This window comes from Vicugna pacos, chromosome 19 (assembly GCF_048564905.1).
Source record: "Vicugna pacos chromosome 19, VicPac4, whole genome shotgun sequence".
NCBI lineage: Eukaryota > Metazoa > Chordata > Mammalia > Artiodactyla > Camelidae > Vicugna > Vicugna pacos.
The window spans coordinates 21981435-22042258 of NC_133005.1; the positions used below are offsets into that span (position 1 = coordinate 21981435).

Sequence of the window (60824 nt, forward strand, 5' to 3'; positions counted from 1 at the left end):
TTTAAGATTTGTCTACCCTGATGCATGTATCGCTAGTTTGTTCCTTTTTATTGTTGTAACTCTTATTATTACCAATGATTTTCTCAGTCTCAGTTTCCTCTTCTGTGAAATGAGGTTAATAATTTCCACCTCAGAGAACGTGATGAAGAAGAAACAAGACCAAGAGCAACGTGGCCGCATCACTGATTCCCACAGGGGAGACTCTGCATCTCGCACGCAAGCCGTGCTCCCCACCACCTCCCCCTGGTCCCCGGAGAGGGGTGCCTTCCATCGTCACAGGAAGCCTGGAGCCCGAAGGGTCAAGGGCTCTGGAGAGTTGAAGGAGGACCCTTTGGATATGCGCAGCCGCGAGATGATGGCCGTGTTTATAAAGCAGATTGTTAGTTTTTAATTCTTTGCCTTGTGTCCTTTCCCCTACTTCTCTCTTTTAAGGATAATTAAAATGCAGGCTGGCACTCCCTGCGAGGAGACAGCTGAAGATTTAATTGCCCCAAGAAAAATTTTCCAGTGAAAGGTCCTGTGGTAATGGCAGCTCCCAGCCTGGCTGCCCAAACGCCTTTGCATCGTGCACATAATATTAGCGCTAATGCCTTAATCTGCATGGGCACAGGGTCCATTTACTGGCACGGAAGGAGCTGGGGCAGAACGGAGCCGATAGCCTCAGTCGGGCCACAGCCTTCTCGCCATTAAACTCTCACCCGGCCTCATTCTGGAGACAGGTCTGTGGCTCAGATCCACGCGACCGGCTGCCGCAGCAGCTGACCCTGCCCAGGGTGGGCCTGCAGGGGCAGGAGTCCCGGACGCCTGGGAACGGCCCCTTCCACCACGAGGGTCTGGCCTGTTGTCCTTGAAGTGGGGCCAGGAGGACACGTCTGCCGAGCAGTCGAGCCCCGCCAGCTCTCCAAGTCGGGCCATTTGCCAGCTGTGCCAGGGTTGTGCAATTTCAGGGTAGAGAAGGAGCTTTGCAATCTCATCCTGTTTTCGAAGTGTGGTCCCAGTTTCCCCAGATGAAGCATCAAAGGCTCAGACAAGGGTCACTGGCTCCTTGTCGGTTGGGGAGACTGTATCAGTTTTTTGAAAAGTGATTTCTCTGAATCCAGGATCATGGTGAAAGGCAGAGGGTCTCAATGCGGAAAGTCAGACACACTGGGGTTTAAATCCTAGCTCCAAACCTACCTGCCAGCTGGGGTATTTTGAGTCGTCTTAAGATGCTGTGCAGTCTCCAACTGCTTGGCCTTCATGCATGCTATTCTTTCCTCACCTTCCTTCCCTTCCTCCCTTCCTTCCTTCCTTCCCATTCGTGCCTCCATCCTCCACGCACCTATCCACCGATCCAGTCATCCTCCCTCCCTCCTTCCCATCCATCCATCCTCTCATCCTCCATCCTCCCATCCCTCCATTCCTCCTCCCATCCATCAAACAAATATTTATTGGCTGAGCACAGGAGTCAGCTGGGTGAGCTATGCCAACACCCCCTCACCCTGAGGCAGCTCCCAGGGCAGTGGAGGAGCAGGTGTTAATCAAGTAATCACAAGGTCAAAGTATACTTACAAATTGTGACCAAGGCTGCAAAGGAGAAATTCGGGACAGGGTTAGGGTGGTGTTCAACAAAAGAACTTGACCCATCTTTGGATTGGAGGACAAGCAGGAAAGACCTGGCAAGTATACCTGGCAGGAGGGAACAGCATGTGCAAAGCCCCTGAGGTTCATTCCAGGAACTGTGAGGAAGCTGGTGTTGCCCATGAACGGAGTGATGGGGAGAGTAACACAGGGCCAGCCCACACAGGGAAGGCTTGTTCTGCCGGTGCTGGTGCCTCTACGCTCTCTTTAGCTCTGGCTCATTCTTTCTCATCCTTTACAGCTCAGCTCAGGAATTTCCCCTGCAGGAAGCCTTTCTGCCCTACCCAGGCCTGTGTACTTTCTTCTAATAAGAAAGTGTCCAAAACTTGGAAATAAGGCAAAAAAGTTGTCTTTTCCTTGTGTTGCCATACTGGATTGGGGCACTTTTAAAAATCCTTTATACTGGCCCCCTGAAGGATTCTTTAAATTCTATGGGAATATACCTGAGTTTGACTTTGCTTTTCTGGATTTGTACATGTCATGTTTTATCATTTCTTGAAAATCACACCTTGACACCCCATTGTTCTGGGGGCGCTCCTGCCATGTTGGGATAACCAGATGCTCTGGCCCCTCACATCTCATGAGCTCACAAGGGTGTGACCATCTTGTGTTAAACTTGCAGCCTCAGAATTTTGCACAGGGCCAGGTTCACAGCCAGGAGCTTGAGGAATAATTATTGGCTGAATGAGTGATCTTGACCTGATCTCTTCGCCTCCCTGAGTGTCAGTTTTCTTATCTGTGAAGTGGACTTCTTGGCACCCGTCTGCAAAGTAAGTAAAGGTCCAGTGAAATATACAATTCCAGTGCCCATGACCCCGTCCGGCACAAGGTGGGCTTGAGTGCCCTTTCTCCCAAGGGCTGGATCCCAAAGGTAGGAAATGAAGGTCAGGCGTTGGGAGCTCCTGATCTGGTGCGGGCACTACTAAGTCACTGGGGGAAGGGAAGGTGACTCTCTGTGGGGCCAGGGAACTCAAAGGCAGCCCCACCAGGTATTTGGTGGGATAAGAAGACCAGCCTAGCCAGAGAGCCCAGTCTGGGCTGGGGAGGAGCAGAAAGTGTCCTTAAATAGACTAGGTGGGGAAGAGGATGCTGGAAACTGGGCTGGGGTGTTGGTTTCCCCAAAATTGGTAAGAGGGAGCCATTGCAGGCTAATGAGTGAGGGAGGGACTTAATACAATTATTTTGGCCAAGATAGGAGCACCACCATTGTTGAGCTCCTCTGATAACCTGGCTTTGGTGTCTGTGTGTGTGTGTGTGTGTGTGTGTGTATGATTATGCATAGAAATGTATGAGTGTGTATCTGTGTGTTTGACACAGTGAGGGAGTGAATGTGGGGGGTGGGTGTGAATGTGCGTGCAGGTGTATGTAAATGTGTGATGTGCCTATGAGTGTGTGTATGAATATGTGTGTGTGGTGACTGCTGTCTCTTCCAAAGGGTCTGATCAAGTCTCCAGTTAACCTTCACTAGGACACCCCTGAGGGGAAGATGCTACTAGATGTACAGGTGACCAAAGGGAGGCTCAGAGAGGAAGCCATTTGCCCAAGGTCACAGGGTGAGGACTCTGCGCAGCTGTCTTGACATCTCTGGGTGGAGAGAGGAGGGCCGTGGGTGCGGGGTGAGCAGGGACGGGGGGCAGTAATTAAGGGAGTCTCAGCAGACAAAGTGATGACAGGTAAATGGCTGACTGCTGTTCCATTTGCTATTTTGGTCACCTGGATGCTATCTTTCAAAGGAATTCAGTGACACTGGGCCCGGAACTGGGCTGGACTCCTGGACCAAAGACAAGGTGTCAACACCATCTTAAGAAAGTGTCAAGTTGGGGCAGGCATCAAGCTTGGGAACAGGGTTGAATCCCCAGGGGGAAAGGGCACCAGTCTCCCTAAAACTCTGAGGTGTAACTCGTACACAGAAAGATGCAGACATTGAGTGGGTACTCGATGGATTTTCACATCTGCAAGTCCCCATGTGCTCACTGCTCAGGAGGGGACACAGAACAACACCCCAGGCGATGCCTCAGGTTCCTCTCCATCACTGTTCTCTCCAAGGATAGCCCTCTCTGACCTCTGTCACCAAGGTTTTAATCTGTTTTCGAACATCTGGGGCACATGTCTTTTTGGAAAGCATATTTAGTATCATAATCCTGTATTCAGAAAACAAACTCAGACCCTAGTCAAACACAGTGCCGTGGTTAAGAGGGGGAGAACAGAGGGGAGCCAATGGTGGCAAGGCTGAACCCCAGGGAGGCCCCAGAGTCCGTCACCTGGCTGGTGACCAAACAGGAGAGCGAGACCACCTTGACACTTTGGGGGTCGGACCACATTGTATTTCCAGCACACCCCAACACTGTGAGCCCGGCGTCTCTCCTGCACTCCCCAGCCCCCTGTCAGGCCCGTCCAGGGCCCACCCACACCCACACCCACAGTAGCACCACTTCCCAGGAGGACGGCGGCCCTTGAACATGATGCATAATCACTCTGTGCTTCAATTTCTCTATCAAATGGGGGATAATCATAAAACCTACCTTATAAGTTTGTCAAGAGGATGGAGTGAACTGATATTAAATAAGTTAATATTTGTACAGAGTTTAGGAGACTGTCTGATACATAGTCAGTGCTTATGTTAACGCTAAATAAAATAAACAAACCTCGGTGGAACCTTGGCTGGTGGGAATATGCCAGAAGACGCAGGGGTGTTTACAGTTGGGCCTTAGAAACATGAGAAGGGGCAGAAATTTCCTTGATTAGAGTGTAAAGTGGGCAGGGCGGCAGAAGGCCAGGGCAATGGGTCCTCATGGATGGGGGTGAAGTTGGGGGGGTTCCTATCGCTCTTTTTTGCACAACAGGGAACCCAGAGGAGGTGCCTGGTAAATGCCAAATGCTTAACTGATTTCCTGGCAGGAGGGAGGGAGTTACTTGGCTCCCATCAACTTGGATTTCGCCTGCCAACCTCAGCCCTGGAGAGCCAGGCTGCAGAGGAGCGAGGCCCAGGTGCTGTGTCCCCAGGTCTCCTTGCCTGGGCATGCAGCCCTCCACCCACTGCCTCCCCAGAGAACGAAGGCTCTTCCCTGGCCACTCGGCCTGGATTCCTGTCTGGAACACCTCATCCTGCAAGCAGCACACATATTTCACAGGTTGGGGCCAAGGGAGGAGAGCTGGATTCTCTGTCACAGCCAAGGTCCTGGCCTGTGAGGCAGGCGGCCCCTCAAAGCCCCGCAGGCAGCTTGGTGTCTCCTTTTTTGATCTCACAGACCAGGCCTAGGGCTTGGGGCTGATCCCGGCTGGGCTTGGGGATCCAAGTGCAAGTCCTAACTAGACTTCAGATTCATTGTATGAGATTGGCTAGGTCATGGGCACTTCCGACCCTCAACTTTCTTTCTCTGCAAGATGGGCACAACCTCCACTACTGAGCAGCTATTAAATTACAATTAATTACAATTAAATGAGGTATAATGGGGGAAGAGCCACCAGACTCCCTGGGCTCAGCCATGGGGCATTGAGAAAATGACAACTTCTCTGTACCTCTGTTTACTCTTCTGTAAAATAGGGGTAATAGGAGTTCTTACCTCACATGGTAGTTGGGGGATTAGATGAGTTAATAACTGTAAAGCACTTGGCGTATTATTTACCATAGCAGGCATTAGCTATTATAATTTATGTATCGATATTAACTTGGTGGTTAGAAGTTGGGCACTGAAGCTGGCTGCTGGAATTTGAGTCTCAGCAATATCACTCATTTAGCTGTGTGACCCCACATAAGTTACACAACCTCTCTGTGCCTTGTCTATTAAATGAGATCAGTACGATTATTTACCTGGAAGTTGTGAGGTATAAAGAAGTTAATCAGTATAAAGTGCTGACACGCAGTAAGCATTAACTTTGAATGTTATGTTGACATCATTATACAATTGTCATTAAGATTATTAATATTCTTCTGGAGGGGAAGTAAAGAAGCTAACATTTATTGAGCATTTACTATATACCAGCATGAGGCATGAATCATCTGCAGGGATATTCTAAGACTAGCATTAGTTTCTGCATTTGGTAGAGAAGGACAGTGGGGGTCCAGGAGGGTGACCCACCTGTTCAAGATGCCACAGGTGGTGAGAGGCGACCTGACCACACTGTGCAATGATTAGGGCGGAAGGAAAGACCCAATGATTAATGAATGCCATGTGCCAAGCATGGGGTTCGGCACCTAGGGATCCCTTTAACCCCCACACTAATTCTGGAGTGCATATGGTCCCCATCGTGTCGATGACCAGCCTGAGTCTCAGAGAGGTGAGTGGTTTGAATTCCGTGGCAGAGCTGGGATTCAAACTCGGTTTTTTTTTGTCAGAATTCTGCTCCAGCGGGGGTTTTAGGCTGCCTTACACTGACTCCCTCTGAACCAGGGAAGCAGTCTTTGTGCCTATAAAACCCAAGAGAGAGAGGACTAAATGCAGGGGTCGCTTTCAAGCCCTGGGGCCCTGGAGAAGCGATCTTCTCCCAGGCTCTTGGGGACGGAGACAAACTCACAGAGACAAGGACACTCAACACCCAAAGGGGCTGTTGTTACCCAGAAATCTTTATTACAAAAATATTTTGCAAGCCAAAAAGTTTAAGTTGCAACTATATACAAAATGGGGCCTGTTTCCTTCCCCGCAGTCTTAAAATAAACTCCCGAAACCACACTCCTTCCGCGCTGTTGTTTCGACCTCTTCCTTTTCCTGGGGTTCGATACACAAGGTATGGAAATCTCCAGGCTGCCAGGCTGAAGCTAAACTACGTGACTTCCCTGGCCTCCATCCTTCTTCCCCTTCCAAAATTCAAAATAAAATAAAATGAAAACGGCACCAAGAAAACATTCTTTTAAAATGCTGTGTGCGTATGTGTGCTCACACATGTGTTCTCTGTGGGCAGAAGAGAGGGAGACCAAGGTTTACAAACCAACCTTTTGGAATCTGGAAATGGCCCGAGCCAGGTGGCCAGGCCACTGCGCTCCCAGATGCCACAAAGAAACTCTGGCTCGTGGGGCCAAAGCTGCCCACATGGCCTGTTGGCTCAGCTGATTCTTGGATGCAATCATGTAAAACACCAAATCACTGCCCCTCCAGAGAGCTGGGTCTGTGCTGGGCTCCTGGAGTTCCACCTGGAGGACCTGCTGATGGGCAGGATGGCTTAGCGCCTGGCTCTTACAGCCTGAGCCAGGCAGTCCCTGGGCATCAAATGGCTGGGCTCAGGGGGCAGTGAAGATCAGCATCTCAGCTCTGAGTTGAGCAGTCACACATGAACAGGGCTTGCAACATCTGCGTGCCCTGGGCCCAGCCAGGCCCCTACACTGTACTGGAAGGGTGGGGGTCCAAGGGTAATGGGGTCACAGGCTCTGCCCAGCCTCCTGAGACAGAGGGACAGTCCTGACTTTCTGGCTGTTTTCAGTTGATTCCAGTTTGATCCCAGTAAGGTTTGAGAACAGAAATGGAAGAAGCTTCCTCCAGTGATGAGCTCAGAGAGCTGGAATGCAGGAAGGTTGCTAAAAGGCGGGGAAAAACAGCCAGGCACAACTTTCGACCCTGCATGGACCTAAAGTGCTTGTGAGAGATGGAGTTGGGGCTGGCGTCTTTCCTCTCCCCTCTTTGCAGGTGAGCAGACTGAGGCATTAGGTCTCGACCAGGCTGCACGGGGCAGGCAGCCTGGGGAAGCATGGAGCAGGTTCAGATTTACCACCCTGGGGGCTCAGAAGGCAGGAGTACCAGCCACGTGGAGGGAAGGCGAAGTGGCTCCATGCAGCAGCCAGCCTGGAACCTCCTTCCCCGCCCTCAGGGCTTGGGGACTTGGAGGAACTCTATTTCCTTAAGAGAATTCCTCCAGGACAACCAACCATTCGATCTCAGACTGCGCAAGACCCAACCACGTACTTCAACACATGACAAAGAGCCAGGATAACACTGCTGTTGTTTTAAGAAGAAAACAGAACAAAACACCACAGATCAAATTTTCTGACACCTCAGTTTCAAGATTGCACATTTCACATTTCTCAATAATTTACAGGCGTCCACAGCGAGATGTTGTGAGTTAGTGCTAGCTGGAGGAGGCAAGCTCAGGTCTGGAAAGGAGAGGTGGGGCCAAGTGGAGCATCTGGGTCTGGATGACAACGGCTCCTCCAGGAGTCTCGAGGGCTGGGAGGAGGAGGAAGGTTTTGTCCTTCGGTCCTTGGTGGTGGGGAAGTTCCTCAGAGGGTCCTCTCCTCCCCAGGGCTTGTGGCCCGTCAGTCCCGGGATGGGGAGACCAGAACTGATGGCAGCCACCTCACCAAGTCTTGGGATGCGGGTCCCAGTTTTTTCCCCCAACTTCTCCGTGGATGGACAGTTTGATCTAAAGGGAAAGCTCTCCCCAAAGCCCCAGCTGGGTGCTACTGGGAGGAGGAGGAGGTGGCTTTTCTCCCTCCTCACTCTGGAAGATCAGGCTGAGGAGCATCAAGGAGGCAGTCAGGGGTCTCCAAGACCATGACTGAGACCCATGGTTGATGAACAAAGGCATGAGAGTTCTTGCACCCCTAGAGGCTCAAGCCAGTTCCCAGGTCAGTTCCCCACCTGGTCTGGCAACACCAGCCTCCATGTGTGGCAACACAGGGTGGGAGCACGGCCACCCTGGAAATGCTGGAGAGCCAACTGGGTTGGGGAGACAAGAGCAACCCTTACCCTTAGGTCGCAGGGCCTGTGCCACCCCGGCCCTCCGGGAACTGAGCTGGCCGTCCTCATCATGGCTGCCCCACATGGGACAGGAAGGCTCGTGGGGACAGACCCTAGAGATGACTGGGGCCCTGTTCACTTCCTCTGGACCTGGACACTGGCATACTCCGAGTAGGATGGCTCTGGCTTGGGGGCTGGCTGCTTGGGGGCCCGGTTGAGGTGGACCATGTCCAGGTCGGCATAGGTGAGGGTGTCCTCGGACACAGGCGGCGGGCGGGCCTGAATGCTGGCATACTCCGTGTGGTTATTGGGTTCATCGACCTGCGGGGTGGACTTCCTCCCCTTGGGCAGATTCAGGTCAGCATAGGTGATGTCATTGTTGTCCTGGATCTAAATGAGATGGAGAGAAGGTCATTCTGGAGCCCCCAGCCTCCCACTTGCCCATCGGTCCCCCTCTGGATGCTTCTGTCTGGTTTGGGCCTCTACTGGCTCAGCCCTGACTCATGCCCCCTCTTCTCTGGCCAAGGTTACTTTGTCTCCAGCCTGGCCCTTCCAATTAGCCTCCTCCTCACACAGCCTGAAGGCTCTTCCTCAACATCAGGATGGTCCCTTGCCCTGCCTCAGTGTCACCCCCTCCTGCAGTTCCTTGACGCCCTTCCCCACGCTCTTCCCTGTGCCAAGAGTGTCCATCCCTCTTCTTCCTTGTAAGGAAACCCAATCCACCCTGTAGATTTCATCCTAAGCCCCTCCCCTCAGCTGGGTCCAGGGTCCATCTCTGTGCTCTGTCAGCCTGTGCTTCTCCATTTCAGCACCTGCTGCCTCGGACTGTGACTGCTTGGTGATTTGAGTAGATTCGGATCCCCAGTGGGTGGGGCCATTCATTTATCAACTCCTTTATTCAACAGCTATTCACTAGGCATTTGTCATGATGCAGAAATCAAAGCTGGCACAGGAGAAGCCCAACCAACATTGAATGAATGAAGGAATGAAGGAACAAGTGGCAACTCCAGCCCCATTCAGGGTGGAGCTGGGGACTGGGAGACAGAGAGCAGGGGTGTGTGGGAATGGGACCAGCAGTCAGCAGGAGGCAAAGGTTCTGTAGGCAGAAGCGGAGTGTGAATCCTGGTTCTGCTCTCTCTAGCTGAGGGACTTTGGGCAGTTCACTTAGTCTGTCTGGGTCTTGGTTTCCCCATCCGTAGAGTGGGTCTAATAGCATCATCTATCACCAGGGTCACCGTGAGGATAGGATGAGACGGTCTAGGTCAGGCTCTCGGGGCGGAGCCTGGCTCATCCGAGTGTGCACGCGTGATCAGCACGTGTTAGCTGTCCTCTACCTCCTGGCAAACCTGAACTGCTCCCACATGCTCGTCCAATCACCCACAACGGCTGCCTTGAAATTACCCATCATGAGCTACACACTCGGCTCCTTCTGTGCCTGGCACCGGTGCCGTACAGGTGGAGGGGAGCTACCAACAACCGTGACTCCCACTTCATGGGCAATAATAACCGCAGACCTCAGTCCCCGACGGCTGACGGGTGCGCTGCTCTCACGTGGATCACGTGACTTCAGCCCTGTCACAGCCCTGCTTGGTAGGAATTTTTTACTTCATTTTACAATGAAGAATCTGAGAGCCAGGGAGGTTAAATAATTGCATCAGTCAGTCACACAGCTCAAAAAGAACCGAAGTCTGCTGGCCTCGCAAGCTGTGGTCCGACCACACAGCCCGTCCTGAACTCGCTCATTCACTCACGTCTCTCTGGGAAACCCACACCGACAGCATTAAACTCCCTGCCGGGCCAGGGCTGGCCCCGGCACTGGAATCCCAGTCAAAGGCCACAAGCGCCCCAAGAGCTTTGTTTGCTGGCCAGCCCTGGCATATAGTAGGTGCTCAGTAATTCCTGGCTGACTGTAGATTTTGTACAGGTTTCAGTGACCAGCTCTTTGGTCATCATTCTTTCCCTGGAAAGTTTCAAAAACAACTTTAACTTTGAAATTTCCAGAAGGTAAAATGACTGAGGAGAAGGCTTTCCTGTCCCATGACTGGAAAGGGTCATGTTTTTCTAATGACCACCTGAGCTCGTGCCCAGGGCCGCTGGGGGCCGGGCTGGGCCAGGCCGGGCCAGGAGAGTCCTGGCCTACAGACATCGTGCATTTTAGCAGCCCTGACTCTCCTTCAACAGATTCCATCTAGGACGATGACAACTGCCAGGGAAATGTCAGGGACAGCTGGCATATCCTCATTCCAGGTTCAGGGCAGGGCTGTCTCGTTACAAGACACAGAGGAGCCCTCTGCCTCCGAGGTCTGACAGTGTCAGCCGGTGAGGACAGGGCCAGCGTTCTCGGAAACAGGCCATTCATGCTGCCTGTGACATCTCCTCAGAGATGTCGAGGCGAAATCGCCAGCTGGAGGGAGTGTGCCCTTGCACGAAGTAATTAATAACACAGGGTCCTGCCATCAGCAAAGGCAGTGCGGCGCTATGTTACTCTGTGTGAAAGCACAGGGCTGCAGGGGTGCTCCCAGAGGAGGGACCGGCTCTGGCGAATGCACAGAGGCGGGGCAGCATGATGAGCACCGAGCCTGACTCAGTCTCAGGAGCACCGTTTACACGGAACACATGGCCAACGGTGCCCGCTCTGAGCTGTGCCATGGTTGGCACTGAGTCAAGGGGGCCAGACCGGGCTCTCCTGGCTGGAGTGGAAGGAGAAGGACCTCAGGAATGCAAGGATCCTCCGCCCTCAGCACCTCCCCAACCCCACCCCGGGAAGGAGTCTTAATTTAGAACAGGATCTGCAACTCCTGTTGATGCAAGGAAATCACACCACCCAGCTTCCCGGGAAGGGCATCTCACTGAGGACTGTACCTGGGTTGTGTCTCTGGTGTTCTTCTCGGGCTCGTGCAACCTAAAAAGGAAAGAGACACACAGATAAAAATAGCCTCACTATCTCCAGCGCTCATGCAAATTGATAAGAATAACATTCAGGTCCCACTTCCTATATGGGTGGAGGACATGGATGAGCGATTCCCAACAGAAATACAACTGCTTATCAAATGTTTGGACAAACGGCTTTTCAGCAATGCACTACCTCTTTTTGTTTACCCTACGTTACTGTCAAGATCTATAAAAATGATAATACTTGGTGCTGGGGCAGGTGCAGTGAAATTGGCAGGTTCATACACTGCCGTGGGAGGGGCCCACCGGCAAAAGCCTTTCTGGAAGCAGCTCGGCAAAGTCAAAAGCTTGGAAGGTGTCCTCATCTTTTGACTCATAATCACACATTTTTGTGGGGGCTGGGGGGTGAAATTCAAAATATAGAAAAAGCTTTGTGCACAAAGGCATTTACCACAGAATGAGATGAGGGAAGTTGGTTTACATCTTACAGCTCTGTCAATTGGGACTGGTTAAGGAAATTAGGATAGATTTGTAGATAAAGATTTGAAAGGTTTACGAGGAGGGTTGTTTTTTCTTTATTACGAATGATTACATTAAAATGATAAGTGAAAAAGCAAAATTCTCTGTGGGATGATCTCAATTATGGAGAATGTGTGGATAACGCTGGAAAGAAACAGAGTAAAATGCTCACAGCAGTGGTCTTTGGGTGCTATTTTTTCTTCCTTTTAGTTTCCCATGTTTTCTAAATGTTCTATATTGTATACATCAAAGTCTTATCATTAAAAAAAAGAAAAGAGAAGGACCAAGTGTTCCGGTTAATCACAGAAGCTGTTCATGCACCTGATTCTGTAATTGGAGACTGTGGCTTGACTCACTGTAGGGTCACAGCCAAGGTGAGGAGCAAATCAGAGCTGCTGGTTCTGCAGAAGCTGTGTAAATTCTCAAGCCGGCCACTCTGGGGATGTTAGTCTGGGTCATGTCAGAAATGAGCAATGGGGCTTGGCAGAGGGGTTATTCATGGATTTGGCATGAATATTTGGCTCAGAAAGCAGTTCGGGGGCATGGCGGGTCCCACGTGGCCCCAGAAACAGAGACATTGTCTGGTGGCGAAGATCACTCAGCTCCATCCATACCCTTCCCGCTTCCAACCTCTCTGGCTCCCCACTGCCTTGGATTCAAGTTCAATGCCTTGCTCTGCTCGTAAGCCCTGTGTGGTCTGGCTTCAGATGACTTCCCCAGGCTCATCCGCTCCCCTGCCCTCATTCACCCACTCACCCACCCACCAAACATTTCTCAACAGCTACTTGGTGCAACACACTTTATGGGTCAAGGACAGCCTTGAATGACCCCCTCACCCACTTTCCTTCTTGGTTAACCTTTGTGTATCCTTCAGCTATGGACTCAACTATGGTGTCACCTCCTGAGAAGGTGTCTCTCAGTGCTGGGCCGGCTAGGCTGCCCCTCCATGGAAACTTCAAACCTCCATGCGTATCTTGCCTTCTGGTTTGTGTGTCTGTCTGTCTGCCATGCCTCCTCACCACATGGGCACAGGTGGTCCAAAGTGACTTGGAATGCATGCCCGTCGGGCTGCCCCAGGGCCTCTGCACACTCACTTCTCCTTGCCTTTTCATCTGATTCATTCCTTCTCTTCTCTCAGAGCCTGTTTCAAATAGTCCTTTCTTGGGGACACCTCCACTGAACCCCAAACTCCTTTCTCAGAACACTGGGCTCCTTTCTTTCAGATTAATTATCACAGACCAGAAGCAGTTACCCATTTTTCCACGTCTGTCTCTCCTCCTGTCTCTCCTGTCTCAGCGAATAGCACTTCCGTTACTCACCGCTGTGCTCGAGCTAAGGAAGTGAGAATCATCTCTGATTCTCCTTCCTCCTTCTTTACCACCCACTGCAAGGCTTGCTGACGCTGCCTCCAAAATACCTATCAAACCCCTCCAGTCTGTCATCTCCACCATCCCAGGTTTTAGATCCCCGAAGGGCCTTCCCTCGGGTGTCTCTGTCCCTGCCCCTTGGCACTCCATCCTCCACGTGTAAAATGCATAAGTGATGTCGCATCATTTTTCTGCTTAAAACTCTCAACTCCTTCCCACCACACAGTGAAATCCATCTCCGTGTCCTGACTGGCCCAGCCCAAGGGATCTGCCCGCCGAATGTCCTCATCCTCCGCCTCTCTCCCCCGGCTCACTGCACTCCAGCTGCCCACAGCTCCTCCACGTTCCATGAACATGTCCAGCTGCTCCTGCCTCAGGGTCTTGGCGCCGGCCCTTCCCCCTGCCTGGTCCACTCTTGCCCCTGATGTCCCCAAGGCTCTCATTCCTCAGCTACATTCTAAATGCCACCCCCTCAGACAGCCTTCCCTGACTGCGCAACACACCCCCTCCCTGCTCTGCTCCGCGCCCGCCTTTGTTTTATTTAGCCAGCACCTGCGGCACATTGCGTATCAACCTCCCAGCTTGTTTGGTAAATGCCTCCCAATGGACCACAGCCTCCACGCGGGCAGACTTGGCCCGTCTCATTCACCACCGGAGTGCCGACGTCTCATAATGGGCCAGTGCATCATCAGCCTACCGTGAATGTTTGTTGAATAAATGAGTGAATGAACATCTCTCCCATCAGATCAAAAGTGCCAGGAGACCAGGCCTAGAGTCTTTTTTGCTCCTCTTTGTAATCCCTCAGCTTAAGGCCTGGCACTGAGCTATGCTCAGTCTAGGCGAATAAGTGAAAGGGTGAGGGAAGCCTTAAACATTCCAAGAATAAACGCAGTGAACGTCTGACAAGTGAACAAATGGCCGATCGAATGAACCCCGGTGCCCAATTAAGGGAGCAGAGACACATTTTTCTCTATCTAAGCTGCAGAAGATTACAATGTTCTGCCCAAACATTCCTAACCCAGGGAGTTGGAAATAGCCAGCCCCCTCACCGGCCCTGCAGCCTGACAGGCCCTTGAGTTCAAAGTGGTGGCATCTCCACCCTGGCACCCTCCCGGGGTGCTGGGTTGTTAGCCACACTAACGTCCTCTGGAAAGCGTCTGATCCCAGGCAGCCGAGCCGACGCCGGCAGCTGCATGAGAAACCGCCGTTGCCACTCACTAGCTATGACTTTGGTTTAGAGAGATGAAAGGGAGCGAGCGATCTCACGGCTCCCTCGGTAGGCTCAGGCTGGAAAAATAAAAAACAGGCGGAAAACGGTTGGTTTCTCTGGGGAAGGAGAAACAGGCAGCAGGAGGCACCGGATCAGTGATGAAGAGCCTCAGCTTCAGTGTGAGAGAAATCGGGACTGAGTTGCAGTTCAGCGCTTAGTAAATGCGGTGGAATCTCGGGAAGGTCACCCGACTTCTCTGAGCCTCGTGTCCCTGACCACACACAGGGACAATAATCCCTGTAGGGCGGGGGTTCTCAAAGTCTGGCTCAGAAACGGCAGCATCAGCACCACCTGAGAACTTGTCAGAAACAACAAATTCTGCAGCAGAAACTTGGGGGGTGGGGCCAGTAACCTGCATTTTAACAAGCCCTCCAGGGGATTCTGCTACACGAGCAGGTTTGAGAACCGCTGTTGAATTAAATTGGGATAACAGTAAATCATAGGGGTTTTGCGATAATTAAATCACCAACAAGCTAAAATAGCATAGATCTGCGCCTGGAACACTCCGAACGCTCAATAAATGTTAGCTGCAGATGCTGTCTCATTATTACCAACACGGCCCTTTTCTTCCAGAAATGTATTGTCTAATTGAAGAGATAAGACATGCAAAAAATAATGACAACAAGAAAAACAAAACAAAACAAAACAAAACAGAGAGATTCGTCCATATTCGGGGCTGTGAAGCCACTGACGGGGCGAGGTTTGGGGATCCAGAGAAGTTAGAGACCGGGGACTGCTGCGGTCATCTGGGATGGCATTCATTCCCTCATTCGTTTGTTCATTCAACAAAACTTTACTGAGCACTTGTTCCATTCCAGGCCCAGCGCCAAGTTCAGCAGCTCTTAGTGGTGAACGTGAGGGAAGTGGATTCTGCTTTCAAGAGGGTTGGGTTATACTATGGGGATCAGGGCAGAGACAGCTTGAACACACTGGGGTGTCAATGCAGGGGCACCAGGAGAGCTCGCAGGAGGGGCCTCTGCCCCTGGAGGAGGCAACACCCTCGCTGAGCCCAGAAGGAGGAGCAGGAGGTAACCAGGTGAAAGGAGGGGTGCCCGTGCTAGCGCCCATGATGCACAACTGCAGGGGGAGCTACTGTTCAGGGCCTGTGACTGCCGCCCCCTGGAGTTGTGCAGCCCCAGGGTGGTACAGGAGCAGGGGTGGGGAGGGCACCTCAGGGAGAGAGGCCAGGGCACAAGAGCGAGGAGGAGAGCGAGGATGCAGAGGGAAGGGGTGGGGTGCAGGGGCGCAGCGTGGCTGAGTCACGGAACACAAGCAGGGGGAGTGACCGGAAGTGAAACTGTCAAGCCTGCAGGGCCGGACCACGAGGGACTGGAGGGCCCCAGGAGGCATCTGGGCTATCTCGAGAGCCACAGGGAGCTGTTGAGGGCTTTTAGGTACAGGATCAAAGTCGAGTTTTGCCTTTGGAAAAGCGTGTACTTGGTGTGGGAAGTGTGACGGGTGAAGGCACGTTTCCCTGGGGACAGTGAAAAGTCTGATTTGGCTGGATTGGTGGCTCTGCTTGTTCAGGGGATGGGGAGGCTGGCAGGTTGGCCAGGGCTCAGAAAAGGAGACCACCTGTGGAGGTCAGATCAGAAAGCGGGGCTTTCTCCCATGGGTACCACAGACTCCACTGCTGGGCAGGAGGGACGCACAGAGCTTCCCAGGGCCCCCTCAGACGGTTAGATGCTCCTGCTATGTGCAACCACCATGCCAAGCATTTCCCCATCACTACACCCATCACCTGCTGCCCCCAACACAGGACATAGCACCACCGTGCCCCTAATCTCGGGCTTGTCCTTGACCCTGCAATCCATTGGCAAATCCTCTTGGCTCTGCCTCCAAAAAATATCCAGAATCTGATCATTTCTAAGCGCTTCCCATCACCCTGGTCCAGGCCACCATCATCTGCTTGGACCATCACAGCAGCTTCCTCTTTAGCCTCTCTGCCTCCACCCTCACATCCTATAGCTTGGCTCCCACACAGTGGTCAGCGTGATACTTTTAAAACAAAGTCAGATCATCTCCCTCCTATGCCTCCTCATCCAACTGGGAATAAACTCTTGAGTCCTAATAGCCACAGGTCATACATAGACCACTGGTTTCCACTCCAGGTCATCAGTCAGAATTGCTTTGCAATTCTGAAATCCACAAAGCTCTAAAACAAAATCAAAAGATTTGCAAAAACCTATTTGGTTGCAAAATGTGACCTGAACCCACATGAAGCTATTTACAGTTTGTATTTATTGGCCTCAGTGAGGATGTGCACATTTCCACGCAGGCACGTTCACGTGGTAGATGATGGGGCACTGCCTCTACTCTGCTGGGGGGGCACACTGAGGGGGTTCCCCAAAGCAGAAAAGTCAGGGTTAGTAACTCATCCGCTGCATGGGCTTCAGCTCAGTGACCGTGGGCCTGCGCCTCCTGATCTCATCCCTTCCCTCCCCCTCATTCCTTCTGCCCCACTGCTCCCCGATCCTCCTGGCACTTCCCACCTAGAGCCTTCACCTCACCTGCTCTCCCACCCAGCACGCACCCCCTCACAGGTCCCCAGCTTCAGTTCTCTGTTCATGTCCCCTCTTCAGCGGAAGCCTCTCCCCTGCTGCCCCCCGACCCCCAGTCTCTACCCCCTTGATGTGTTTGATTTGTCACCACTTGACAGGACACGCCGTATTGTTTCACCTCCATGCTTACTGCCTGCTTCTCTCACTGGTGTCTGAGCCTCATGAGGGCCCAGACTGACTCCTGTTCACTGCTGTAGCCTCAGCACTCAGAACAGAGCTGGTGCCCAGGAGGGACTCAGCAGAAGTCACTGACAGCATGAATCAACAAACTAATGTACCGCCTGCGATGTGATGTCATTGCCTTAGCCTCTGACCAGGGCACAGGCTGCAGAAGGGCCAAGGTGCTTCTACCCACCCACCCAGCATTCCCAGGGCCACCTGTGCCAAGGCACTCAATAAATCCTTAATGAACGAAGGAAAGAGCAAAGTAGACAACATGGAATGGGGGGGGGGGCGCGGCACGTGCAGGGTCTCAGTGTCTATGGACAGCAGGCAAGAAGTCAGCGCCGTCGTGTGCTGAAACCCCCTCCCTTGAGATAGTCATTAAAGACGGACCTGACGCGAGGAGCTTACAAAGGAAAGAAATGGACAGGCTGACCGGCACAGGGTGAGGGTCAGTGGGTGTGGATTATTCTTTGCAGTTTTGGGGGGAGCTGTCCAACCACCAAGTAGTAACTGAAAAAGCACCCCTAGCACAGTGATGCCCTTACCTTGTAGAAGAAGTGGAGCCCTTGGCTGAAAGAGAAAAGAAACAAAAGCGAGTCATTTAACCTAGAAACACAGTCTTCTCATGTAACTTTGTTTTTGCAGGGTTGTGGCGGGGAGAAGTTTGCCTCCAGGGATATTGGGAGGGATGGTTGAAATCACATCCTCCCAACCACAGGAAACCCCATGCCCACCCCGGGGTGGGGGGTGTCCATTATCCTCTGTGGAGGAAGATCAGTGAGCTGGGTCTTCCTGCTTCCCTACCTCTGGGAGTTGTCAAAGGTCAGATCCCAAAGCAGCCTTCGGCCTGGGAGAGGCCAACTGCCCTACTGCTGTCTGAGCCTCACTTCCATCCACCACACACCTTACCTGAAACCCTTCAGCGAGCCTGGGTCCCCATCAGGGCCCTTCACTGCTGGAGAACAGGCTCTAACAGGACTACAAGGTGAGGGCTGGGGGGAGGGGAGCAAGAGTGAATCCCACTTCTGCCACCAACTCACTTGCTGTGTGACCCTGGGTGGGTCGTTTCACCTCTCTGAGCTTGGATTTCAGTGCTCTAACTCACAGGGTTGGGCTGGACATTCATTTGCATCCCACCACTTTCCAAAAAAGGATTTTGGGAGGAAAGAAAAGGTCCATCTGGCTCAGAGATTTTAGGCCTGTGATATGGGGCATCCCACAGAGAAGCCACTGGGGTTCAGCCACCATTTGACTCTCATTTTGCTGTAAAATTGTAATTAAAAAGCAACAAGCACTGGCAAATGTGCTCTGCACCACATTTTAACAGGCTGGAGGCTGCCACGATGCAAGAATGCTTACTGCCAGATGAATGCTTGGTGCCCGGGCAGTACTGGAGTTTTAGGTGAGTGGTACCAATTAGCAAGCCTGAAGCTCAGCATCTAACATTTGAATGGAGGCTGATGGGCTGTCAAGTGCTGGGACACAAGTCATCACACAGAACCCAATGATGGGACAGTGATCACCCCTATTTTACACCGAAGACACTGGATGACTCCCTCAGGTCACAGAGCTGGTAAGTGACAGAGTTGAAATTAGGGTATTTCACTGCAAGTACTGAGGTAGAGGATGAACAGTCACCTCCAGGGACCAATGAGGGAGAAGAGGTATCTCATTGGGGAGGAGGGGATTGCAGAGCGGCCTTAAACGTGGTCCCTGGAGAACCACTGCCCAGGTTTGAATCCTAGCCTCCGCACCCACCAGTTGGGAGGCCCTAAGCAAGTTTTACAACTTCCTCATGCTTCAGTTTTCTCATCTGTGAAGTGGGGTCAGGTCTGTGGTGAGAACGGTTTCGGGCACATCAGAAGAGCCAGGTGAGTGCTAGTTGTCACTGTCACTAGAGCCTACGTTTGAGAGCTGGCCTCTGCACACAAGCAGACCCACCACTCGGGGTGGCCTTCACCGGCATCTGAAGGTCTTCAACCCCCAATTCCTCCTCCAGAACACAAGTTGCCGATGCCTCTGCCCACACTAATGAGCTCACATGTGCCAGAGCCTGATGTGGTGCCCAGGGATGAGGCTCCAAAGGGAGCTGGGGTTTCACTGACACTATGGATGCTCCATCGAAGGGCTGGCTCGTCACCCTTGGTGAGCAAGGGATCCTGCCTCCCCACCGAAGGAGAAGTCCTTCCTGTGTCGGCGGGGGTGCTCTAGGAACATTAGGGAAACCACATAGTAGGCAGAATCTTGTCCAGATTCCAGAGATGTGGAGCCTGACAGCAGCCCTCCTGGACGGGAGCTTAAAGCTCAGTCCTTCCAGCCGGCCCAGCAGGGAGGGAAACTTGAGGGGCAGAGAAGAGGGGGTGCAGGAGGGCTGATGCACAGCATGCTTGTCGAGCTCAGCCCGCAAGTCCGGGCGCAGAAGCGCAGCTCAGGACAGCACTTTGCAGGCTGCGGCACGTGGTGCGTGACAACCAGCATTTTAAAGAGAGTATAGTATAAAATATGACAAAAAAGAAAATATCAGAGTTCCAATTTTATATATGGGATGTGTGTGTGCATTAGGGTGAGGCATGAAATGTATTTCTATCACTTGTAGCCAAATAAGTTTCAGAAACACTGGCTTAAAATTGTCTCCTCCAAGAGTGGGAAAGAGGACGTGTATTTTTTTCAAGTCTGAGAATGTGTCAGAGCTGCTGTTTCATATGGGCTTACTGGTTTCATAACCATCCTCCCAGGCCAGCACTGCTACACCCATTTTACAGGTGAAGAAACTGAGGCTCGTGGAGGCCAAAAGGATTGTTTATAGAGTATATACAAGGGTCTGGAGCCCTGGTTCAACTGACTCCAAAGTCAGAGGCCTGGCCACAGCAACAACTACACACACCCATCCCCCCTACACACACAGACACACCCACACTCACCCACATGCATGCAAACAAGGGGACAATGTCTTGGATTTGAACTTGTACGTCCCTGCTGAGGAGTCAAAAGCCACACACCTTGCCACTATGAGGGGAGATTTCTAGGGAGGAGGTTCTTATTTCTGGGCTCATGTACAATACTGATGACAGGAGTTAACATTTACTGAGCACTTGCTGTATGCCAAGCACTTTCCAAACACTGTACTCGGAATCACCCATTTAATCCTCCCAAAGGCCTTGGAGGTCGGTGTTGGTATTATCCCTGCTCCCTCTCAGCCTCCTGCCGGGGGCTGGGCATGTAGCCTGGACAGGTAAGAGGGAAGCAGAAGTTTGCCAGGGGGCCCCTGGGAAACACTGTTCCTCCCTGAGACTCTCTCACCACCATGGCAGCTCCTTGCCTTCCACCTCGGTAGCGATCCCATGGGGATGTGAGGTCTGGAGCAGTGATGGCCATCTTGCAACCACAAGGGGAAGGCCAAGTGGGGGGCCCACCCAGATCCCAGCCTGGTGGAGGGGCCGCACAGCCCTGGCACTGCTACCTCTGGACTTGTTACTGGGAGTAACTGGACGTCCTTCTGGCTTAAGCTACGTGTAGCCCAAAGCAGAGGCCTCCCCCTCTGGGAAGGACAGCCCAGGGGCAAAGTCTCGGGGAGGCAGCGGGGAATCCACTTACCTTTCTTCTGTCTGACTCGGAGGAGGTAGAGGGCCGCGATCAGCAGGGCCACCAGCAAGGCACACACCACGCCCACCGCGATAAAGATACTGTGCCAGTTGTCAGGCTTGTCTAGGACCACACAAAACAGAGGCGTCACGTAGGAGATGTGTAAAACAAAGAAAACAAAAACCCACTGTCCCTTTCCACTATGAGACAGGCATCATTAACTGAGAACCTCTGGCTCAGACATTTTGGGCCACGCGGGCACCTTCCTGGGTCTGCACACACCTCCCCTTGAGGGTCCCCCACGGGCAGCACAAACACCAGGCCAAGACGCCAGGAGGGATGTGCTGCCAAAGGCCATGGAGGAGCCCCGGCTGCAGGATGTGGGCGGGAGTCTCCCTCCCGAGGAACAGAAGCCTGTTCGCCCTCATCCGAGTGAGCCAGGCACTGCTGCCCTGGTGACACAGGTCTACCAAAACTCCAAAAAGGCATCACACACACACACAGCGGGAAGGGGTGGTGAGGAACGGTGGTCGTGCTACTGGACTATGCAGAGCTCCAAAGGTGTGCACTGGTCTGCGCCAGGGACCTGGACAAGGGAGTGCCTAACCCAGGACACTTGGATTGGAGACAGTGAGGATGGGGCTGGCGTCAGGGCACAGGGAGTAGATCTTACGTAAGAGGGCAGGGCTCTGAGCTGCAGAAATGCAGGTTCCAATAAATGGCCCTCATGTGTGACCCCAAGAAGGTTATTTAAACCCCCCTCCACACACTGGCTTCCTCACATGTTACTGAGGCCAATTATAATCTCTACCTCACTGGATAGCTCTGAGGATTACCTCACTAACTAACCAATCAAACATCTCACTCATCCTTTCTAAAAGTATTCCTTGAGTGTCTACTATTCCTTGTGCCTAGCCCTAAAGCTACGATGCTGAGACAGCCAGGGTCCTGGTAGCTTGGGTCGTCTCCTTCAACACCGCCAGGGGCAGGCAGAGCAGCCCTGACAGAGGCACAGACTCTTCCAAGCCCCCCAGGACTGTGACAGCCAGAGTGGGTCCACACAGCCTGCCTCCCAGCGCAAGGCTCGTCCTGTGAACACCAGCCATTGGTGACATCCAAGGGCACCCTGACAATGGTCCCAAGGCTTCTTCAGAGCTATTCCCTTGAAGGATGCATGAAGGAAGGACACAGCCTCTATGCTAATCCATTCAAAGAGTCCGCTACGTACAAGGGTTCGGGTGATGGAAACTTCCAGAGGAGCACCAACTAGGTGCTGCCATTTTGAAAAAGAAGAGAGATACACCAACAACAGGCTGGAAGGGGGCTGAGAAAATGACACCCTGACACCTGCCGCTCTCTCACACGGGCACGCACTTTGGCCTAGACATGCCCCTTGGGAAGTCATCCCACAGAAGTAGCTGCATGTGTAACAGAACACGTCCCAGGATGTTTAGTGCAGCCTTGATTATATTTGCGATAAGCCACCGACACCCTGCAGCCCCGGCCCCGCTCCCACGAGGGCACCCTTGTGATGGCAGCCAGCGAGGCCAGGCAGAGGTAGGAAGGAGCAAGGCGGAGGGAGGAGGGCAGACGGGGAACAGTGACCGTGATCTTTGCTAGTAGAAGAAAGCAAGAGAAAGGACAGAATGCTCTCCCTCCTTTCCTGCTTCCTTTCTTTAATGTGTAATTATTAAATTCAAAAGATCTATAAAGAATGTACCAAACTCTTACCAGTGGGACTCTTGGAGTGTGGGATTTGGGGGAAGGGAACTCATTTTAAAATTCTGTATCCATTGACTTCTAGACTGTTCTATAATAAGCATGAGTTACTACTTTTAACATTAAAAACAAAAGTTAAGAGCCAGGTGAGTTGGAGTGGAGGCCTCACCAGGGTGTTCATGTGTGTCCTGGTCCTTCTGGGGAGCAGAGGCCTCCAGGGTGAGGTTGGCACTGACCGCTGGCTGCCCGTCGTGCTCCACCCGGCAGGACAGCACCTCCCCCCTGTGGGCGGACGAGTTCACCAGGAGCCAGCTTGTCCGGTTAAAGGTCCCATCCTTGTTCTCCGTGAGGGTCGACGCCGCTTCTATCCGGGACACGTTTCCGTTCTCCACCCAGCTCAGCTGGAGGTCTCTGGGGTAGAACTGCTTCGCCTGGCAGGTGACGTTCACCTGGGTCCCTGCCGTGGGCTGTTGGGTGACCTCCAAGGTGGGCGGAACTGAAACAGCACAGGGCAGGAGCTCTGACCTTGTGGAACAGAGAGGTCACAGGGCAGGGGCTGGAGAGCAGCTCCCAGCCCAGCAAGGGGGTGCCTGAGGACAGAGCCAGGCATGCAGCAGGTGCTCAAACACTTGTGCAATTTGCATATCAATGAGATCCTAAGCACCTTGCAGGGCACACAGCAGGTGCTCAAGGACTGGTTGGTCCTGTTAGGGTTATAATGTGGGGAATCAGTAAGCAACTGGCATGCAGTTGGAATATAATAACTGCAGCCAAGTAAGTGAAATCCCTAGGCACTTAGGGGCTTGGCTTAGAGTAGGTGCTCAGTAGTTGGAGATGCTGTTGTAAGTAAAGGAAACTGCTGAGCACAGTGCTTGGCACGTGGCAGGTGTCACCTGGCAGCTGCCATTAAATCAGTAGTGAGTGACCAGCACATGGAGGTGCCTGGTGGTCGGGAAGGACTGTCAGGAAATCTACTCCAGGCAATTCAAGGCCTGGAGCCAAAAGCAGGGGGAGGAGCAGGTGGGGCTTGGGGGCAGGTGTGGGCTTGGGCTGGTGTGAGGGGCATCTACCTCGGATGGTCTCAGACAAGTTGGCAGTCCCACGGAGAGGAGGGCCCCCCTGCAGGGTGACGTGGGCCACCTCGCAGATGACCTGGGAGCGAACATCCCCCGGGGCCAGCACCACCTTGGCTATGCTGGAGACGCTGTAGGAAACGCTGTCTCCCTCCGGGTCCACGCTGGTCTGGGAGGCTGCGATCTCATTCCCGTTTTTGAACCATTTCAGGGAGATGTTTCTGGGGGAGAAGCCGTGGGATCTGCAGGTGAAGCTCACTGTCTGCTCAGGTGGGGCCCTCGTGGCGGGGCCTGATACCACGGGAGGAGAGGGTTTGGCTACAAAAGGAGCATTTACAACAATGAACATAATTGTCATTATCATCACTAATGATAAGCTTGCGACGCAGTTAAGAACGTTCACATATTTTTTTAAGATTTTGTTTTCAACTATATTTCAATTCAATTTTGTTGCAGGGGGAGATAATCAGGTTTATTTAATTTATTTTTTTTCATCTTTTTTCTTTAGTTTACTGAGGATTGAACCCAGGACCTCATCCATGCTAAGCATGCGCTCTACCACTAAGCTATACGCTCCCCACTAAGAACGTTTACATATATTATGTTTCAATCCTTCTATTAGGTCTCAGAGGGCAGTGTCTTCATCCTCATCTGAGGAGACACACAGGTTCCCAGAGGTGAGCTCTGAGTCAGGGCCAGGGCCAATATGGTTTCCAGGCCTGAGTTCAAAGTCCACCTTCTTTCCTCTGCCAGGTAAATTCCCACCAATCTGGGCACAGGAACAAAAGACCTGATGGCTGTCACTCTCCTATTAACTCTTCCTAGCTGGGCTCCCCTGGGGAACTTAACTCCTATCAGAGAAGCATTTACAGAAGTAAGTGCAGGGGAAGCAGGGGTGGAGCGGGACCACCACAGATGCTGGACCATTCTGGGCAGCAGACGAGACGTATGGCCGGGGCCCCTCCCAGCTCCTCATCTGTGAAACGGGACAGCAGGCCTTGTCCTTCCTGGGGTTGCAGTGAGGGTTCAGTCTGGCAGTGGAAGCATCCTTGCTTTGAGTAAAATCAAGATGCTTCACAAAACTAAACAAAGATTTCTCTTCAACCTGGACTGTATTTATATCCAGAGCTCTCCCTTCAGGTATTTATTAATTTACTCCATAGTTTTCATTCTCTCCACAAATATTCCAGTAGGACTAATGTGCCAGTCCCTGAATTTCAAAGGAAAAGGGTGAAGGGATGTTTTTCTGAATCTGGGTTCTTCTCTTGGGTCAGTTTTGAGTTGAAAGCAAAGGTCACTGAGAGCTGAGAAAGCAGAGGTGGTTAATTTCTTAATTTTTATTAAGTCAGAAGAGACGCAGACACAGGCCTGTGAAGCAGGCAGAAGCAGTTCCTGTGTCCAGAAAACATACACAAATCAGAGAATCAAAGTGAGGGTGCAGGGAGAGGGGTATAGCTCAGTGGCAGAGCACGTGCTCGGTGTGTACGGTGTGCATGAGGTCCTGGGTTCAATCTCCAGTGCCTCCGTTAAAGGGAAAAAAAATGTGAGTGCAGTTTCTCCCTGTAGAAGTTCCTATAGGGTGTCTTCAAATTGTTCATTATTACCCAATATCGCCTGTAAAAGTCAAAAGTCGACAGACAGCAAATATTACAAATATTTGCATTTGTCAATAGTTAACCAGCTTCCTAAAACTCATGGAACATTTTAAGGATATAGTAAGGGGTGTTACTTGAATATGTGAAGTCATAAAAACACCAGCATTCTGGATGCCCCTAAAAGGACGAGACGCTGCGATCAGCCTGAGGCTGCCTGATCCACCCATGACCTTCAGCTCTTCAGTTCCCTCCACCCGCCCTGAGAAGGGTGCCCGAATAGGGTCCCATTTACAGGACAAGGCTAAGGGAGGACGCAGCTGGCCAGGGACACAGCGAGGAAAGGTTGGAGCTCATCTCAGTGCACAGAGGGCTGATTGATTTTAGGGACTCTGATCTTTATCCTTGAGCCTCAAAATCTGATTCTGGACAAACCTGATCAGACGAGTGAGGATGTATGTAAAACACAGAGCCTGGTGTACAGCAGGTGCTTAGTGAACAAGACCTGTGATTGTTATCACGTGATCTGGTCATTCCTAGTTCTGAAACTACCTGTGTATTCCTTAGATGGTAAGAAGGCAAAACAAAAGCTCAATGGAAACACCAAGAAGAGTCTCAAATCCTGCTCCATGCAGCTGCTACGTAAAATCCACACGAAAAAAGGAGTAGAAACACCAAATTATGATTTTCCCCCTATTTTTAATAGTCCCCTCAGAAAACAAGTTTGGGGAATTGGCTTTCAAAACACGTGAGATCACAGGCGTTTTTCTGGCTATTCGCTCTTTACAGAAAGCTGGAGGCATTTTGAAAGGAGAGAGGACAGATTCCATCAGTGCCATGTTGGTGTGTTGAGGCAGGAGGGCTCTGGGCTGAGCAGGGAGTGTCTGCGGGGATCCCAGCGCCTGTTTAGACACAAGTCTCTGAAGCTGGGGAGGTCTCCCCATTGACGAAGCTCCAGGCAAAGGGTGGTCTGGGCAGCCCCTCCTCGAGGCTAGAGAGGGCAGGAAGCCACGCTCAGGGAAAGCGTGCTCCCGGGGGTGGGCTCTGCCTGCCACTCCACTGGGCTCACTTTCTTGGGCTACTAACGGCTGGGGAGTTGGGCTACACAGGCACCACGGGGACCTGCCTCTGTCAGGGAAAAAGCCCAGCTCCGTCTGTGACCTCAGAGAACACGGAGCCCAGGGCTTCTCCGCCAGGGCTGTGGGCAGCATCCCCTGCAGGAGTTAATCAGTCAGCTGCCCGGGCCCACGTGTCTCCAATTAAACCAGGGTTTCTAGGGTGGGGACGGGGGCTGGGGATCTAGTCAATGTTACCTAGGTGATTCCCATGGGCAGCCAAGGTGGAAAGCATCCGGCCCCACCCCAACCCCAGTTATACTCAGTTCTGTACGGAGTGAGCTGTCCAAGGCCTCCGGCTACGGCACATCAGAGCTAATGCTGGTGGAAAAGGTACTCTGTGCCGGGCTCTGCTCTAAGCTCTGTACATGGATCCCTCACTCAGTCCCTGCAGCGGCTCTGGGAGGGCGGTGCTGACAGGGACGGACCAGGACCCCAAGCCCCAGTGCGGAGAGGGACGCATCCGAGGTCCCAGAGCCAGGACCTGGCGGAGCTGGAATGGGAGCCCAGGCAGCAGGGCTTGGCCTAGGAGCGCAACCACTGTGCACTGAGGCTCAGTTACACCCTAGCCACCACAACAGGGGCTTTTAGAACCTCTCCAGCCGTCACAGACCCTGAAAGACAGCCAGAATTACCACCATCTCACAGGTGCGGAAACTGAGGACTAACGGGAACTGAGACTTGCCCAGAGCCCAGCCTGTCGGGACAACACCATCGCTCACTGAGGGGCTGCTCTGTCACCAGGCTCATCGTACCCTCAGGACATCCTGCAAAGTTAGTGTGATTGTCATCCTTCCACAGGCCAGTAAGCCCTGCAAAGGGAAGTGGGTCACAGCCTTGAAACAAACTCAGTTTGGGAGATGCCTACTCTGTGTTGCTGATTTAGACAGAGCACCTCAAATCCTTTCAACTCTCCTAAAAGGAGACCCTGATTATCACCATTTTACAGATGAGAAAACTGAGGCTGAGTGAAATGAAGGGACTGTCTCCTCACTGCACCCCCACACCGTGTCTCAGAAGTATTTCCCGTCACCTCCAAGCTTTCATGTTCATCAACAGAGCAAGTGCCCACCTTCCGGATCCCTCACACTGACCATCACCCTCCCCTTTTCCCTCTGAGATTCTTGACTTCAAGCAAGAATAGGGAGGAGTGCCCTTCAAGGGCCCAGGCCTGGGGACCCTGTAGCAACAAGGGGGAGACACGGGCTCCTGACACCTGAGTCTAGAATATGAACTCTGTCCACGTGAGGCCCCAGCATTTAGTATGAACTACCGCCCCCTCCTCATCCTCAGTCTGCGGGGCCAGGAGTGGGCGTGCCCGGTGCTGCTGGGATGCAGCGGCCCCTCTGCTCTGTCCTTGCTCCCCTTCCCGGAGCTGCTCCTGCAGGCCGCTCAGTGAAGGGGTGACATCACAGCAACAGGGAGAAAAGGACTCCTGGGGCTTCTAAGTGCACTGAGCCCTGCCTCATAGGAGCAGGTTCAGGACGTCATGAGACACTGCAGTGTCTGTCTGTCTGGTATGGGTTGTAAAGGCTGCCCCATCTCACACAGGACTTTTTTTATTTAAAATGCTTATTGCCGAGAAACAGAACAATACAAGATATAAAAGGAGAGGGTGGAGTTTTCTCCCCACTTTGACAAGCACAGTGGGGTGTGCAGAGAGCTGGGTGTGAGTCAGGCTGCTTGGGGTTCAAAGTTTGGCTCCCTACCTGCTCACCAGCCAGGTCCCCTCTTGGGGCCTCAGTGTCCTCATCTGTAAAAGGGGCACAGATGGCCCCTCCCTCAGAGCGCTGGTTATAGGCAGTAAATGCCAGGAGGAAGATTCAGCTTCTGACAGGCCCTCACCCACTCCTGCCTCCCTCCTTTCTTATCCAGGGAATCATCTGGGCAGGTGCTTGGGGAAGAGGATGACAGTCTCCTGGGAGGCAGCAGGTCTGAGTGGCACCGGAGCCAGTTACTAGCTGTCTTCGGCTGTGCAGGGGACGCACCCCCTGGGAACTTTAGTGATATCTGCAATAGCCAGCTTCCTTGCCAATGTCCCGGGATTTAGCAGGACTCGCTTGTACTACGTCTAGGAAGGAAATTTGGTGATATCCACAAATTAAAATGCACACAGTCTGCGACCCAGCAATGCCACTTCCAGTGGGTAATCCCCCCATGAGTAGAGTGATGCGTGGACAAGGTTATCCACTGAAGCGCTGTTTTAATAGCTCGACATCGGGAACAACTTAACAGCCATCAACAGGAGACTGTAAAGGGAAAGATGCGCTCTCCATCCAATGCGGTTTCTGTAGCTGTGGAAACAATGGGCAGTCTAGGAAGGAGCAGCTCCAGCTGAGATGGAATGCTAGACTTGGCATCATGTGGTTGAAAGTTGGGAGAGGTCCCCAGTCACCTCTAGCTTCAGGGTCAGAATGAGAGGGGCATTCTGAACCTTTGGGAAACTGATAAAAATGCTCCCTGTTCAATGGTTTGGTCTAACAAGCTTTTCATCAGCACCTATTATGTGCCAGGCTCTTCCGTGGAGCCAGTGTCCAAAAAGTGCAGGAAGGAGCCTGGCCTCGGTCAGACTGGGTTCTGGAAGGCTCCCCTCATGCACTGGCCATGTGACTGTGGTCTGGGCCCCTGTCACCTTGTGGTCTCAGGCTCCCCCTGTGTACACAGGGGACTGGGGTGGATCGTGTCTAAAAGTCCTTCCTGTGCTGAAATTTTAGGATTCGGGATCCTGAGCCTCTGACAGAAAACCCTAAATGAGCTCCTTTGCTACCTCAGTGGGGCAGCCCCTAAGTCAGCCACATGGGGAACCTCTGTCCTGGGTGCGGGACATTCTGAGATGAGCCAGCTCTGCTTTGAGCCTTCAGTGACTGAGTCACATGAGGGTTTTCCTAGTGCTAACACCCAACCTCTGGGTACCTCCTCCAACCAGAGCCGTCAGAGTCAACAGGGAATCTGTGCCCTTAGTTATTTCTTCTCAGTGTGATGTCTCTAAGGATGAAATGAAGAAACACACTCTCCCCACCGCCCTTCCCCGGCCTGGATGGACTCTCCGCATTGGAAGGGAAGAGAACACAAGCTTCATAGGAGAAGAGCCCTTGTCTGCTTTGCTCACCCCTGATTCCGTGGCATCCAGAGGAGGGCCGGGCACACAGTAGGTGCTCAGTAAGTGCTGAATAAAGAGAAGACTCAGCCACTCTGAGGGGAGCACTTTCTGGAGGCAGCAGGTGAGGTCTGCCCTATGACGGGGCGAGTCACTCAGACTTTCAGCTCCCTCATCCCTGGAACCAAAGGGCTGGACGGGACTGAAAAGTCAAGGGATGTAGAACCAGGCAGCCTGGGTTTCTAGACTTTTCCCACCTCTACCACCTGTGGGGCCATGAGTAGATAGCACGACCTCTCCAGGCCTCAACTTCCCTGTAGACAAGAGGGAAATCAGATCATGACCCAGTCATGATAAAGCACCCACTGCTGCACCTGATTCTTATTTTTGCTCAAAGAGAGGAGGGCATTTTGTTGACTCGTTGTCACAGAGCAGGGGACGAGGGGCCCACGTGTACTCACCACTCACAGTGAGCCGAGTGCCTGGTCCAGACTTATACTCCGTGTCACCAGCTAATCCTCTCTGGAACTTCACGCAGTAGTAGGCACCGGCGTCTGCCGGGGTGATGTTACTGATGCGGATGGAAAAGTCCATGTTGTCTCTCCTTGTGGCGTCTGAAGCATTTGTTACTCGGGGGAAGTGGCCTCCTTTGAAATCGTAGATTAACTCCCGGCCTGGCCCTGTGCCCCTGAACCACCTGAAAGGCCCCACGGGGATCAGGGAGGTCGTGGTGCAGCGCAGAGTGGCAGTCTCTCCAGCTGCGACTGACACTGATGTCTCAGGCTGAGTCACCTGCAGCTCCTGAGCCACCGCTCCTGGAGGGAAACACAGCAGTTATTCATTCCTCCTCATGTGATCAGGTAGGTTTTCTCCCGTATTTACCAACAGCAGCTTTCACTGACCTAAAGCACCGTGAGCCCATCCTGAACTCAGCTCAGTGCAGCTACCATGGCATGTGGACTCTCACAAAGAGCCTGTAATATGAGACCCCAACACAAATGAGGAAACTGAGGCACAGAGATGGTAAATGACATGGCAGTGAGCAGGTCTACACTCCTGAACTTCCTCTAGAAGACTCATGTCTCAGCTGGGCTCTGAATCCAAATCTGAATTTCCAGGAGGAAAGGGCACAGTGTTCCTGACAGAGGGAACAGCCTGGGCAAAGGCCCAGAGGTGGCAGCACAGTGCGTAGGGGGCTCTACTAACAGTCTGGATTCTGTTCCGGGTCTGGCCCAGGAAGCAGGCCCTGAGTAGGAAGCCGTACTCAGCAGCCAGGTTTGGTTCAGGCTGTGGACTAGTGAAGTCGGAGGACTTGGGTGCGAGTGCTGGCTCAGAGCTGACTGCTGTGTGACCTTGGCTTCACCCGGGCGACCGAGAAGATTCCGCAGGTACCCCTCCAAGTGTCCGGGCTGCATCCTGCCCGGCACCACGTCACCGGAGTGCTGCCCTTAGTTTGGGCAGGTCCCTTTACCGCCCCGAGCCTTGGTCTCCTCATCTGTCAGTTACTACAGCCCTGTCTTGATGGATCCCTGGTAGGAACAGACCACACGTCTAGGCTGGGACAGTGTCAAAAAAAAGTGTCTAGTCTTTGGAGCCATCTGGCCTGGTTTGAGACCTGGCTCACCTTTTATTCACATCTGATCTGAGTTTCTCACTGCTTTAGAGCCTCCGTTTCCTCATCTACAAGATGGGCAGACTGCCCGAGACCTTCGCGTGTTCTAAAAAGAAAGTGAGATCCCACATGGACGTCATTTAGCACCAAGCGGACACAGGGAAGCTGCTTCATCACACACTGAATAAATGAGGATGAGTCCGCTGCTCAAACTTCACTCCCACCAACCCTTTCAGATGCTCTTGCAGGCCTGCCCGGGCTGGATGCTGGGACACACAGTGGTTGGACCCAAGTCAGGCCTCAAGTGCTCCAGGGCTGGACAGCTGGAAGGGGTCCTAGAGGTCTGTGCTGGGCAGGGGCCTGAACCCCAAATTAGAGAGGACTGGGACACATGAACAGGGGCTCCCAGGAGATTGGGGGAAGGGGGACACAGTAAGAAGGTGGACAGGTTGGGTGAAGATGCTGTGAGAGGTGCTACCGATGTTCAGGGGGAGATGTGGCTGGGGCCCCGATTCAGAACAGGGTTGAGGGGGAGAAAGTAGCAGTCGTGAAGACCTTGGAGAAACACACACACACACACACACACACACACACACACACACACACACACACACACACGAGATAGGCAGAGGGAGGGGCAGACAGACAGAGATGGAGTGAGAGACTGAGACAGAGGGAAAAAGAGAGAATAAGACAGTGACACAGTGTTGTGTCAGCCTGGTGGAGATATAGACAGGCCATCTGGCCTCTGCCTGGTCATGAAGTGACCCTGTCTTGGCATGATCTAGTCCACCTTTGCCTTGGACATCAGCCAGGGTTGCAGCCGATGCCCTGAGCAGCCCCCTCGCCTCTGGCTGAGCAGGAGAGACATTGTGAATTTGCCCACCAGCCCATGGCCTGGAACCACCTGCTGAAAAGGGGCAGGGCATCCAAGGGAGGGGAGGCCCACAGATTCCCGCCTGCCCTCACTGCAGACAAGCCCAGGGCTTCAGGACCAGCCTCTCATCCCCCTGCCCACGGTCCCAGCCCTGACTCTCACGCCAGGGATTGCTCAGTTCCCTCGGCAGGTGACAGACAGCGGCCCCACCCTCATGGTGCAGGGAAGAAACCAGAGTCCGCGGAGGGCAGGGTTTCTGGTGGAGCTGGTGGCCCGGTGTGTGAGAGGCACACGGAAGAGGCCCACAGAGGCAGGTAGGACCCTGAGACATCCCAGGTGGCTCAGCAGCTGCCAAGAGCATCCAGCCAGGAACATTCCCAGTGGGCCCACATTCCACATGGGAGACTGAACTGGAAATGCGGCTTGGAGGAAGCAGGGGCGCTGGGGCCAGCAGGCCTGGGCGCGAGCATGCCCCTCCCCAAGCCAGCTCAGTGTCTGCCCTCCCTGGGCCTCCACTCCATCCTCTGCAAAGTGGGGTCCCAACACCCACCCCCAGGATATGACTGTGATGACTGCAGACCATGACACATTGGACATAAGTGCCTCCATGGTTTCTGTTCCCATTCTTACCAGATGCATTATTATATACTTGATCTCCTCTGGACTGTCAGTTTCCCCCCAACCAGGGCATAGTATCAACCCTTTTTGTGTGTGTGTGTGGTTGGGGAGGTATTTAGGTTTATTTATTTATTTGTTTTTTAACGGAGGTTCTGGGGAGTGAACCCAGGACCTCACACATGCTAAGCACATGCTCTACCACTGAGCTACACCCCTCCCCAGGACGTAGGATCCACAAGGAACTGTTTCCATCCCCCTGCCTAGAACACTGCCTGGCACACACCAGGCCCTCAATAGATGCACGTTGAGTGATCACATTAGTGAAGGAAGGAAGGAAGGATTTCACGTGCTCCCAGGCAAACCCTCTCCCTGAGCCTCTCTCCTCATCTGTTAAAGGCGCTGCTACAGGCAGATCTGGGAGACAGCGCGAGCCTGGAGCCTGGGACGGCGCCGGGCCCACAGACGCGGTAATAAATGGCAGTTATTATTACCCATATCAATACCACGGTGCGGGGCTGTGAGTCAGCAGCTGGCGCGGGAGCCGTGGGAGCCGGAGAGGAGGTGCCGCGGCGGGCTGAGCCAGGCTGAGCCGGAGGCCCGCAGTCACACCCAGGGAGGCGACAATAAAATCTGGAGTGGTGTAGGGCTGCTCCCTACCCACCCCCCCTTTTTTTTTTAGCTCCTCTCAAGCTCTCTCCACCAACTGCAGCCAGATTTAGGAGGCTTAATTAATTAGCTAGTGTTTATAAAGCGTTTGAAGAATTTTAAAAGTGCGACGTAAGTGCCAAATATTATTTTAATCTGGGTGAGTGTGTGTTTTTCCAGCAGAGTTTTTCCCTAGTTCGCTTGCTTTTCTTTCTCTCTGCAGGTTCTGTTCTGGGAAGCGGGCTTGTTAAAAAATCACTCCTGCGGTTCTGGGCTTGGGGTCATCACGCTGGCATCACTGACAAACCCATTTCCCGCTCTCTCCTGCCCTCCTGGCAGAGAGAGTGACTATCCAGGGGCCAGAACAGTATCCAGGAGAGAAGGGAAGCTGGACAGGCAGCCTCACACGCTGCTGGTGAGAGTGGGAACATCCTTTCGGGAAAGCAGTGTCCAGAATGTGGCAGAATGGACCATAGGTATGAAAGATGTTCACCAGCCTTTGCTGGACTGTTTCACGAGGACATAACCTCAAATATGGTGTAGGGTTCCCACAGAAGAACTGTATAAAAGTTGGAGAAAAACCCAAGTGGTCGCTGACACCGGATGGTTCCAGTGAACTGTGGCCTGTCCCCTCCATGGAATTACAGGTAGCCATCAAAAATCATCACCATGAAAACTGCAGTAATCTGGAAATTTCTGCATGGTATAATTTTAAATGACATGGTGGTTATGCAAATAAAATTTGTTCATTGCAAAGTATTTAGAAAAAAACAAAACAGTATAAACAGAATAATCCCATAGAATACCATCAAAGATAACTGCAATCAACACTTTGATGTTGTTAAAAGGACGAGTGAATAAAAGCGAAGTAAAATCATACTCACTTACGAAAGATATGTGCAAACATTTTGCTTCATTCATTCAGGTGTTCTTATAAAAATGAAAAATTGGAAATATCCTAGTTTCCAAGAAAAGGAGACTGACTGATGCCATGATGGTCAACCCACGTGATGATCAAGTGTACATGTAATGAAACGATTATAATTATCGACACAGAAATAGATCATGAGATCAGAGTCAGTTACTGATCTATGTTTTCAGTGTGATCCCAAACTTCTAATTTTGACAAAAATGTATATCTGATACTAAAGAACAGCAGTGATTGTGAGTAGACTTCCAAGGGCTTTTGCTTTCATGGTTTCTGCTTGTGTTACTTGTGCCATAAAAAAGAAGAAAAACTGCTTTCAGTATGATCATGACTTTGTAAAGTAGACTAAAACTACGTATAAACTATGTACGTATAAAATAAACTATGTATAAATAAACCACTGCAAATACCATACAAAACTACAAAATGCAACTCTCTTTGGATCATGAATCTAAAACTGATGGGGTTTTCTTTTTTTCCTTCTATTTTGGATATTTTCAGATTTTCTAAATGGATGAATACCAAAGAAAATTTACAGTATCCCATTTTGTAATGAGAAAAATCTATACATGTAATGTGTATGTTACATGTGTGTTTATTACGTAAATGAACCTCCCTTGTAGGAATTCTGTCTGTTTTGTTCACTGCTATCTTCCCCAGCTCCTGATGCAGTGCTTGGCACAGAGCAGATGCTCAGTAAATATTTACAGCCTGACCAATCAAATTGTCTAGGAAAAAGGCTTAGAATGGTAAACCCCACAATATTCAGGTGTGTTACTTCTGGGAAATGGGACTGGGGTGGACTGGCACAGGAGAAGCCAAGTTTTCTACTTCATAGTAAATAATATATTGAAGTCTCTCTCTCCCTCTCTCTTTCTTTGCATGAACATTTATTGCTTTTGGAAAAATATTAAAGTAATGAAATAAAACCAGTGAGTATCTAATGGAAGAAGTCAGCAGAGTGGGTAGAATCTGTTGTAAGAGGAACTCAGTGACCACAGCGCAGGGCCGGTCAGTGATGCATTACTGGAATCTATTATGCACCAGGCCCTGAGCTCAGGGCTGCTGAACGGCTGGGTCCTGGCCTCATTGAGCCTGCACACGAGTGGAGAAGATAGACTTGAAAGAACTAACTCCAATGCTTACACTTGGAATGAGCCCCAATCCTTTAAACAAGGGACTCCTGCTGGCATCTCTGACCCCATCTCCTGCCCCCATCCCCATGACCTGCTCTCCCACCACCCATCTACTGGGTCTTCCACGAGAAGGCCAAGGAGGGTGTGAGAGACGGGGACTGACAACTGACCATCAGACTTGGGAAGATATCTTTGATTTTTCTTTCCAACATTCATGCGTAGTTTTTGAGATGAAGAAAAGATGAAAACAATTTCATCAGAAGTGAAAAAATAAGCATGGATGCTTTTCTAATAGAAAAAAAAAAAAAAACAAATCAACTTAGAACCAAAACGTGCCAGGAGGGAAACAGGGCCACTGTGATCTCTGGCTGTGATTCCTCCAGAGCCTGTCTCATCAGGACGCGGAGGAGCAGCCAGCCTTTCCCTGACAGGCGCTCACTGCCACTCGCAATGGCAGCTGGCCTGCCCCCAGGAAGTGGTAGGCCCCCAGAGCAGGGGCCTCGGGGACAGGCCGGAGGCCACCCCTCAGGTTTCCACAGACTCAAGGAGCTTGGGGCCTGGGAGGCTATGGCTGGAGGTCTGGCAGTGCCCGGTGTTCAGCAACCCCCTTCCCCGACTACGATTATTACTGGCCATCCTCGGGGAGCTGCTGGTTTATCCCCCCAACACGGCAGCACCTCATCAGTGCCGCCTTTGGCATCTTCTGAGTTACGATTTGACAGCTGTGTGAGTGTGTAGTCAGGAGTGTGGACGGGAGTACGCACACAGGAGTGACAGAGGGCAGATGCGGGAGTATGTACACGTGTGCACGTGTGCTGAGCACAAGCGTTTACACGCGTGTGCATGGGGCACTGAGTGGGAGTGTATGCACATGAGCGTGTGCACAAGATGCTTTTGTGTGTAGGAACGTGCAACAGTGCAGCTCAGGGGTGTATCAGAGGGGAACAGGGGCAGAAGGGGTTTGAACTGTGCACAGGAGAGTATGTGAACGTGGATGTGAGCCTGTCAGTGGCGTGAAAGGGTGTGTCTGTGCCCGAGGTGTGAACAGATAGGTGTCCGGGAGGGGTATGAGCGGGTGGGAGCATACGGATGTGTGTGCGGGCAGGGGTGTAGGAGCGGGATGAGCACGTGCGTGCGTGTGTGTGTGTGTGTGTGTAGAGGGTGTGTGTGCAGGGAGGGCACATGTGCGATGGGAACAGCATACACATGAATGAATGCGACGGTGTGTGTGCTGACCTCAGGGCTGGGGGGCGGGGGGGGCAGGGGCCACAGCACAAGTAGGGACCACGACATACATCCCATGTGTCCACACACCCATGCTCGTAAGTGTGCCCAGTTGTGAACGTGCTGGCCCACGCAGGGCGGTGGGAGAGGAAGGAGGGCGGGGGAGATGCTTCCTTCAAGTCTGTCATCAGCCCCTGGTGGACAGGGCCCTGCGCGGCCCCGGCACAGGGTCCTGCTCTTGACGGGAGGCTCACACCTTTACTGAGCACCTGCTTACTGGGCGCCAGCCGCAGGGCACAGCCGTGAAGAGGCCAGCCCGGAATGGGAGTGCCCTGCTGGAGCTCAGGACCACGGGCGGGGCAGATGGTCCCCAGGCTGGATTCAGGACAGGGCTGCGTGGGCGGAGGACTGTGTAGACTCTGCAGATCCCAAGCGGGGAGCTTGGGGCTCTGATAGAGGAGTAGCAGGGATCTGATTGCTGCAGCTGGGAGCTGATTTTCCTCTGGAGTCAGAATGATTCATTCACGCCCTTTCAAAACTCATTCTACTGCCAGGCCCTGTTCTAGATGTCACAGGACACAGAGCCAAGTAAGATGGGTCCCCACCCTTGTGGGCCAGAGTCCTGGACACAGACAAAGAACATGTGCAGAGTGATCAGTGAGCAAGAAGAGTCTTGGGGATAGGGTCTTGGAAGAGGAGTGGGATCTGGGAAGCCTTCCTAGAGGTGGTGGCCCCTGAGCTGGGTATTGAAAGCTGACAGAGGCTGGGGAGAAGGAAAGGCATTGAAGATGAGGGAATCACATGAGTAAAGGTACAGAGGAGGGAAAAGGGCTCGGCACAATTCAAGGACCAGAGCAGAGTTTTGGGGCACGCTCAATGGCTGTGAGCAAGATGAAATAGGGCCAGCCTGGACTAGGCTAATCTAACACCCAAAAGGATGGCTTCAGTTGCCATTTGAAAAGCAGGCCATCACCGGGAGCATTCTACGGGTACCACCCGATAAATGTGATCTCTTCTCCCCGTGACCGGGTCCCCTCCAGTTCCGGCCTCTGGATTCTCAGGCTGCCAAAGATGCACACACATTTTCCCAGCTGAGATAAAGCCCCCCCTTAAAAGTGACACACATTTAATAAATGACATTTGCCAAGGTTTCCACCAGTGCCCCAGGTGCTGCAGCGGAAACTACCACCTGCCTTGGAATCAGTGCAAATGCGGATGCTCATGGCCTTGAAATAAGGTGGGGGCGGGCCCAGTGGGCCAGGGTGCTCTCTCTTCAGGCAACTGAGAGAGCTGGGCACTGTCCATATCCTTGCTGGGACAGGGCAGACCCTGGTAGTCCCCTCTATGTAGCAGGTAAACTCCTAAGGTGCCAAAACAGTCTACAGCTTGTGCTCTGGGACCAGAGGACCCATATATCTCAGTCTTAAGTGGGGTGACTTGGCAGAGTCGCTTTTCTCTAAGCCTGCACTTTCTCACCTGTAAACAAGGGGTCCCTCGTCTCTCTCCTCCCAAGGACAGAGGTTCAGCAGTTAGAAGAGCTGGACTGAGATCTGCACATTTCCTCGACTCCCCGTCCCACGACCACATGTTATTAGCAGAGCTTAGTGGCTCAACTTCCAAGATCTGGCCAGACTCTGCCCTCTTCTTACCACCACTTCCATACCACAATCCCTCACCTAGATCCTCATCTCAGCTTCCAAACTGGCCTCCCGCGCCACCTCACCTCTCTACAACATGCCCTCCCCCTGCAGCCAGAGGAGCCTCTAAAACCTAAGCCAGGTGACATCCTTTCTTTGCTCAAAACCTTCCAGCAGACTTCACCGCACTCAGAGTGAGACCCAGGGTCCTTCCGGTGGCCCCCAGGGTCCTGCAGCTTTGCTCTCAACCATGCCAGATTTCTCTGCTCACCTCAGGGCCTTTGCACTGGCCACTGCCTCTACCTCACACTCATCATCAATATGTTGGCTCCCTCTCCTGCTTCAGGCCTGAGAGGCTTTCCTTGGCGCTGCGTATAAAACACTACCCATCCCCCAACATCCCTTCCTTTGCTTTATTTTTCTACATATTACCCACCACCCAACATATTATGTAGATATTTGTCAATTTCATTAGCATCCATCTCCCTACCCTAGACTTACTTATAAGCCCTTTGAGAGAGACTTATTTTGTTCCTCAGTGTATGTTCCCAGATTTATATCAGTGCCTGGCATTTGTTAAATGTATGTTCTGGTTTGGAATCTAACTCTGCCACTCATGAGACCCCAGGAAATTAACCCACTGGACCTCTGGTTTCTCACCCATAGGACAAGGAAGATAATAATAATAACACTAGGGTTGTTCTAGGATGAAACAGGCTCATGTGTGTAGAGAGCTCAGTGCCGTGCTGGGCACAGAGGAGGCACCCGGTGCAGGGCAGCGTTAAAGGGCAGCGTTTCCAGGCAGCGGACATTTAAGGATGAAGGGGATGACATATGATCACGGCCTTCAGCCTGAGAAGCAAAGGATTCTCTCCGAGGCAGAACCAGCTCTGCCCAATGTTTGCACAAGACCACCTGGAGCTGGACCTGCGAACAAGCTGTGCACACTGTTGGCAGGAGTCTGGGAGGCAGGGAGGGCTAGAGGCATTTGCTGGGTTCAGGGACCTGGAGGTGATGAGAAATGTTCACAGTGCGCCCTGTTTGCAAAGCAGCAGGGAAAGAACTATCAAGATGTGTGTGCTGTAAGCACCCCTCGTATTCACCACGCCTGAGGGTGGGGGACAGGTGAGGCTGCGAGAGCACGCACAGGCACCAACACCCACCATCCACTGCGTTTGGTACCTTGACAACCTAAGGATCTTCTTTCCACCTCCCCATTTTGCAGAGGGAGAAACTGAGGCCCAGAAGTAAGGACTGGAGAGGCTGAGAATCCAGGGGTGTCCTTCCCAACCTCCAGGCCCAACTGTTCCTCTAAGGCAGGCCCAGGTGCTGCCGGCCATGAGCCCACAGGTGCAACATATGGATGAGGCCAGATAAGAGGAAGCCCTCATTTAACTGTCATGAGCCCATGAGGCAAGTGCTGTTGTCAGCATCTTCTTCCTACAGGTGAGACCCTGAGGGGCAGGGAAGGGGCAGAGGCAGGACTCAAACATAGAGGTGTCTTGTGCGATCTCTTCTCCCTGCGGCCAGGTCCCCTCCGGCTCAGGCTTCTGGATTCTCAGGCTGCCAAGGACGTGCACACATTTTCCCAGCTGAGATGAAGGCCCTCTTAAAAGCGACACACGCTTATTAAACGACATTTGCCAAGGTTTCAGCACACTCTGCTGCTGACAGCAGATAGTCTCCGGACGAGATTTCTCCCCAAGCTGACACTATTCGCTGATGCCTTTTATAGCGCTTTTTGCAGTTTGCAAAAGCACTTTCCACAGCTCTTAGTTCCCTTAACCCTCCACAGTCCCTGTGCAGGAGGAAAGAGTGGTCGCAGTTCCATTTTGCAGATGGGGAGACTGAGGCTCAGAGCAGGGAAAAACAGGCATCTGGGCTAGAGCCTGAGAGCCGGAAGGGACCAGCAGGAGAGCAGCCAAGTTGAGTCTGCTTCACAGGAGGGGAAACTGAGGCCCAGAGTAGCAGTGTAGTGGATTCCAGGTGATGGAGGGGGACTCCACCTGCCCCTTAGAGCCCCAACTATGAAATGATGATCACACAACAGTAACAGTAATAGTAACGATGGCTAACGAGCATTGAGCATGGGCATTACGAGCAGCACAACAGACCTCACCAACCTCCTCAAGGACCCAGCAACGCGGGGCTGTCACCACCCCCACCTCACAGAGGGCAAGACTCAGGTACAGCCACTTGGCCAAGGTCACGCGGCTGCAGAGCAGTCTGACTCCACCTGCGTCCTCACCCACTGCATCAGACCGCCTTGTGCAATGAAGGGCCCTTTGGAGGAGGCAGGCGCTGACTCAAGCCCTCCAAACCGAGCCCGGCCAGGAGAGTGTAGCCCAAACTGCATCACATGTCATGGTTTGCCTGCCCGTTCACCGTGGTGCCTACACTGGGGAAAGCCGTACTGTAGAGATGAAATTTCAAGTACCCATTCTGGGGTTTCTGGACCCCTCCCTGCAGCCCAGCTGGCACTGATACTTTGTGCCTCCTGATATCTTAGGAATCCCTGTTTCATCACAATGGGCAGGGACTTGTGGTGTGGTCACGGCCCCCACCACAGAGGTGGGACGCTCCAGTAGTTAGGGCACAGCTCTGCTTTCCGACCAGATTTACTGTCTCTAGGACCTCATGGTTGAGCCTCCTTTTTAGTAGGAAGGTCTTAGTACCTACCTGATCCCTCATTCAACCAATATGCATTAACACGCCTACCATTACCAGGCCGTGTGCAAGGTCCCAGGAGGCCCAGGAGAGTTTAAGACAGACACAGTTCTTCCTTTCATGTAGCTTACATTCTAGTGGGGGAAACAGGGCTGAAATAATGAAATAAATACAGAAAAGGCTAGGAGTGCTAAGAAAAAAATGAATTTGTTTCTCAACAGAGACTAACAGGGGAGTCACTTTTAGAATGGGGCAGTTGGGAAAGGTAACTGTGAGGAGGTGAGATTGTAGCTGAAACCTAAAGGAAGCAAAGGCCAGCGGAAGTGTTCCAGCAGGTGAGAAGAGCAAGTGCAAAGGCCCTGAGGTGGGAAAGTAGCTGGTGCAGATGAGGGCTGAAAGCTGGTACAGAAAGAAGACCGCCATGGCTGAAGCCCATGGAGGAAGGAGAGTGTAGTACTAGTTGGGGCTGGAGAGATGGACACGGTCCAGAAAAGGCCATGCATCATGGATCATGGTAAGGAGTCTGATTTTATTCTCAGAGCAGTGGGAACCACTGGAAAGTCTGGAGCAGGACCAAAGAGGATTTGATTCATTCCAGCTGCTATGGGTAACAAGACTGGAGGGGGCAAGAGTGAAAATAGGAATGCAGCAATGAGGATGTTATAGCATTTAGGGGTTTGGGCCCAAATCCTAGCTCTGCAGTTAAAAGCTCTGTGACCTGAGGCAAGTCACTTCATCTCTCTGAGTCTCCATCTCGTCATCTGCCCAGTGGGTATAATAATACTTCCCATCGCACAGAACTGTGGTGAGAATTCAATGAGATAATGTACAGATCCTATCACCTGACCTCACATGTTCAAAGTCAAGTGCTCAGTGAACCAGATCCTACTTGGTCTGGCCCTGACCTCTCCTAACTCTCCCACTGCCTGTCTCCCTTAACTCCAACCTCATTGGCTGTTCCCAGAACAGAGCTAATCCATTCCAGCCTCAGGGCCTTTGCACTTGCTATCCCTTCTGTGTGGCATGCTCTTCCCCCGATATTCCCATGGCTGCTCCCTCAGTTTTATCAAAACCTCTGCTCCTCAGAGAGGCCCTCTGTTCCCACTCAATCTTCTATCCACTTTATCCTGTTTAGTTTTCTGCATAGACGTTGTCTCCACCTGCTGTAATGTTTACTTGGATCTGTGTTCCTTCCTCACTAGACTGTCAGCGCCATGAGAGCAGGTATTTTTGTCTGTGGGTGTATTCCCAGCACCGAGAGCCAGCCCTACACACAGCAGATGCTCAAAATTACTTGTTGAACGAATAAAGATTAAAATGACCATAACAAGGATGGAAAAGTGGTTAAGAGTAAACTGAGGTTTAGATCCAGCTTTATTTAACTCTCATTGGCTATGTGGCCTTGGGTAAAGCCCAGCTTGGCTTTGGAGAGCCTCAGTTTCCTTACCTGTCAAGTGGGGATGAAGAACTGTATGCTTTTCAGCTCATTGTATTAGACACTGGATTAGAAAATGGCACATATCCAAGTATCGATGGATGAAATGATGCCTCATGTCCAGTGTCTGCTTTATAATCCTCCCCACAACCACAAACCAAGAAAAGGGAGGGGCAGGTGAAACCCAAATGGCAGGTGAGTGCTGAAGCTGGGGTTCCTCACACCATTCTTCATTTTGCAAATGTTTGAAATGTTCCAAAATAAAAAGATAAGGAAGAGACAGCAAGGATTCACAGCTCGGCTAGCACATCATACATGATTTCCCTCCAGCACAGGCTGCCACTTCTGGAGGACACTGTGGGCTTTGAAGAAGAGGGGGGGTTCTATATCATTAAAAAGTCTACAAATAAATGCTGGAGAGTGTGTGGAGAAAAAGGAACCCTCCCTCACTGTTGGTGGGAACGTCATTTGGTGCAGCCATTATGGAAAACAGTATGGAGGTTCCTTAAAAAACTAAAAATAGAACTACCATATGATCCAGCAATCCCACTCCTAGGCATAGCCTCAGAGAAAACTCTAATTTGAAAAGATACATGCACCCCAGTGCTCATAGCAGCACTATTTACAACAGTCAAGAAAGGGAAGCAATCTAAATGTCCATTGACAGATGACTGGATAAAAAAGATGTGGTATATTTCTACAATGGAATACTACTCAGCCATAAAAAAGAATAAAATAATGCCATTTGCAGCAACATGGATGGACCTAGAGATTATCATACTAAGTGAAGTAAGTCAGACAGAAACAGACAAATATCATATGGTATCACTTATATGTGGAATCTTAAAAAATGACACCAATGAACTTATTTATGAAACAGAAACAGACTCAGACATAGAAAACAAACTTATGGTTACCAAAGGGGAAAGAAGATGGGGGAAGGATAAATTAGGAATTTGGGATTTGCAGATACTGACTACTATATATAAAACAGATAAACGACAAAGTCCTACTGTACAGCACAGTGAACTATGTTCAATAACTTGTAGTAACCCATAATGAAACAGAATATGAAAAAGAGCGTATATATATATGTACAACTGAATCACTATGCTGTACACTAGAGACTGACACAATATTGTAAACCAACTATACTTTAATTAAAAAAAAAAGAATGGGGGCCTAGAGACCACCTGGCACCGTCACCCACACGCTCCAGCTCTGTCCCTTCCGCCTACAGGCTCATCCCTCACTCCCGGCTTCCAAGCTTCCTCCTGATTCGCGCACCTGATCTCCCTCAGCTCCTGGCATTAATCTGTAGCCATCCAACCCCCGGCGCCCCCAAACGGATGTGCCAGGAAATCTTACAGACACAAAGAACCAATTCTATACCACGGCCAACTTCCGCCTCAGCTGTTTTGCATCCCTGGACAGAGGGCCTGGCAAGACACCTGGCAGGGAAAACCCACCTTGCGGAGAGCTCCATCAGAAGACCTGTCCCAGGAACGCCCCAGTCAATAGGAAAGCAGTTTCGGCTGTGAAAATAGACACTTCCTTCTTCAGTATGGGACGGAAACACATCTTGGGAACACCCGCCACCTCTGCCTCCCAGAAGGATACACTGACTGACAGAAATATGAGAGGGGCCAAGCAGGCAGGATGCCTGCACCCCTGGGCCTCAGTGTCTCTACCTGTCAGGGCGAAGGGATGCCACGTGAACAGCGTGGGTGTGGCAGTCAGGCTGCTGGGAGTCGTCATCCTGGCTCTGCCTCTCACTGTGTGGCCTTGAGCAAGCTGCTGTGCCTCTCTGAGCCTAGTTTCCTCACTGGTTGGATGGACTTGATGATAACTAGGCACACTACCCAGGGTCACCGTGAGTACCACTGGGATCTTCCATGCCAAGCGCTCAGCCCAGTAAGTGGCCAGCAACGATGGGTTCCATTATTATTACTTTGCTATTTCCCACAGAATTTGGGATCCTGTCAGATTTCTAGCTTTAATGATGGAAACTTCCAGCACAGCTCAGTTTTAAAAAGCCTTGGTCTGGATGACAGGGGGCTTGGCATGCTACCCAGGCCTTGCCAGAGACCCGCTGTGTGAGCCCGGCCGGCCTCTTTCTCCCTCAGGGATGCTCTTTTCTCAGCCCCACAGAGAGTGAGGAGCGTGGACTGACGGCTCTTTCGGGTCCCCTCAGGCTTTCCAGGTCTGAGAATCCACGATTCCAGACCTGTGGATCCCACAGAGACACCTAGAGGCAGGCCGGGCCCTCGGCACTCAGTCCCAGTAACTATTTAATCCCACCAGTCAGGTTTCCGCTCAATTTGCCCTCCCCTGATCACACAAAAGCCACAGGGAAAAACACCAAGCTCTTGTTCACTCTCAACAGCTTGTGTTGTTTTGTGAGCACTACTATGTACAAGAACTGACGTGGGTCATTTCCACTCCCACAGGTAAGGAAAACCCAGCAGCACAAAACAAGGACGCTTACAGCACTGGCTAGATGTCACGCGCAGTGAGCTGGGACTGAGCGCCTCCTACGTGCCAGGCTTGGCTTCAAGTATTATACCTGTACTAGCTGACTTAATCCTCGAAATACATTTGTTGCTGTCATCTCCATTTCACAGATGAGGAAACTGAGACACAGAGCTCAGGAAATTTATCCAAGTAGGTAGCGGCGCTGGGAGTCACCTTGAGGGGTGACTCCCAGCCTGAGTCTCAGCACCAGACTATGCTGCATCTCTACCTGGAGAGGCTACATTGCAGAAGCACTATTTGAACCAGAGTTAAACATGCACTCATATGTGATAAAACAAGGGGAAAGCGACAAGGAGCCTCAGATAAATCCTGGGGTGATGGTTCAGAGGAGGAAGCAATCCCATGGAACACGAGGTAGCACAAATGGAAGGCTGAGTAGGATTCAGACATATGAAGACAAGGAGGTACAGGGAATGGCATCTCTAGTGGCAGGAACAGCATGAGCGAAGGCACAGAGATAAGAAAGTTCAGCTGAGGGCGTGGATTTGTACAAAAGCATTTACCAAACTGGGTTAGCTTGCGTGTTAATGGGTGCTAAACAAACCAAATGCCTCCTACTCATATGTTTGGGGAACCATGGAGCAAACAGGGTCCGGCTGGAGCTTCTACGACTGCAGGACTTCTAGAATCTCTTAGGTGCCAATGTCCTTAAGCTGCCGGGAAAGCTCTGGCTGCAGGGAGGAAGCCTGGTTATCCTGCAGCATTTCAACAGGTCAGCTGCTTGGAAAACACGTGGCTGAGAAACAGGGTCTGTCAGGGAGGGAGCGCAGGCCCTGTTGCAGGTTTGTTTTTCTTTTTTTTTTAAAGAAAACTTGGACCCACTCAACAGTTTTGAGCAGGGGAGTGACATGATCAGAACTGTGTTGACAGACCAGAAATCTGAGTGCATTAAAAAGAGGCGGGGGAGGGGGGTACCTTTCATCAGCCAAGGACTACAAATAAGAAAATAATCTGTCGTGCAGAGCCACTGGGAGCAGCGAGCGAGTGCGTGTGGGATCCACACAACAGTTTTAGACTGCCTTCCTCTCACACACCCCCTCTCCATCTGTCGCAAAGGGCACCAGGAAGATGCAGGAAGATTCCAGCTCTGGGGGCTCCAGAGCTCGGCAGCCCAGATAGGGGGCTCTGACGGGACCCACCTTGCTCCCATGAGCTGTCGTTTAGGAGGGCCTATGGGGTGTCAGTGTTTCCATCCTCAGGGCACTTTCAGAGAAATGACTGTGACTCAATGAAAAACTTCTGTCCCAGAAGAAACCCTTCCACAAACCTCCCTCTGAGCTGGGCGGGGGCCCCTCTTGCTCCCTCCAGCTTGGACTAAGTCACCCTGATGAAATCACTGAACTTCCTCAGCCACGAGGCCATGAGGCCAAGACTAAAAACCCAGGCTCCCTACCACTCACTCCTTGGACAAGTTACTTCTCCAGTTCTGGGCTCTATTTGCCTCCTCTGCAAAATGGGGATAACAGCCAATTCATGCTTTGCTTTGCTGATGGATGAGATTACGCAGATCAAGTGCTCAACACATGGCCTGGAATACGGTTAACATTCAAGGAACTTCGGTTTCTCCTCCCTTCTCTCACATATGGTTCCCATCAGGACTTCATACATGCCGAATGATGGCAAGTAAAGGAATAATCACATCACGCGTCTCCCCGGGGTTGGTAGAGGAATAATGAATGGCCAGAATGTACCCAGAGAACACCGAGGCCTTAAAGGACCTTTCACAGACTGAGCCCTTTAGGACCCAAGTACCCCTGCCTTGCTCTTCTCATGAAAGAGGAAGTGAGACGAACTTAGGAAAGCACAGAGGAGTCACCAGTATGCTACCCTCTACCCAAGGGTCAGTTTCACTAGAGGACACAGCTATCCCCCAAAGCCCGAACCCCAGCTTGGCCTGGCCTTTTCCAGGTCACAGCGAGGAGTGAATGGAAGTTTAGCTGAAGTCTGCCCATTAGGGGCCCCAAAGGTCCTGGGGGGGGTCACATGAGGCGCCGGCAGGTTCGGTGTCAGTCTCTGCTGCTACTGCAGAATCTGGCTGCCCAGGTGTCCCCAACCCCTGGCCCCTGCCCTTCTCCCAGCCTCAGAATCTCCCAAGGAGAAGTTGTTTCAGGAAACAGGCCTATGATGGCTCCAAGAACACAGGTTGGTGACTTCACCCGCATCTTTTTAGAATTTCCCTTTGGCAGCATTTGTGCTGAAGGCAATCTTTAGAAACTTCTTTCCCTGCCTGCCCCCATCAAGATAATTCACATGACCAGCCCCCTCCAAACAGGGATCATGTGAAACTATAGCAATCATGTGACACCTCCCAGGCTGACAGTTCTGCCTGAGACACTAGCAGTCACTCAATCCAAAGCTGCCTTCCTAAGCCTGACATTTGAGTTTCTCACTCAAACAAATCTATTTTCTTAGAAAACTGGACAACCTCCTTCTTCCACCTTCCTGCCTCCTGTCCTGCCTCTCTCCTGCTTTGTCATAAATTCCATGCCCGGAGCCATAAGAGAAAGGCCTGAAGCCCCATCCTTCAATCAAACTAGGTGAATTCCATGCCAGGGCCGAGAGTGACCAGGACCCCATAGGACAGAGTGAAGGATGCTGGGAGCCCTGAGCTCTAGCGGTGACACCCCTTCCCCACCACTCTTAACCAAGAAATTTATTCTTACCTCCTAAGATTTATTTATTTCAAAGTTAATCTTGGCCTCTCTGCTGCTCCCACTTTTTCAGGCTATTGATGCTGAATGGATTGGAACGGAAGTTTTACAGCCTAATCTTTACCATTTTATAGATTGTTTTTATAGGCAAAAGGGGGAGAATTTGCTCACGAAATGGGTGTTGGTGCTCCTGGGCAGCCGTGGGAAAGGCAGCTGCCCATCTGAACACTCGTTAATCAGCGTCACCCTTCATTTGCCAGGGACGGAAGCACAGGGTTCTGGTTGGAGAGAGGTCTGGAATAGACATTTAGAAATTAACTTGGGCCCAGTTCCCTGCTCCAGGAAAATTAAACACTTGTGAGAGCCCCTCGTGCATTTCCAGGCCAGGAAGGACGGCAGCGCAGAGCAGGGACTGGGACTTTTGCTGGGTGTACTGGCTGGCTCAGGCAGGAAGGAGTAGATTGGAGATGCCACTGACTCACCAGAGAGACAATGAAATCTATCAGTGCTTCCTCTTGCCCAGCAAGGACCCAACTGTAACTGAAAGACCCAGGGGTGGGGTGGGGGAGTGCCTGTGTAGATTCCGGGGGTTCACGGGAAACTGCGGGGCAGAGAGAAGCTGCTGTCCACCCCCACTTCTCCCTCCACCCACTCTTTGCTAGTTCTCCCTTTCTCACTGCTATCAGATGGTTACCAGTCTCTAGGCAAATGCAGAGGGAGGGGGGGAGGTGGATACCGAGCTCATCTTTACCTTGCTCCTCAAGGGAGGGAGGTGCAGAGACCCCTCTGCCGACAACACAGCTTCAAGGAGCCAACAAACGAGATCCCCATTCTCCCCTGCCACCAAGTCCTTTAACCCCCCACACCCTCCCAGGAGACTCGGGATTCTGCAAAATCCCTTTAAGAAGCAGGGCTCCTGAATAGTGACCTCACCCCTTGGCGAACACACGGTAGCCTTCAGAGCCCGCCTGCTGGAGACAGCCAGGTGTTTGATGTAGGCCAACAAAAAGACATGCTCAGAGCCACAGGTAACAGCCCCTCAGAGCACCTGAACTGCAGGGAGCTGCTGGGAAGCCTGGGGAAGGCAGGAGGAAGGGGGAGGGGGCCAGAGCAGCAGGGGGCACGACCATCTGATGAAAGGCTTGGGCAAGCTGGGGGACAGTCCGCCGTGTGTTTTCACATCAGGATCTGTTGATCGCAGCAGCTCACCCCAGGGTTACCGCGGCCTCCCTGCCTCTCCCTCCCCTAGACTAACACTGTTTTACTCTGCACACAAGAGGGAGAGCTCACTCTTCCCTAATTGCAACAGCCGGCTTCTGTTCCTTCCCAGACAGTACTGGAAGGACCTCTGCCCCCTTCTCTCAGACCCTGAAGTCAAACATATGGAAAACATAAGTCTAGGGAGACCGCTTCTAGAGAAGCCAGGGGCGCCCTGCTCTGAAAGCCGTTGACAGCCTGCCTCCCCCATCAGATTGGGCAGGGACTGGCGAACCAACTCATCTGGATACATCGCAGTGCCCAGCGCAGTGCCGCACAGTCCGACTCAAGAAAGACTGGGTTCCGTCTTCCATCCTTGGCTGTGTGACCTTGGGCAAGTCGCTGACCCTCTCTGGGCCTCAGTTTCCGCATCTGTAACCCTGGTTACGGCTGGACATTAGCCGAGTAGCTCCCAGGGGCGGTCTGAGAGGCCTGAGCCCGCAATCTGGGAACAGCAGCGGTGAGGGGTAGGGGTGCTTACCTGTCCAGGCGCTGGACGCTGCGAGCAGCAGGCAGAGCAGCGGCCCGAGGCGGCCGGGGGCCGGGCGGGCGGGCTCCATGGGCCGCGGCTGCGGAGCGAGGAGGGAGAGCGGCCGTGAGTGCGCGCTCGGGCGGGAGCGGGCTGGAGCGGGGAAATGACTAAGGCTCCCCCCTCTCCCCCCACCTCCCCTCCCGGCCGGGCTTCCCCCCATCCCCGGAACGGGCGCCCGGAGCTGCTTAGGAGGCGCCGTCAGCGCCGCGATTTTCGGAGGAACCCCTCCCCCCTCCAGAGAGATCGAGAGGGGGAGAGGGGGAGAGACCCCAAGCGCGCGAGAAACGAAGCCAGGGACGGCCCGAGAGAGGCGGCGGGAGAGGGAAACAGACCCAAGGGAGCCAGGCAGAGAGCCAGAGACACAGAGAGGCGAGAGAAGGGGAAAGCGAGAGAGAGAGAGAAAGAGCGCGGAGTGAGCGAGGCGGCGCGCAGATCGAGACAGACAGCGCGGGAGAGGGGAGGACCGCGAGGGCAGGGCGAGGGGCAGCGGCGCCGGGCCGCCCCCGCCGCTGCCCACCTGCCCCGCCCGGGCTCCTCGCGGCGCCGCGGATCGCCTCCTCCGGCCCGCAGTCCGGGTCGCTGCTCGCGCCCTCCTTCCCTTCCCCCTCCTCCTTCCCGCCGCGCGGGAGGCTGCGGGGCTCGGGCCCCGCCGGCACCTCCGCGGAGCGCCTGCCGGCTGCGCGCCCAGGGGAGGGAGGGAGCGAGGGCGGCGCGCGCGGCCCCGGCACCCCTGGCACCCGCGGCCGGGCCCTGGCTGCGGCCCCCGCCGCCGGCGCCCCGCTCGGCTCGGGACTGGACGAGCCTCGGCTCCAACAATGTGCCAGTTCAGAAGCCCGCGCGGCTGCCCCCCGCCCCGAACCGCCGCCCCCCGCTCTCCCCCTCCCTCGGCCGGCCGGGCTCGGACCTGCGCCGCCTGCGAGGGCTGCGAGACGGTGGAAGCGCCGCCGGGGGCTGCCCAGGGGCCGGGCCCCTCGCTCCACTTTGCGCAAACTTGTTTTTCTAAGGTCGGCGCCGCGAGCTGGCTACATCGTCCTCTTAAGGTGGACTGGGGAAGTTGCGGCCGGCCTCCCCCGGCCTCCGGACTCTGGCCGCGGCCAGTCCCCGCTTTCCGCCGCGGGAGGCTGGAGGCAGCGAATGAGGGGGAAGTGGAGGAGGGAGGCTGTGTGCCTTTCGCCCCTCCCCAGCGGCCCTGCCCCTGTTCCCCAAAGCTGAAGGCCCCTCTGGGGTGGGTGAGGGCCAGGGGGGCCGATTATCTCAGAGCTGGGCCGAGGTAAAGGAAAAGCAGGAAGTAAATGAATGTAGGGGGAAGGGGAGAGGAAGGAGAGAGTGATGGTACAAAAATAGCGTGTGTGTAGGAAGGACTTCAGTACCGCCTGGAAAAGAGGCGCAGGGAGGAGAGGGAGCGACGAGGGGGGCTGTGGCCAGGAAACCGGAGGGGAAGGGTCTGGGCCTCCCTGGGGAGGTGGGCGCTCTCGCTCTCTCTTTCTCTTTTTTGGCCAAGTGCCTCTCTGTCAAGGATGGCTGATTCAGAGGTGGGGAAGGCCCAGGTTGGGGTGTGGGGCCAGGGGGATCTTGCCTGCCTGGGCTTCAGGAAGATGACAGGCGGTGAGGAAGGTGAGGGGTTGGGAGGAGAGCAAGGACAAGGGGCCTGGAGGCAGGACAGAGCCTCAGTCTCTCTTCTTCTAGAGGGAAGGCTGTGTTCCCAACAGCAGCCAGATCAGGCATAGGGGGTGGGAATGCTCTGGTCAGAGGCCCAAAGAAGCCTCCAGCCTGTGGGAGGGAAAGGAGTCCAAGACCCTCTGCTAACTGGGAATAAGCAATGACCAATTTGGCTTTAAAAAGCCATCAAGACATATGAAAGAAGCAAGGTGGGAGAAGGGCCGGCTCTATAAATCCAGCAGGAACTGAGGCCCAGAGAAAGAGTGAGCTTGCCTAAGGCCACACAGCAAGGCCTGGAGTAGAAACAGGATTTTAATTCCTGGTTCCCAGGCTAAAGATCTTTGCAAAGTGACCCCTACCCCACCCTATCTCAGCCTCCCTGTCACATGCCTGGTGCTGGTATTGTGCAAGGAGGCAGGCAGGGTGCCACCATGGACCTGACTCCGGGTTTGAATCCTGCCAGCCACTTCTTGTGAGCTGTGTAGACTTGAGAAAATACCTCCTCATTTTTGTGCTTCAGTTTGCTCATCTGAAATGAGACTAACTGGAGTGTCAACCTAAAAAGCCTGGGGTGAGGATTAGATGAATTAATATTTGTACAACACTTTGAAAAGCACCTAGCATGTACCAAGAGCCACAGACATTTGATAAATGAGTCAAATCTTTGACAGCAGTCCTTGGGAACCCAAAGGGTTCTGGGCAGTATTTGAATACAAGAGGATTTTCTTTTCTTCGGGTTCGGGAGATATAGCAGTGACCCACACAATGTCCCTGTCCGCAAGGAATTTATATTCTAATGAGGAGACAGGTAAATAGCCAAGCAGCAGTAATTAATGAACAAGCAGGTCGAGCTTACAGAGCAAAAAGGGTGCCTTCATTTAGATAAGGGGAAGGCCTCCCAAGAAGCTGGGAGCTGAATCAAGGTGAGAATTTGGGGATTTGCTGTTCTAGGAGGAGGGGACAGCACATACAAAGGCCCAGGGGCCAGCTTGGCTGGAGGGGAACCAGTGAAGAGTGGTCCAGCTGGGTGGCCTTGCAGACCTTGGTAAAGCGCCCACATTCATTCTACAGCAAAGAAATAATTGGAGGGTGTTAAGCAGGGGAGCGCCGTGGTCTAATTTATGTGCTTAAAAGGCCACACTGCTGTGAGTGGAGAGTGGACGGGAGGGAGGGGAGCGTGAAATTGGGGCACCGCTGAGGAGGTTGTACCAGGGTCCTCCTAGTGTCTGAGGTGAGGGTAAGGAGTCTCCCACTGTTCAGGCCACATCTAGCTGAGACCATGAAGGTGACCAGGGGTTCCTAGGAAAACCCATCTCCCGAATACATCTGGGGTGGGAGTAGGGGCTGTGGTTGCTGCTGAAGGTCAGAGATGAGGCGGCCTCCTGGCCTGGGCTTCCAGAAGGCTGGGCCATTCACCGTTCCCCAGGATGGACGGAGACACACACACACACACACACACACACACACCTGCCTGGGATTAGGAAACTGCGGATTAGGGGAGGATAATAATGGAACCAGCTGCTATTTATATATAGCACTTTCGGCCAAGGCGCCCAGCCAGGCTTCCCAACACCCTCACCTCCACCCCAGGATGGGGCCGTGGGCCTTGTTCTCCTGACCCAGTGTCCACATAAAAGTCATGCTTGGCTGACTTGGGAGGTCATTGAGACCAATGGGCAGCTGGTTATGCTGAGGTTGGGGGACAATTTGCCTGAGGTCACACAGGCAGATTATGGCAGGTAACTGAGGTGAATCAACCACCTCCATAGGCGGCATCCTGGGCTGCCCTGGACTCATATCAAAGCCTCCATACCTATCCCAGCCATTCATGCACTTGTGCATCTGCTGTGTGCTGGGCACTGGTGATGCAGCAGTCGGAAAAAACAGACAAAAACGCTGCCCCAGGGAACTGACATTCTAGTGAAGGCAAACTAAGTCAGTATGTAGAATAGTCTGTCATGGGATGGGAATAGGCTACGGGGTAAATAAAGAAGGGAAGGGGCCCAGGGCTGATGGAGGGGCGGCTCCATCCAGGCATTGGTCCTCGAATCTTTGTTACTCCCTGGTGTAACCTGTCAGCACATTCCCCAGCTGGACCGTCCCTCCACATCCAGAACCAAAGCACTCCACAGCCCCTCCCCTGCCTGGGTCTGAGCCTCCACCATCTCCCACCTGGGCACGCTCTTCCCAGCTTTGTCTATTCTCCACTCAGCAGCCAGAGGGACCCTTTGAAAGAAGTCAGGCCTCATCCCTCCCCTGTTGTCCAGAGTCTTGGCTGGAAAGAAGACTTGAGTGAGTGCGAGGCTGGGAGGATTAGGGCCTTGAAGCCAAGAGAGCCGATTTGACTTACGTGACTTGGGGAAAAAATATTTTTATGAGCCTCAGTCTCTTCACCTGTGGAATGGGAATAACAAGGTCTACCCTGATCAGGGGGTCGGTGGTGGCACAGATGTGAAAGCAACCGTGGTGGGAGCACATCTAGAGTTTGCCGCCACAGGTGGGGAGATGGCGTCCCTGGTTGTCCCAGGCCCCTCTCCAGGGATCATCTCGTCCAAGCCTCAGTAACTCCACTGTGTCCCCAGAAGTGAGAAAATAAACCTAAGGACAGAAGGCGACTGGACCAGGGTCACCCTGCCAGGGCATGCCGGGACCTGCAGGGACGCAGCTCTGCGGGCGCCAGCCCAGCCCTCTCGGCTCCTCACTTCCCGTCACCAGGGCTGGGCTGGCGTCAGCAGGCAGGCCCGCCAGCCGCCTTTGTGTGGGGCCTGTCAGGAGGCCGGAGCTGCCAACGACCTATTTTTCTGGGCAAGAGGAACCATTTGGAGTTGGAGGCCTCAGCTGTGGAGCCAAACAATAAAAATAAAAACAGCAAGGACTCCTGGGCAGCCTGGACCAGGGAACCCGCGGGCCAGGAGAGGAGCTGCTGCCGGGCTGGAGAGAAGTGGGTGGGGGCCGGAGGAGGGTGGTCCTCACTGTGCCCTGCCCCGGTCCCTGACCCGCAGGTGGGTCACCTGCAGGGCTCATGCAGCCATTGCATAGCTCCAGAAACTGATGTTCAGAGGGATGAGCTGACTTGCCCGGGACACGGGACACACAGCTGGTGAGTGGCTGAGCCAGTTCGGATTCAAACTCAGTTCTCCAGATAATAGCAGTTTGCATTTGCTCTGCATTGACTGTGCTTTATAAGCGTGTTTTGTGCCGTATTTGTACCACACCCAGGAGGGGTACTAGTAATTCCTCTAAGCTGCCTTAGAGGGGTCTCTGCTCACAGGTCACCTTGCCAGACCTCCTGGTTAAAGTCGTCACCTCACCCTACTCCAGTGCGCTCACTCTCCTTCCCTGCTTTCTCTCATCTTCATCCTGTGCATCCCGACCTGCTGGGCTGTGTGTCTTCGCTGCATTTTGTCCATCTCCTTAACTAGCTACAGGCCGGCCTAGCCTCGTGGCCCAGTGCCTGGCCCTGGGAGCACATCCTCTGGCTCCAACCCCAGTGCTGCTCTCAGGCCAGCCATGGGGCAAGTTCCTCTGCCCATCTGTGTCTCGCTTGCCCAGATTCAGGGATAGCTAGAACCAGACCTGGAAGGTCCTTGTAAAGGTTCAATGAGTTAATCTGGGAAAAGATGTTGGCTGTTGCAGGCCCAGGGCCTTAACAGTAAACAGTAGGTTATTAATAAATATGTTTTTAATTTCAGAAGTGACCTGCCCAAGATCACACAGTAAGACATCGGCAGAGCCTGGATTTGAAGACAGGTTTCTCTGGGGCTGCACCTCCATACAGCCTGCTTTAAAATCACCTCTCCACAGCCTCCACCTCCCCGCCACAGCTGCCCAGAGATCAGAGCTGTGGTTCTCCAGCTGAGCAGATACCATCACCTGGACGGAGTGTTAAAACACAGATCCCAGGGCTCCACCCCCAGATTTTCAGATTCAGTAGATCTTGGGTAAGATCTGAGAATTTGCATTTCTAAGAAAACCCCAGGTAAGGTTGGTGATGCTGGTCCGGGGACCACACTTTGAGAAGCCCTGAATAGACTGCTGGGATTGTTTCGTGCTCCCAGTCTCAACTTGGGGTTGGCCAGCCTGTAGTCTGACTATCTTTTTGTTTTCTGTCCTCCCCACCCAGGAGAAAGCAGAGGGGGCAGGAGCAGTGGTTCAGAGGCTGCAGCTAGTGCCCCAAAGCTGAGGGGCTGTGACAGGTCACAGAACCAGGGCCTGGGGAGCCACACTGTAATCAGTGCTTTCCAGGGGAAGTCAGTGACTAAGCAACTTGGCAGGCAGGCAGGCAGCTCGCCTGAGCTCATCAGGGGTGGGACCGCGCTGTCAGGCCCTAAACACTGTTCTCAGGCTCTGGGGATCTGGCTCTGTCTGGAGCTGAACCCAGCTGTGTAGAGCCCAGCCTCCCTCGACACCTCTGGGTGGGGGTCCCCTGCAGGGTGGCGATGCAAGGGTGGCATCAGGACAGAGTTGATTGCCTCAGCTTGCACTGGGGGACCTGAGGTCAAGTGCTGACTCTTCCCTGTGATAACACTAATCATAGCTTAAATGTAGAACTGCTTACTGTAGGCTTGAAGGATTCCAGCGGGTTCTTTCATGTTCCACACTCTGATTCTCTTATGTGGACATAATTCTTATCCCCATTTCATAGATGAGAAGAATGAGACACAGCGAGTGTAAGGGGCTTGTGTGAAAGCACGCAGCTTGTGAGTCGCAGAGTTAGGCTTTGAATCCAAGAGTTCTCATTCCCCTAACCTCCAAACCTTGGCATGTTCTGACTTCTCTTTTGCTGTGAGCCTGGACGCCCCACTAGGTCTCCATCACCACCCAGGGGCTTTTTGACTGCCAGACCCCTCTGTGGTGCTGAGGATGGGGTCTGCTGATGTGTTGCAGGCATGAAAATATCTACTGAGTGAAATAATGACTGAGCAGATGAGTCCAACTCTTTCCAGCTGTGATGGGACAATACCGTTGAGTGGCTGAGAGATGTGATTTCAACTCCAGGTTCTGTCCCTCGCTAGCTGTGTGATCTTAGCGGGGTCTCAGCCTCAGTTTTCTCATCTGGAAATAGGTTGAGGGCAGGATTAATGGATAAAAGGGGAGTGAGGGAGGGAGAAAGGGACAGAGCCAGCGAGAGCGCAAACAGCAGTGAGAACCATGTTTGGTATCTGCCTCTGTCCGGTCTTCTCCACCTCAGTTCCGCTCAGGTTCCGCTCAGGCAGATGCTCAGGCAAAATACCTTCATGTCTTCCTTGAGCCCTCTCTTTCTCTGCCTCCCCTTCACGGTCCTGCCAGCCAATCCTCTTGGTTCTACCTTCAAAATAGACCTGGAATCTGACCACTGCTTACCACCTCTACCACCCTCTGGTCCCTCCCACCTCCATCTCTCACCAGGACTAGTGCACCCACCTCCTCACTGGTTTCCTGTCTCCTCATTGGACTTCTCGTCTAATCCCTCCTTCAGTCAAAACCTCCAATAGCCTTGTGTCTCATCTCTTGGAATAAACCCCAAAGTTCTCAATGTGGCTTATAAGGCTGCTTGTGATCTTGCCCACTACCCCCTCTCTGACCTTGCCTACCCCTTCTCCCCTGGCTCACTCCACTCCGGCCATACTCATCTTCTTCATATTCCAAGAATACGTTGAGCAGGCACCCGCCTCAGGGCCTTTGCACTTACTGCTCCCTGTGCCCAGAAACTTCTCTCCCCAGTTGACTTGCTCCAACACTGTCTCTTCCTTTGTGTCTCTGCTCAGATGTCCCCTCCTGAGAGAAGCCTGTCCTGACCACTCTTTCTAAAAGTGTCCTCTCATTTCTTAACCCCCAACCCACTTTGTCTTGATAGCATATAAATATAGTATACTCTTTGGTTGCTGTGGCTTCCCCGTCTCCATTTGAGCTCCACGCGGGTCTCTGTGTTTGCTCTCCAGCACCTGGGGCTGTGCCTGCCCAGAGCAGGGGCTCCACACCCAGCTGCTGACTGAGTGAAAGGAGTCAGGCAGGGGGCAGCTCTGTCCACAACATGCTGGAAGCTCAACCAAGGCATATATGTTCCTCTGCTCTGATGGCCCTGCCTGGCCTGGGTTTCCTCAAGAAACAGATGTCCTCCTTGAACTTGGGTTTCCTTCCCAGACTCGAGGACTCCAGCTGACCTCATTCCTGTTCCCGAGAGGAAGTATCTTTCCCTGGGCAGGAACTGGCCTGGCTCTCAGGGGAAGCCGAAGTCACACACACCACTTTCTCTGCTCCCGGCTTCGGATGAGGTGGCGCCTCGGCCTCTAGGCAGCAGGTGGCCCTGTGCTGCCGCTGCCACTGGGGCAAGGATGACAGTGGGATGGAGGCCCCCTCAGAGCTCGTTGCCAGAGCCCTTTGGCCTCTTACCTCTGGGGAGACTCACAGCCATGCTGTGCGAAGACTGGGCTTGGATGGCAGCCTGGCCTGGCTGGAGTTTGCTCCACTTAGGCCTACCCATTTGTACAGATGGGCAAACGGAGGCTCCAGTGGCAAGCAAGGTGATAACCTCAGATCTTTTGATACCAAATCCATTACTCAACATGTCATCTTTATCCCTAATCCACCCTCCTCCTGGACCAGAAAGAAAATAGTAACAGTCCCCACGGGATGGATAAGAGGCCGAGGTGCAGAGAGGGAAGGGGAGTAGCCCAAAGTCTCCCCGCCTAGAAGCCTGAGTGGCCACATTAGAAGGTATTAATCTGTTTGTTCGCCTAGTATTTCTTCTCTCCCATTTCAAGCAAATACCAGGGCTTAGTAAACAGGTGTTTACTAGGGATTTGGCAGAAGGATGCCCGGAGTGAGGCCCTCTTGGTTTTTGTAAACTCTGAAATGGAAGAAATTGCCAGAGAAAAGTGGGAGAGATTCGGAAGAGGCAGCCATGTTGGAGAAGCTGGAGGGTCCCAGATTGGGGGGTGCTGCCCCTCCCCCAGTGGGATGGGGATGGGCAAGGCCTGGGGCAGGCTTCATGTTAGCCCCAGGAAGCCAGACCTAGGTTCTCAGGCCTCTGGCCTCCCCACAGGCCCTGCTACCCCATGGCACTACTCAGCCAGTGGGGCCCCTTGGGGTAGGACAGTGTGCGCTGCCTGCGTTTAGTCAACAGATATTTCTTGAGTACCTACTATGGGCCAGGGGCCGTGCTGGCTGCTGGAGGCATTCACATTCCAGTGGGAGAGGTGGAAAAGTGACCGCATGGGTTATGACATACACGGCATGCCACGTAGGTGGTGACAACTGCTGAGAGAAAGGAAGCAGGTAGAGGGATGCACATTAATGGTGGCTGGGGCCAGGGGGCAGGAGGGGGCTGCTGTTCTATGCAGGGTGGCAGTGAGGGTCTTGCTCAGGGAATGGAGTTTCCAGAAGGATGTGAGAGGGAGAGCCACAGAATGAAAGGAACAGCCAGTGCAAAGTCCCTGGGGTGGCATGGTCAAGGACATCGGGCAGCCCGAGGCAAGAGCAGAGGGAGTGAGGGGGTGGGGGAGACACACTGGAGAGGAAGCAGGGCTCAGCCCTCGCGCTTCACAGGCTGAGGCAAGGCCTGCAGTGTTTACTTGGAGCGACAGGGAAAGCAGTGTAGACGGATTCCTGCAAACCACCTCAGACATCCTGGGACTCTCGAAGACTTGGGAACTGAACAAGTTCTGGAGAGGAGGGGGCCCCCAGAATGCCCAAGGGTGAGCTTACTTCCCAACATCCCAATGGAATAGGATCACAGACCAGGGCTTCCCAAACTTTAACCTAGTTCAGTGTAGATTCTGACTCAGCAGGTCCCAGTGGGGCCTGAGATTCTGCATTCTTAACAAACTCCAGGTGAAGCCGAAGTTGCTGGTCCACAGACCTCACTTTCGGGAGCACGTGCCCAACTATGCATGTGGTTGGAGAATCCTATCTGCTGCTCATTTTCAAGCCTAAATCCTTGAGGTGTTCTTTGAGGCTCTTGACACCTGCTGCAGCCCCTCCCCCTCAGCCTGGGGGCAACTGTGGCCCAAGAGAACCAAAGGATCTTCCCTGCCCGCCCCGCCCCATGCAAGCCCCACCTCTTCCCTGGATGACAAGGGAGTTTGGGAAGAGGGGGCCGGGACCCATGGGCTCCAGGGCCAGCCTGCTTGGGTCCAAATTCCAGCCCGGCTGGGCACGGGTGGCGTGACTTCGGGGAAGAGACTTCGCCTCCCTGTGTTCAGTTTCTCATCTATCAGAAGGTAAAAACAGCCTTTCTCCAGGGTTATTTTGAAGATTTAAAGAAATAGTACGTATCACATATCACCTCCTGTCTGGCACACAGGAGGTAGTCAATAAGTGTTGTATCATTCTCTCCACGTCTACCTGTTCTTTAGGGCGTCTGTGTACTATTTTGGGGGGGAGGCAATTAGGTTTATTTATTTGTTTATTTTTAATGGAGGTATTGGGGATTGAACCCAGGACCTTGTGCATGCTAAGCATGTGCTCTACCACTGAGCTACACCCTCCCCCTAAGATGTCTATGTATTTTCATCTTACTATTTCAAGTTTTTCTATTTTCATGTCTCTTCCATAAAGTGTATACTAGTCTAACAGTATATAGTACATTTATAAATAAATACATGTACATTGGGGTGCATGTACGTTTTACTGATAGGGAATATGATTTAAAATTTTTTGAAGACCACTCTTTTAAAGCCCAGTGGAGCTGACAGAAATAGGCAATTTGAGCTGGAAGAAATGTTAAAGGCCTTCAGTTCCCCCCGCACTCCCTTTCTTACCTGATGCACAGTCTTCTATGTGATGCTAGGTTGCCTCTAGCAACGGGGAGCTCACTACCTTTCTGGGTAATCCATTTCATACAGCTCTGGGAATAGTTTCAATGCCTGCATGTGTTTCAGCTGCTCTGAGCTCCCACAGCCTAACTTAACAGCTCCCTCCCTCTCCACGTGTCATAGCTCTGGGGTCTCCCAAGGGCACAAAGCCAGGTTGTCTGCATAGTAGGGCTTCAGTAATGTCCCATGAATGAGTGGAAGTGGCAGAGGGATGAGAGGGGGATGGGAAGGGTGACTTTCCTGCCACCCCCCACTAGGAGGGCACGCTGACAACTCAGTGCTGTATCCCCGGGGGGGGGGTGTCCATCTATGCAGTCTGCGTCTGGATTTGTGTGCATGTGTTTTTCTGTACATGTGTGTATATGTGAGTGTCACTGGGTTATGCTGTGTGGCCACATCTCTATGGAGTTGTGTGTGTGTGTGCTGCACTGCAAAAATCCATGTGTGCTGTGCGTGCCTTTCAGTCTTTGCATGTCTGTGTGTTCGGGGTTCAACACTGTGGGGTTGTGTGTCTGCCTCTGGTTTGTTTGCATGTGTGTGTGCTGCACACTTGTGAGTGTGTGCTGTCTGCAGATGTCCACATGTGGTGTGCTTGTCTCTCTGTGTCTCTGTGTGCCTGAGGCCTTTCTTTGTGTGTTTTGCTGTGTGTGTGTCTGCATGAGTGTGTCTCCCCGCCCCTGCTCAGTCCTTTCGGGGAGCAGGTGACTCTCTGCAGCCTGGTCGACTTAAGGCAGTCTGACTGGCAGGCAGCAAGGGTTCCACACCCCTCCTCTCCTGCTCGGCTGCGCTAATCACTGGGTTATATGCAGATGGCAAATGTGTGGCTGCCAGGCTTGGAGGAGGGACTGTGGAGGGGTATGCAGATGAGCAGACACCGAGGAGGAGTGAGAAGACAATTTAAAGGCAGAAAGGGAAAAACAAGCCTGATTGGCTTTGGAGTTAGGGTCCGGGTTCTCTCTAGGAGCACGATTTTTATTAAGAGGACATGATGGTTAATGTTTTCCTTCCCAAAATCAAGCTAGAGTCTTAGAATCACAGGATCCTCGAATCCTAGAATTTTAGATCTATAGAGTTCTAGAACCTCAACCTCATGGAACTCTAGACTCTCAGAAACATATTTAAGAACTCTAACGCCCCTGGGATCTCAGCATCTTCAATTGTAGTTCTTGTCACTCTCTCCCTTCTCTTGCCCTTCTTTGTATGGAATCATGGTCAGAGAATGACCTTGAAAGTTCATCCCATCCACCCTCCAGCTTAGGCAGGGCAGTGGAGAGAGAGGCCCAGTCAGCTGGGACATTCTTGGGACGGTTGAACTGGAATCTTCCCTTGGCAAGAACTTGTCTCCTGAATGGTCTGGGCTCATATTACCCCTCCAC

The 60824-nt window shown here is 52.7% G+C and overlaps 1 protein-coding gene across 2 annotated transcripts; it reads right to left on the reverse strand.

Moving 5' to 3' along the window:
- Positions 1–6166: 6166 nt before the first annotated feature.
- Positions 6167–50189, reverse strand: LOC116278112 (tyrosine-protein phosphatase non-receptor type substrate 1-like). Of its 2 annotated transcripts, none has more exons than XM_072943944.1 (9): positions 49899–50189; positions 48944–49031; positions 29702–30055; positions 23434–23754; positions 22533–22859; positions 20657–20767; positions 17608–17632; positions 11151–11190; positions 6167–8678 (listed from the first exon to the last, which is right to left on the reverse strand). In XM_072943944.1, exons 2-9 carry the CDS (start codon positions 49020–49022, stop codon positions 8424–8426), a joined length of 1512 nt encoding a protein of 503 aa, XP_072800045.1. In that variant the 5' UTR covers positions 49023–49031; positions 49899–50189; the 3' UTR covers positions 6167–8423. The 2 variants fall into 2 exon arrangements, with proteins under 2 accessions (XP_072800045.1, XP_072800047.1); XM_072943946.1 differs by lacking the exon at positions 49899–50189 and adding an exon at positions 49512–49727.
- Between the last annotated feature and the right edge of the window lie 10635 nt (positions 50190–60824).

What these genes read in the sequence shown, in the direction of transcription:
- LOC116278112 (XM_072943944.1), bottom strand. Translation starts at nt 49,022, where the DNA reads ATGGAGCCCGCCCGCCCGGCCCCCGGCCGCCTCGGGCCGCTGCTCTGC. An exon ending in CACTCGGCTCACTGTGAGTG is followed by an intron (nt 23,755 to 29,701) that starts GTGAGTACACGT and finishes CTCCTTTTGTAG; the next exon opens with CCAAACCCTCTCCTCCCGTG. An exon ending in CTTGTCTGAGACCATCCGAG is followed by an intron (nt 22,860 to 23,433) that starts GTAGATGCCCCT and finishes GTGCTGTTTCAG; the next exon opens with TTCCGCCCACCTTGGAGGTC.